This window comes from Homo sapiens, chromosome 3 (assembly GCF_000001405.40).
Source record: "Homo sapiens chromosome 3, GRCh38.p14 Primary Assembly".
Lineage (NCBI taxonomy): Eukaryota > Metazoa > Chordata > Mammalia > Primates > Hominidae > Homo > Homo sapiens.
This window is the reverse complement of record NC_000003.12, coordinates 148160955-148233043: the sequence shown is the minus strand read 5'-3', so window position 1 is coordinate 148233043 and position 72089 is coordinate 148160955. Positions and strand designations below refer to the sequence as shown.

At 35.1% G+C, this 72089-nt stretch overlaps 1 long non-coding RNA gene and 1 pseudogene across 2 annotated transcripts; both read left to right on the top strand.

The window, feature by feature from the left end:
- The first annotated feature begins 12448 nt into the window (after positions 1 to 12448).
- LINC02045 (long intergenic non-protein coding RNA 2045) lies at positions 12449 to 39924 on the top strand. 2 transcript variants are annotated; one of them, XR_924565.1, is made up of 6 exons: positions 12449 to 12534; positions 22956 to 23019; positions 25110 to 25198; positions 33271 to 33397; positions 37210 to 37315; positions 39838 to 39924. It is a non-coding gene; the product is annotated as a long intergenic non-protein coding RNA 2045 (long non-coding RNA). The 2 variants fall into 2 exon arrangements; XR_924564.1 differs by lacking the exon at positions 12449 to 12534 and adding an exon at positions 20534 to 20567.
- HNRNPA1P20 (heterogeneous nuclear ribonucleoprotein A1 pseudogene 20) lies at positions 65669 to 66959 on the top strand (annotated as a pseudogene).

Here is a 72089-nt window from a genome sequence, read left to right as displayed (position 1 = left end):
CCTCAGTTTGAAGTGCCTTTCTCCAGTCCCATTCCCACCTTCTTTGCCCGCTCAACCCTTAGTTATCCTTTAAGACATAACTATGATGTCATCTCCTCTAAGAATACTTCCCTTAAGTCCTGAATTGTGTCAATGACCATTTTTTCTTAGGCTTTCATTTAAACTGTGCACATTTCTTTCATAGATACCATTCACTGTAATATATTTTCTGTATAAAAAAGCCTCCCAAACTAGATTGTGAATTCTTCAAGTTCAGGGTCTGTATCTGATTCATCTTTGTATCTCCAGTATCCATCATGCGGTCTTTTTGATAGTACATCTCAAGAAACATTTGTTAAGTGGAAAAATGCAACTGATCATGTAAAGAAGACATTAAATATGAAAGATTCTTGGGGTCAGGTTACTACTCACAGGATGTCATAACTTTGGGAGATGCATGAGCTTCCAGATACTGTTTCTCGTGTTTGTAATACCAAAGTGTTGCCTGGCAGATGTAATAGATATGGTTGGTTGTCAAGCATCAGGTTTCCTTTCGTGAACTCCAGATATCTGAGACAAGTCCAGTTAATTTAGAAAGTTTATTTTGCCAAGGTTGAGAATGCATTCCTGTGACACAGTCTTAGGAGGTCCTGAAGACATGTGCCCAAGGTGGTGAGGACTAAACTCTGATTTTTTTTTTTTTAATCTTGTCCAAATTCCTATCTAAGGAGTTGGAGGAGTCATGCCCTACAAATCATAAATTCTCATCAGATGGGTTTTATTTAACACTAATATATTGTGATTTACTTTCCAGCCTGACTCTGGCATAACATTACGAGACAAAAAAGAAAAATCAAAATATTTTACCCCAAAACATGTATCTTTGCCATATTTTGAAATGCCCCTGCAAAGCTGTTCTTTGTGGAGGAAAATTTGTATCTGTAAAGAATCTCTATTAATATAGCTAGATCCAGACCCCTCCAATCCTAAAGAGGTTAACTAAGATCTGAATAGGAAACATTTGTGATCTCTAAGGGCAGCCGCTATAAGACTTCAAAAGAACTTTGGTCTCCATGATCTGTATCGTAACCTGAACATTCCCTTTCTATCTATCCCAGGTCTTTAGAAGAACTCAACCAATTGTCATCCAGAAAATGTTTAAATTCACCTATAACCTGGAAGCCCCCCATGCCACCCCACCCACCCCCGCCCCACTTTGAGTTGCTCTGCCTTTCTGAACCAAACCAATGTAGTTCTTAAATGTATTTGATTGATGTCTCATGCCTCTCTAAAATGTATAAAACCAAGCTGCACCCTGACCACCTTGGGCACATGTTCTCAGGCCCTCCTGAGCACTGTGTCATGGGCCATGGTCACTCACATTTGGCTCAGAATAAATCTCTTCAAATATTTTACAGAACTGGACTCTTTTTGTCAACAGTGGTTGGGGCACAGCTTGGTTTTATACATTTAGGGAGACATGAGACATTGGTTCTGTCCAGAAAGGCAGGGCAACTCAAAGCAGGTAGGGGGCTTCCAGGTCACAGGTAGATGAGAGCCAAAGGTTGCATCCTTTTGAGTTTCTGATTAGCCTTTGCAAAGGAGGCAATCAAATATACATTTATCTCAGTGAGCAGAGGGATAACATTGAATAGAGTGGGAGACAGGTTTGCCCTAAGCAGTTCCCAGCTTCACTTTTCCCTTTAGCTTCGTGATTTTGGGGTCCCAAGATTTATTTTGCTTTAACACCTTTCTTCCTTTCTAATTAGGTCTTTACTCCTTATCTATGCTTCCTGATGCCTGGCACTGCTGGCTACAGGTGTTGACTAAAATTAAGGCTGTTGAGACAGAAATAATTTGATAAAGGTTTATTGAAAGCCAAATGTGAGGATTGACCATGGGAAAACACGTTGATAAAGTTAGGAGTGTTCCAGAGTCTGTTACAAGGTGGATGGCCTTTACAGGAAAGTTTAGATGGGAGTAAGACTGCTCTCATGGAATTCGTCTTTTTTTAATTTTAATTTTTTTTTTTTTTGTTAAAGATAGGGGTCTCACACTGGACTTTGCCCAGGGTGGTCTTGAACTCCTGACCCCAAGCGATCTTCCTGACTCAGCCTTCCAAACTGCGGGGATTATAGGCCTGAGCCAACGTGCCTAGCCATTATGGGAGTTATCTTTTTTCACCGGTAGGTACAATGCAGAGGTTACAATTACTGGACATGGATTGCAGAATACAGACAATCAGTTTATATATAAGACAATGTATAAGACAATCAGTCAAACTTTATGATTCAGAAATAGATTAGCTTCCTTTTCAGTGTCAGTAGGTTATGCATTAATCAGTACTTCAACAATCTGAAAGCTCGTAAGATTCTTTACTCAGGGACAGGATGTCACCATGAATCACAAGATGGGTTAACCCAAGGTGGGTTAACTTGGAAGTCTGTTTACTTTTAAAGTAAACTACCAAATGTGACCCGGATGGGCATAGTTATGGCATCACATCTCTCTTGCCAATGATTGATTCAGAAATGGCCATGAGGCTCATTTGGGACCATTGAGATTGGAGGAGATAATTTTTCTGCATTATTCAGTGTGGCTTTCAAGAATTGCTTCACTCTCTCCTACGTATTGTTATAGTTGGATGTAAGGCCCATCTTTCTGTTAAAGCCATCATAATCTGTTATATCAGCCTAGGGATAAAGCTGATATACAAAGGAAAAATTAGCACTGAAGGTCTTGAGGAAATTAAATAGAAATGAATTCTAACTCTGTACTTCTAGATATACAAGCTAATTAGTTGTCTTATTGCTGAAATTCGAGATGAATTTTATGGTACTTGTAGTTGAAAATATGATTGGTTAAGTAAGCATAAAGTCACCAAAGGAGAAGGCTCATCCACACCACTCTTATGTCTCTGGCCTTCTTGCCAGTCCTCAAACACACCATTACGGGTTGAATTGTGTCCCCCTACAATTCAGATGTTGAAGTCTTAATTCCCAACACTTTAGAATGTCATCTTATTTGGACATAGGGTAATTGCAGGAGTAGTTAGTTAAGATAAAGTTATTAGGATGGGCCCCTAATCCAGTATGACTGGTGTCCTTATTAAAAAGAGGAAGGCTCCAGCCTCTGCGACAGAGCGAGACTCCGTCTCAAAAAAAAAAAAAAAAAAAAAAAAAAGAGGAAGGCTGAGTGCGGTGGCTCATGTCTGTAATCCCAGCACTTTGGCAGACCAAGGCGGGTGGATCATCTGAGGTCAGGAGTTCGAGACCAGCCTGGCCAACATGGTGAAACACTGTCTCTACTAAAAATACAAAAATTAGCTGGGCATGGTGGCGTGCACCTATAGTCCCAGCTACTTGGGAGGCTGAGGCAGAAGAATTGCTTGAACCCGGGAGGCAGAGGTTGCAGTGAGCTGAGATCGCACCGTTGCACTCCATCCTGGGCAATAAGAGAGAAACTCCATCTCAAAAAAAAAAAAAGGTAATTTGGACACAGGCAGTCAGGAAGAATATCATATAATGATGAAAGTGAAGATTGAAGTGATATTTTTTCAGCAAAGAAATTTTAAAGTTTGCCACCAAACTCCCAGAAGCAGGAAGAGAGACAGGAAGAGATTCTCCAGTTTGTGGTACTTTGTTACAGCAGCTCCAGCAGACTCATCATTTCTGAGTTAGGGCTTTTGCACTAGCTGCTCCTGTGTTTAGAATGCTCTTTCACTTGCTCTTCCTGTTGCTGGTCCCTTCCTGTTTTCAAATCTTAGATTGAGAGTTCCCTCCTCAGAGAGGCCTTCTAGCACCACCTAATCCAGAGCAGCCCCACTAGTTACTTTTCATCATCATCCTGCTTTCATTTTCTGCTCAACATTCACCACTCTCTGATATTTTCCTTGCATGTTTAACTCTATGTTTATTTTTCTGTCCCCTACCCACAAACCCCACTAGAATGTGAGCTCCACTGGAGAACAGAGAGCTTTTGTATCTTGTGTTCACTGCTGAATTTTCAAGACCAAGAACCTTGCTGAGTATACATCAGATGCTCATTAAGTATATGATAAATAAAGAAATGTGGAGTAAACGAGTGTGAAGGGAAAAGCAAGAATAATTTATGTCATTAAGTTTTTGAATGTTTTGAATTTAACTGAATAAGGTGAACAGTAATATTCTGCTTCTACCTTTTAATATGTGAATTTAATTAACTTTCTCTGCTTCTATTACCTTATCTATAAAATAGAGAAATCCACAGTACCTACCTATAGAGATGTTTTGAGAATTAATGAGAGGATATATGAAAAACACTTAGAATTGTGCTAGGTAAATAGCAAATATGCAAAACATGTTAGTTCTTTTTGACACAGTGGCTCTTAAATTAAAAGAAAAAACGAAATGAGTTTTTTTCTGGGTGATAAGTAAATACCTAGTTTCAAGTTTCCATATCTTAACCAAAATTATAAGTGTTCTATAATTGTTTAGCATTTTTATTGCCACTTTAGAATAATCTATCATCTTATTCCAGTTATGATTCTAATGATCAACAGTCACCAAGAACTCTTCACTTTATCTTATACCGTACATTATCAGAGACAGCCAACTCTCCTAAAAGTTCCTTGAATTATACAAAATGGTCCATTTTTACACACCTCATTTTTGCTTAGACCCTCATTTCTTAAATCAAGTTCTTATTATTTACAAACATGAGGCTCCCATGAGACCAAAAATAAATTGTCTGAGGTTAAAGAAAATTCTTTGCTCATTAAATCAATAGACACAAGTAGAAAAGTGAATATGAGGTAATCATTGTGGATAATTATTGGCACAGCACCTAAGGGACTTCTTTAAAACTATTAGTATATTAGTAAATAATCATGGAGAGGCTAAGTTGATTCTTTTAAAGAGAAAGCATGGCAAAATAGGAACAGCTGCCAGACTTAAGCTTAAAACCTTATTAACTATGAAACAAGGCAACTTTCCTTATTGCTAAAATGAAGGTAAACATAACCGTATTTTAGTTGAAACTTTAGCAATAGTATGCAAATTTTCTAGAAAAAGTGCCAAATACATGCTAGGCACTCAGTTAGTATTATAAACAGTGATTTTTGGAGCTGTACGTATTAGTTTCAGCTGCATAATCAACTACCCAACTACTAAGTTGCAAAAACAATAAAAATGTATTATTTCTTATGTTGTGTGTTGGCTGGGAATTTCTTTGGGTCTGAGCTGGCTTGATTGAGACTAGATGATCTAAGGCCTCAACTGGAATGTCCAGCATGCTGGAGTTTTTCTCTGCAGATGGTTTTTCTTCTTCTGATAGGCTAGCCTGGGCTTGTTAACTCCATATGGGAAAGATTCCTAGCAGCAGGAAAGAGCAACCTAACAAGCAAAAAGAGCAATCTAACAGGAAAACAAGATAACAAGCAGACACTATTCACATGCCTCCTAACATTCCATTGACCAGAGCAAATTACATGGTCAAGTTCAAATTTCATGGAAATAAACTAACTCGCTCATTCTAGGCATAATCAGTATAAAACTGTGAAGGATAAAACACCCCCTCACATACATATATTTTACTTATATAGAATATAAATTTCACATGATTTGCATAAAAGTATATAAATCTCTATCGTACAGTTCATTCAGAAAAAAATGACTACTTTAGAGAATAATCTAATTCATACGCATGAACATGGCTAATTTTAAAGTTAATAGGGCCCTTGTGTGCTCATCTAAGAGCTGAATTTGGCCCACTGTGTATGCCACTCACTGCCTTTATTTACATTATAAATAACCACACTTTATTTTGTCTACTCCCGTACCATTTCGATTATAGTCTATTATTTTAATATAATTTGTTAAAATGGAATTAGCAATTAAATTACTGCATCATTATTCGTACAAGCTAAAGTGTTTGACCTCAGTCTCTAGAAGCAGGGGAATTTGTAATTGACTAAATCTCTATCCATGTATTGTGATGTATGGACTGATTTAATTGTACATGATATTTTCTTGGTGTTGATGTGGTCAGAAATTCTGCTTTAATTCTACTCATTTCTCATGAGGGAGACTAAGATATATTTGGGACATTATTTGAGTGCTTATTTAGATTTACAGATTTTAAGATGTATGCCCCATGGTGTCCCTATAATGCATTTAACTTCAAGTATTTCCAAAGTGTTTTTGTAATTTGTTAAGAAATTTAAGAAAAATTAAGAAATCAAGAAATTATATAACTATTTGTAATTTCTACCACATAGTCACCAAAAAGTAATGTGTTCTTCATTATTCTCAAGTTAATTTATAGACCTATCTACTGAAAGCTCCTTTGAACAAGGTCCATACTTTTCATTTCATTGCATTTTTTTGTAGTGTCAATCAAACAAGAGACTAGAATAGTGCCTGGTGTAGTAGGTGTAGTCGTTTCCCAAGGTTACTGTAATAAAGTATCACAAATGGATGGTTTAAAACAACTGCATTTTATTGTCTAACATTTCCGGAAGTTACATGTCCAAAATCAAGGTGTGGGCAGGTCCACGCTCCCTCTGAGACTTGGGGAATTCTAACCTTGCATCCTCCTAGCTTCTGGCAGTTTGCCAGCAATTTTTGGTGTTCCTTGGCTTGCAGCTGCATAACTTCCAGTCTTTGCCTTTGTTGTCACATGATGTTCTCCCTGTGCATGTCTCTGTCTTCTGTAAAGGACAACAGTCATATTTATTAGAGGCCCACCTACCCCAGTATGATTTCATCTTGACTAATTATATTGCGAATGACCTACTTCCAAATAAGATCACTTTCTGAGTGTTACTGAGTGGAACTCTGGCTTTTAGGACTTCAACACATCTTTTGCGGGGGACACATAATTCAACCTATAACAGTAGGCGATTAATAAATACTTGTGGAACAGCCAACAGGATGGAATTTTGCTAGTGTTCTCTATGCATTTCAACTAAGTTCACAAAAGAATATTGGCTCAGGTAAATAAATGGGAAGAAGATATTTTAGAAAAATCACAAAGTAATTTATGAAGTTCAAGTCATTAAAAAATAGAGGCAACTGTTCAGCCTCACAAGTAGAAAAAGTCATGTAAATCATCACAAGGGCCAGAAATTTTGCTCCACAACATGGAATATATAAAATATCACACTCCCATATTTCCTTTGCCATTTGAAGCCTATTCAAATGGCAGTTCAGTTTCCACTTTCTTAGGGAAGTTTGTTCTGTCATCTCCCCATAGGACCATATTTTCCTACTGTAGTGGTTTATGGACCATCATCAGTGGACTGTAGGCTCCAGGAGGACTTCATTCTTTATATTTGTAAAGCCTAGCATAGCACTTGACAGGTGCTCAATAATTATTTGTTGATTGACCAACTGATTGAATGAATAATGAATTGGTGAAATGGGCTGAAGTTTCCCTTTTCAATAGCTGTAGAAAATGTTTATTATATTTGTTAACAAGTTTTATATATTTGTGTATGTTATGATATTATAAAAATATAATTTATTATATATCGTTAAAATGTTTGTTAACTTATATTGTTAAATAAAACAGGCGAGATTACAAGGACATTGTTTACTTATGTGACAAACTGTTTTCAAGTACTTTACAAGCACTTAGTTGCATACAAATATTTAGTATGCTAATTACAATTAGTAATTATGTACTTATTATATGAACTCTTTCTCTTGGAAGCATTTTAAGTAATTCTAATTTAAGTTACTATATGCACTTGAATATTATAATGCTAAATTCTGCATACATATTTTATATTAGTTTTTAATTTACATTAGCTTATATTTTCCAAATTCAGTCCGAGCTGGTGTTTCTTATATATCCTGAAATTAAAATAGGATATATTTTATACACACTGCACACACATACACACACACATATACACACACGTAACAGGGACAGAGTAACACTAATTATTCCTCTTCAATTCCAAGTAAATCATATTCTCCTTAGGATTTATAGAATCACCTTCCTAAATCCATGATGTTAAAAATGAATTAACTCATCCTAATATTTTAGAGAATATCTAATTATTTAATTATCTCTGTTATATGAATAAAGCTTTGGTGGATTCTCTTCTTAGTATTACCACATTCTTCCTTAGGGATAAGCCTCATTTGAATGTACATCAAGTTCACACACACACACACAAACACACACACATCATAGTGATACAATGTTACAATACAATTTTAATTAAAACTATTGAGAATATATTGTTGTTGTATTTTCAAATCATCTTCCTCTGAGAATGATATAAAATGTTGATGTGTGCACTCCAGTGGGAGACTTAGTAAATGTTAGCTTTCAGTCATTTTCCTGAGACCATGCAAGAGTTCATCTCCAGTGCCTAGTTGGGCTCTTGAGGGAATAGAAATACCACATTCTTGGCTTGACATTAGTGCCATTTCCAAATGTTACCATGGTGATCACCTATGCAGCATCACTAACCCTTCTCACAGCAGCTCAATTTGAGATTCATATTTCATGTTTCTATGATATGGGAGGGTAATTATTTCATTACTCAGGGGAAGAAGATTTAGGAAGTAAATAGCTCTTCATTAAATCTTAAATGATTCTAGGCATTTTAGGCCACAGAAATGACAAATATTAAAGTAATGAAATTCAAAAGGGTAAAACATGTCTGGAAATTGGAAAAAAAAATTTTATGTAGTATAACTATAAATACTGTTTCTCTAATAAAAACATCTTGCATAAAGTGCAAGTATATTGTTCAATAATTCATGATTTAAAATAATTTCATTGTAGAATAAATGCACAGAAATGTGTATATATTTGAACAGAAGTGCCAATAAGAGAGGGGTTTTAGTAGAGACGGGGTTTCATTATGTTGGTCAGGCTGATCTTGAACTCCTGACCTCGTGATCCGCCTGCCTCAGCCTCCCAAAGTGCTAGGATTACAGGCGTGAGCCCTCTACTAAAAATGCAAAAATTAGCTGGGCTTGGTGGCACAAGCCTGTAATCCCAGCTACTCAGGAGGCTGAGGCAGGAGAATAGCTTGAACCTGGGAGGCAGAGGTTGCCATGAGCAGAGATCGTGCCACTGCACTCCAGCCTGGGTGACAGCGTGAGACTCCATCTCAAAAAAAAAAAAAAAAAAAAAAAAAAAGAGAGAGAGAGAGAGAGAGAGAAAAGAAAAAAGAAGAAAAGAGAAAAGACAAAAGAAGAGAAGGGTTTTATGAACTGACCTGGCTTGGGAGAAGGTAGTATCATATTTCATAAGGCATGCTACTTTTCTTTCATCTAAATAAGAATTTCACTGTTAAAAAAGGGATTCTCATGTACAGATGATTGTTTTATGAAGAATTATTGTTTCTTTTATTTACTGTTGGTATTTGAAGATTATGCAGCTGAAAATAAATATTAATGTGCAATATTTTCAAAATATGCTTGATTTTATGAAATGTCATTGAATAGTTGTGAATTAAAGTTAGTTGGAGCATATTTTGAATATAAAAATAACCAACTGTTTATGCTGCACTGCCCAACTGCTGGGTTTTACCCACAGTACAAGAAGGGTGCTGTGATGTAGCTCAACAGTCCAAACCACAACTCTTCTGGAAAGGATCTTGAAATGCCATAAAATTCTTAGGCCAAAAACATTCGGCTGACCTATTCTGTGTTACTGAGGTTATGCCTATTACAAGACAAACATTTCTAACTACACTGTGTTCTTTCTAAATATTTTTCTTCGTTTTTTCCTCTTTCCTTTTTTTTTCCTGTTTTGCCTGAAACAAAAAGCCCATTAAATATTTAAAAAGAGAATCAAAGATACATGAAGTAAAGGTACTCCTATCTGTGACAGAAGGTGTGCCGTTCAATATTAAAGGTTCAATTTGGCGTATTTGAGATCTTATACATGTACAGACTAAGAGAGGGCAAGGAGGAATTCCATCGTTATCATTTTCCCAGAGGAAAGAAGCCCATTTCCCCTTCCTTGGTCTTTAATACTTCCTCACGCAGCCCTTTCCTATAATGGTGATGGGATTTTTTTAAATTTTAGCTTAGTGGAAGAAAAATTAGTCAGAATTGTTTGTTCGGAGGCTCACTGATTGAGTATTTAATTAATTAAAATTATTCATTCATAAACCTCTGAAGAAGTGGAATGGGAAGGTTAAGAGGTTCAGAGTAGCTGTAGTCTTCAGTGCCTCTTTGCTTGTTATTTATATTTAATCCATTAAAGACTCATGTAATATATTCAAGCTTGCACAGCTCTTGGAAAAAAAAAAGACTGGAGGATAGGCAGGCACAAAAAATAGCTTTTCACTACTAACAAAATCATGTAAATCATGGAAACGGTCAATGGATATTAGATGTTTTAAAGCTAGATCCAATATTTTAATACACATAGACTGCTCCTGAAGTTTGAGGACCACTGAGAAGGATCTTTGTCCAGCATAGAATTAGCAACAACTGAAAACAGAACATCTCCTAATGAACTGATGGTTCCAAGTTTCCTCATCCTTTGTCTTCATGTGGAATTTCTTGTGGGCCTGCAGTCTTCTCATCAAGCTTATTTCTATGTCACTGTCACTAAAGACCCTTTCCCCAACCCCAGCCCTGTTCCTCCACTTCCAGGGTCTTATTGAAGGCACCTTCAAAATTCCAAAATTACATTTTAAGCAAAGTAATTTAGTCTATCCAAATTCTGCATGTTTATGTGTATGTGTGTGAGAGAGAGTTTGGGGGTGGGAACTTGCGTTTGATAATGAAAAAGCCTATAGACTAGTTTATTTACAAATAAAAGCTGATTTTTAAAATATTTTTCCGCTACTCAAATCAAACTGCAGCCAGCATTTAAAATAGTGTGTTTTTCTCTACTCTACATTCGCTATCCATAAATTTTGTTTAAAAACATTTGTTTTCACTTATCTAAATTACAATAAGTCTTTCAGCGTACATGCACAATACTGTAAGTTTTGGAAATATAAATGGATAAGTGGTTCTTGAGTCGGCCCCCGTCTCACGGCTTGTTACTTCAAGTTCTACTAAGGTGGATTAGTAGGGTAGGCTAAATTTTGCTCTAACTTCAAATAATTCCAGTGGTTTAACACAGTGAAATTTATTTCTCTAAGGCAAAGTCCTTGGTGGGCATAGGTGACACTTTGGGACAGCTATCTTACTTGTAGTAGCTCAGTGGACTTCTGTCTTCTTTATCCTCTTTTGGGAGTGCTGTGGCAGGAGAGGAGAGAGACCGAGTGGAAAACAGGGCAGAAGGTTTATTTTGGATCAGCCTGAAAGTGCCATGTGTCACATCCACTCACATCTCATCGTACAGAACCGTTAGTCACAGACCCCACTTGACAGCAAGAGCTGGGGTCCAGGAAGGAATTGAAAACTGGTATTGGGAAGTCCTGGATAAGTATCTGGAAAAGGGGAGGAGAATGCACTAGGAAATGAAAGGACCCTAAGCCACAGAAAGGCAGTTCTTTATTTTTCTTAGTTATTGTTGGAGATTTTGCTATGATATGCTTGTGTAAGTTGGAGCATACGAGGCTGAAAGAAAGTGCTCCTGAGAAAGAGGAAGCAGCAAAAGCACACTACCAATGCTCTACAGCTTGAAGTTAAAAGGGAGTTGAAATATGGCAGTAGTTTAAAGGAAGGACACCAAAACTTCACACTCTGAAACTTAAAAATAATTCTGCAAATAATGTAGTGTCTACCAAATAAAGCATCATGAGAGGAGTAATAATAGCACTATTCATTCAGTTAGTGTGGCTTAATGGTACTGTCATGTCTCATGAGAACAAAGATTTTTACTAAAGTAACCTCTTAGTTTCCCTTTGTGCTAACAACTCTACCAACTACCCTAATTAATTGCCCCAAATCTGTTAATAACCATGTCATCATAGACCATCATGTAAATGAGCTTTAAGAAGTAAAATCTGAAGAGCAATCTTGCCATTCATTTATCTGAACTAATTATAATGTAGGAATAATTCTCACAGCAGGTGAAAACAGAGAAAAAGCATGCTTTTGTGGAAAAGCAAAACATTTTAGATTTTGGCATCAAAATTTTAGAAGAAACAGAGCTTTCTTACTTGCAAAGTAGAGTTTTTCAGGCTTGTTATTTTTGTTATAATCATATTTTTAATGAAATATTTGTAAAAAAAAGTTACGGTTGATTATTCTACTTTTCAAAGTGGTGATTAAATATACCCTATTCTCATATTATTTCAAGAAAAAATATTTCCAGAATTGATAAGACAGAGAAGTTAGTACACTTTATAATCAGTGGATAATCATAAATTGATTGGTTGCTTTATGTTAGTATCACCATAACTTATAACGATAACATGTAGAATATATTATTTCTTAGCAAGGCAGTTTGGTGTAGTGAATAGGGACCAATAGATTTTTTTCACATCCTAGCTTATCCTTTTAGCTGTGTAAACTTGAGTTTTCTACTTTTTCCCACAGAGTGCAGAGTTGATGTGAGAAGAAGCTAATATGGTATGAAATGCACCCATCTCGGTTTTTGACCTATAGTATTAAATGCACCCATCTCAGTTTTTGACATATGGTAAATATCATAGCCATTACTTTTCATTTTCTGTGGCATATTTTCTCTTATTTTTTTCATCTTTGTAACTTTGGTTATCCACATTTTCTTGAGTTTTATTACCTTTGCTTTTGTGGAAAACTGATTTGTCCTATCATGTTACCAGTGTTCAAGAAAACCCCAAAGGGGCAAATATTTGGAAGCTTTTAGGAATAGCCTGAGTAAGAAAAAACAAAACTCTTTCTAAAAGCAAGTGGTTGTTTCTAAAGTCTGCATCTAGTAAAATCAATAACTTAAAAATTTAATTTGCATGTGTGAGAAAAGTCGCATAGTCATCATAAATGGAAGAAAAGCTACATACTCTGATAATTTATTTATTCATGGGATTATTTCTAAAAGAAATTCATTAAAGTTAGATAGAAAGAAAAGAATCACATGAACTTTATTCACACTTCCCATTCTGACTTGAAATATTCAGAGAAGTAGGAGAGAATAAGAAATTCTAAGCCGCAGAAAGGGATTTTTTTATTTTTAATAAGATATCAAAGAAGATCTTGCTATATGTTTTTGATTTCAATAAATTAAAAAATTGTGTGTAAGCATAGGTTTAATAATAACCTTATTCAACACAACGTCATGTTGCATGGAGTGTTAATATTTTTTGTTTAAAAAAAAGTATCCAAAACTTTAAAATAGAGGATGACTAACTGGCTTTTCAATGTCATTATTTTACAGACTCACTCAATAATTATTTAATTTTATAGGAGAATGCACCTGTATTTACTTAACTATTTGCTACTTAATCATTTTTATTATTTTCCATTTACATGGTAACTTATGTATTTCTGGATGATAGAAAAGATAACTCCAAGTATCACCATTTTATGTCTCCGTTAAGCAGTTTTGGACTGCAGTCTATGGACACCAGCAAATCCATTTCATTACTCTTTTGGCTGATTATAAAAGTCTCTGTTTCTCAAAATCTCCTTTGAACCAGACTTACCATCTTACTGATTCTCTTATTAATTAATTAATACAATCTTTTATAGTGTTTATTCTATATTTATATAAGGATCATGTTTTGAATTTTTTGAAAATTATATTTTAGCCCCTCAATCATAAGCTTATTTTTACATGAGGTTACATGGGGGATTTAAAATGTAACTTTCAAAGTGGGGGAAGAGACACTGTCCTTCCACAGTAGACTGATTTAACTCTATGCTGTTAATCACTTTTTTAACTGATTACAGTATTATTGCACGTGTGTAGTAAGACTGTCAGCATCTTTAACAGGAATATGCTCAATTAAGATGTAACATGTAACATATCAAAAGGTTCTAAGAGCATTTCCACATTTTAATATTTTAAGAGATAAGAATTATTATAAAGGAGCTTAAGTAAAACCATTTCATATGCTTTGCAAATTAAAGATGTGGTATAATTTACATGCCACTATTTTTTAGGTTAAGTGCTATGTCTTTTCAAACATCATTTTAATAAGGAGTATGGCACAGAGTGTAGACGATAAAGTTTTTACGCTTAGACTTTGCATTGCCAGTGAATAGAATTTTGGAAAATGAGATAGGAATACAGCTGAGATAGAGATGAGTAGACATTATTTTGTTCTTCCAGTGCTTTATATTGTAATTCTTCTTTTTATGTATTGGTCTGGGTTCGAACAAGAAAGAAAGTGGTCGTTTGAGGAGAATTCAATTATGAAGGCTGCGAGTATGGTTAAGACAAACCACAAGTGATAGTGCAGCCAGTAGTAGCAGGTGTCTGTTTCCTAGTGAGAAGGTTTCCAATGGGTGCTGTGGCCTTGGGTTGAGGGAGTTAATTCTGCAGAGAGGGAACTATGGGAATAAATATTGTGACTTTATTATCTTTCTTTTCCCACCCCCTGTGGATACTCCCAATTGGCTAAATCCACTCAGAAACCAGAAAATAAGGGGAAAAATTTTTACAGTCCATATTGGTTAGCCTCTAGGGAACAGAGTAAGATGAAGATGAGTAGAGAATGGACCTAAAAGAGAATGTGGGAGGTGCCGTGCACATCTGGCACATATTCAGCAGGCGTGCTAGTTGCTAGAATACAGTTTAGGAGAGGCTAGAATTGGAACTCTTTACTGGCTGGCATCAGAACGTTGTGAAATCCACACATTCAGGCCAAGGGAACATTTAGTATTGAGTAAGAACACTGCCCACCCAGATAAAGAATCAGGTCTGGAGTTTAGAAGTCAGTAAAGTCAGGGAAAGTGCAGATAGAATCTGTAAGTGTAGAATTTTAACTGAATCAACATTCTGGAAACAACTAACTTGGTGAAGGTGGGACAGTACCTTTTACTTTTCTAGTTATATATTTTTTCATGTGTAAAATTAGAGAGTTGGAATAGAAAGAATGTTTTATTGCCATATAATTTTAAGTGGGGAAAATAAAAAGAGGAACAAACAAACTTTTTATTGTTTTTATATTGCCTTACTTCTAAGAATTGGTTTTTAGTAGAGCAACTAAAATAGCATCTTTTGTTTCCTTATATTATTATTTATCAATGAATTCTCCCTGAAGGAGGCAATCAACAGCAGATTGTTAGGGTCACTTTAATCAGAGCTGTAATGGTTTATTCTACTCTATGAAGTTGATATTTACTCAATATATAATGAGGAAGCAAGAAGTGGTAAAATGGTCAGCTGCAAAAATTAAGCATTTATATCCAAATGTGGAGAAAATCTTTATTTTAATTAGATACTCCTCTCAAGTATAAAGGAAAAGGTAAGTTAGTGTCTTCACTACAAGAGAAGCAACTCAAGGTTAAGTAATTTGAATGTGTACTAGTTGACCCAAGGAGAGAATGAGGGGATTGGTATTTAACCTAAGGTTGTGTGCATTTCTAGCTTTGGGGCCTAGAAACTCAAAAGGCCGTTTCTGAATTTCACTGCTAAGGTTAGTATGTGCAGCCTGATTGTTTCTATCAAGCATGTGCTTGGCTTACTCTCCAGCTTGCATGCGTCTGCTGATAACTGGCAGCTTGAAATTGTCCTGAAAGAGAATAAGGGCTCTTGATTAATCCCATGCACGGTATCAACATATTATTGATTCATTATCAGCACATTGTTTCATTTCCTGGGAACAGGGATAGGTTGAAGACAAATATAACTTCAAAGTGGGTACAACCCAATGAACATACAAGTTGGATAACTCATGTTCTTTTTCTGGTTTTAAATAGAGAAAAACACTGGTTACGTTTACATTTCAGCTGAATTACTTTGAGCAAAGAAAAGCAAAACAAAACAAAGCAAAGACAATTTGTGAATCAGGCAGTTTTCCAAACCAGAAGAGGTTCAGAGAACTCCAATCAATAACATGATCTGACAGTATATATAGGAAATGGAAGTGTGGTGTAGAGACATCTTGATTGGTTATAGCTTAATTGGTTAATTTGTGATAGAGCTTCCTGAAATTAACTGAAGCTCAGCTACTATAGTTAAACTACATTTTAGTTTATCTTGTTAGGCTTAGTGCAGTAGCCTAGTCCAAATCAATAGCCTTCCATGAATTTTATTTGACTATTTCCCCCTTCTGTCTATGTGTGTGTATGACCAAAACTTAGGGTATTAGCACTACTCTTAGTCACCATCATACTGGGTTACTGCACTCAACATGTTGTTCATAGGTTATGATGTCCTCATGATCCTATATTTCTTTGAGTTCTTGTCATCTCAGCCAAAGAGAGACCATTTAGTGTCCAGCATATTTCTGCACATAGACATTTAAGACTCCACGAAAGAATACAGTGCACCAGCGGCTCTACTATTATGATGAGTGAAACCAATATAATAGTCCTATAGACAGTTTTTTTGGATAAACATAAAAATCGACGCTTCTAGTCTTAAAGCTTGAAGCTTACCTTTGTTTTATCTGAGTTCTTTCCTCAGAAAAAGACCCTCAGACCTCTCAAAAAGCGTCAAAGAACTGAAACTCACCAGATCACCACATCCAGACAATGAGATGTTGGATCCCTCATTCATCATGATTGTTTCCTTATCCCTCCCTAGCTCCTGTTTTCCCACACATTATTACATTTATTCCCTGCTATATAATCCCGTAATTTTAGTTGGTCAGGGAGATGGATTTGAGACTAATCTCCATTTCCTTGGCTGCAACACCCAATTAAAGCCTTCTTCTTTGGCTATAATAATTGCCTCAGTGATTGACTTTCTGTAAGGTGAGCAGCAAGACCTGGACTGAATGCCTGGTGTTATGGTAACAAAAGAATAATACCAAGGATTTGGAGTATATTCCTTAGCCAAGTTCCTCATGAACCAAACCAACTAAAATCAAATCTATTAAAGAATGAAGCTGGAGAAGGAGTCTTTTCATTTTGACCAAATAGCTTGTATGTTAATTTTTTGTAACTAAGTCTCTGCAATATCCAAAGTATTCATTTATGTGCAACAGAAATATTATACTGCACAAACTCCTCCCTATTCAGCTAGTAAGTAATCTAGCACTTATAGCTGGGTTAAATTAAAATAGGGAGTGAGAACAAGTGGGTCCAGAAATCTAGTTACAAAATTATCTTGTCAAACAAAAGAAGTAGGTATAGGCAAGGAAACGGTAACAGGTGTAAGAGCCTCATTATGATAAGGAATCTTATTCCAATGTCTTGGGGAAAAGCTGTCCACATCCAACAAGTCATCTACTTTTAGGGAAAAACCTTGCCTGGTCAGCTTTACCTGAAAGTCTCCAATAGGTGGACAGTTCTAAGGCTCTGGAGAGGCCCTTTTAAATTATAAAATTTAAACCCAAAGTTTAATGCCCTGAAGTTTTAATGAAGTATAGGTGGTAAAAGAACCTGGAATGGCCCTTTCCAATAGGGTTCAAGGACAGTCCTTTCAGATGCCACTTCCATCTGAAGACCCAGTCTCTGGGTTCTAGATATGAAAGGTCTGGATATCATCAGTTGGTGAATCATGAAAACCTCCTTTATCTGGTGAAAATACAACCTGGTATAATATATAAAAGTCATATAACATTTGGCCATATCACAATTTAGAAAAGCAGGAGACACATGTATTAAGGGTACAGGCCTTCCAGTAACTATTTCATAATGATTATAACTTGGCCAAGGCAATCCAATTGACCTTGCCAATTAAAATTTCAAAATTCTATTTATTCTTTCTAGTCACAGAAGACTGAGAATGATAGGAACAGTGGCAAAGCTATTGTTAGTAACACCCTGTTAAACTGTTTTATAATTTTTCCAATAAAATTAGTACCACTATTACTGATGATTTTTCCAGGAATGCCCCATAAAGAAAACACACTTTCAAATAACTTTTCAGCCACTGTTATAACATTGGCCTTCCTGCATGGAAAGCCTCTATATAACCAGAGAACATAGTCTATTACAAGATCATATTTATACCCATTGAAAGTGGCAATTGAGTGAAATCCGTTTGTAAATGTTCAAATTGTTCATTAGATAGCATAAATGTAGCACCTGAAGCTTTTATTGTCCTCCTGGGATGATGTATTTGAAAAACCAAACAGGAGCCATAAAGTATTTTAGCAATTTTATTAGTCATTCCATCAATATTTGTTAGTAATTTGAATCATCTTGCCTATTTTGTGATGAGTCGTGAAGTGCAAGAATCTTAATAATGGAAGCCTCCAGGACTCAGAAAGAAATAGGCAGCTGTCTGGGCCCTCTGTGAGTCCATTCTTGATAAAAATTTGTATCCTTTCAGATACAAACCTTGCTTTTCTAAATCAGGTGCATTGCACTGTTTAATAAATTATCATAGAAGAATTTTATTGGATCGATCTTAGGAAGTTTATTTAATTTGAACATCTTAACAATTTCAGCATTGGCTGACCTTGCATGAAAAGCTGCCGAAACATTTTCTTGATATTCAATGAATTTTTATTCTTTTTGATGTTGAGTTAGTTTTATGAAACAATCAACACAAGTTCCTGAAATCTGTATCCAATCTAGTGGTATGATCTTAAAGTTATCAAAAACCTGTACTAAAGTCCTTTCCATGAACTTTCTTGAAGAAAAAAACACTTTTTACACTATAGCTGGTTGCAAATACTTTTAGAGAAAAATCAAAACTATAACTGTGAATTACAAAGGCTTAGAATAGCCATGACAAAAATCTGATGAGAGTTTGTTATAACCAGCAATTGACAAGATAATTTGGTTACCTCTATTGGACATAACATATTAAAATAATGAGTAGAATTATTACCAAAATTGTTATGCAAAGACTATTAAATTTCTATGAATTTCATACAATTTCTGAAACACCTTTATAACATGTCTATATCAATACAACTTAAAGAAGGTTTAGCATTATTTATTTTGACAATGTAATTTAATTGTTAAATAAGCCTAATTAGTTTAATATATAATTTATTATATAAAATAATATATAATGTAATATATGAAATATGCCTAATTAGTTTAATATATCTCTTTCAGACACTCTGGGGTTCTTCTGGAATGTTCCAAAATTAGATTGAAGTCAAAAACCCTAAACTAGAACTTGACTTTAGGAAGCTTGTCAAAAATATCAAAGGTTTAAAACTCTTGGTCAAAATAAGATTACAGATCACTGTGGAAGTAATATCATTCATTTAACCAAAATGAAAATCAAAAGACTTTAAGGGCTAATAGCAGAAGCCACATAGCTATAAAAAAGAAACTCCAGCTCATTGGTAGAGAAAACACAATTTTCCTAAGTAATCAAAAGATCTTTTAAAGCTCTATTTTCTATTAAGAGCAGATCATTTCTCCAAGAAAACCTTGTTTTAACATAAGAAACCAAACTCTAATTTTGCATCAGTGTACTTTTGATATTAATGCTCAATTCTTGGAAAAACTTATAAAAGGTTCCCTTCTAATTTTAGCCGGCTTGATCACACGCAAGATTCCTTTGACATGATTTATCTTCCACAAACCTACAACCTTTTTGTACATTACCTATCATCCCTTCCTTCATTTACTCACTCTGAAACAAGTTTTAAATACCCTCCAAACTAGACAAAATTACTTCTCCTCAACAAAAGACATATCTTTCATACCTTATAGCTTCACTTACCAAAAACATGTCTCACTTTCCTCATTTAATTCTTTGTTATTATTTCTAGTTTTCTAGTCTTAGTTAGAATTTTAATTTTCTAGTTTTAATTAGAATTTTTTATTCTTGGTGACCTTAATTTCTAGTGACAACCTAAAAAATATACAATTCTGAACGGTTGTATATTAACATTTTTTACAAACCTTTTAATGTTTATTAACAGACCCAAATATACCTAGCATTTTTAATCATGTGAAAAAAAAGTCTCACTTAAAGAATTTATTCATTATAGATTATTAAATTATGAACCAGCACTCTGTCTGGTACTAGATAAATGGCATCAAAAATAGTTGGCATGAGGAGTTCAATTCCACTGTTCATTTGCAGATACTAGTGAGTGGGTAATTACCAACAGGTAGGTAGGCAAGGCAAGTCCTTCTGAATTCCCCTTATCATCCTAAAGACAGAGCCGTCAAACAGACTCAACTATCATCACTCCTCTGAAGATTAACTCTTATCGCAGGAGAGATTTTACCACACCCAGACAAACCTTGCTACAAACCATCATCTATTCTTCTAAGGTCCATTCAACTTTCTCAAAAACAATTCATTCTGAGTATATTTTCTTCACCTCTTGATCACTTTACTCATTTCAGCAAGCAGGTTGAGTCAAGGGACCCCTGGCCTTTCCTTGATTGACCTGACTAATTATTGCCCTAAGTGATTACTAATTAGGTTGATCACTGTAATCAGATTTTGGACTAAATATACTAAATATCATAACCAGCTGAGACAAAGAAAGACATAAATGGAAAACCTCATTGACACAAAATGGCCAAACATGAGTCTTGCTGTATATATAGGCCCAAGTCTTTTTTGCCTTTTACATCATAAAAGCCTCTAGTGATTTAGTCCTTCCCTCTTCCCAGTGCAGAGAGGGAGACAGCCCTGTGAATGGAGACTCTCCACAGGTATAAATTTCCTTCACTAAAGACAGGTCTCAAAATAACTAAAAATAGGTTGCTTTCCAATTCAGCCCGTGATCTTTCAATTAAATTACTGAGTTCAGGGTGGAGCTCATTAACGAATGGGATTCAAAAAGCCTCTTCTATGTTGGATTAGGATACAGTTTACTATTGTTATTGTTCTGAACTCAAGGTGTAACTTACAGAAGCAGACTCCATTGATCTAAGGAGTCAATCTCTATAAAAAGCCTATTTTTTCTTTTTTTTTTTCTCCTGTTTTTAGTGTTTTAAATGCTCTATGGCAAATTTGCAAATATTATTGTTTCTGGGTTTAAAAAGTCATTTTCTAAATGTATCCCACAAATAAACAATTTTACCCAAACTAAAGCTTCCTAGTTTGGGTCACTGTAATTCCAAATTACCTTTGGTAAGGTTCACTCATTTCTCTAATGAGTGCACATTCTAGAAATTTTTTTACATAAAATTTGAGTTTCAAAGGGAAGTGTTCCAGACTTTGGACCCAATCCAGTTTCTGTCTGACTCAAACAGCTACCACACACCCATAAAATGGTCATAGGCTCTTCCACAGTACAGACTGACCCTTGACCACCCCAAGGTCATGTGCTCTCTCATGGTACAAACTAGCCCTGGATAAAGTTCCAGAAGGTGGAGTTCTAGACTCCCTGAATCCAGGTGAACCCATGATTCCCTGTCTTCCAGTAACCTTACCTACCTACTGAACCCTGTTCAGTTTTTTTATTTGTTTCTTTGTTTGTTTTTTTAAATATTTTTAAAGCATTTATTGAACACAGTTAAGAATTCCGGTCTTTGTTTTCTGGCCATAAGCTCAAAGAGAAAAAAATAACAATTGGAAACATTTCATAATTGTTAGATAAATCAGAATATGACTGCAAAGAGACAGAGAACAACTCTCTTGTCCAGATTCTAAAAATAATGGTGAAATTTATCATCTTAGCACAGTCCCAAGCTATGTATCATCAGAGGAAATTTATCAAACTTGAGAATCAATAAGTAAATGAACAGAATATTTCTATAAACAAAGGAAATATGGTATTTTCATTCATGTAGTCAATAAAAATAACTTCAATGCACAACATTTGGGAACAAGAACCTGGACTATCCCACATACATGTATTCTTTCATAATTTGGGATGTTTCTGTACCAAAATTTAGTTGCTATGCATCATAAATTGTCAAATGATGAAGGCAGATGTGTATAAAAGGTTACTAGAGGAAAATATGTAATTTAGAAATTAAAGAATCATTGAATTGATTATTCTAATCGCTGTTGATATATCTAAAAGTGAAAACACTTTCCATTTGTGGAGCAAAGAGTATGGCTGTCCTTTCATCAATAAAATTATAAACTGTTAACATTTTCAAAAAGCTATTTGAGTATTGCATTTTTATGGTGCAAGAACAAGAAGCATTAGATGTAATAAAAAGCTAGAATGTATTAGAAAAGTGTTTAAAATCTGTAATTTTTAGAAAATGTATATATTCCAGGTTCATGAATGACAGCCAGTAAGCAGCTAGTCACATTCAGAGGATCACTCTAGGTACAATATCTTCAAAACTAACAAAATATAAAATAAAAATTTGAGTTAGCTATGATGACATTCTTATTAAATGTATTAATAAAGTCATTTTCAGTATACCTTTTTTCTTGTGTAATTTTTAAATTTTTATTTATTTATTATTAATACACAATAGTTGTACCTATTTTGGGTACAACTATTATCACCTATGTGATATTGTGATACCTGTATAGAATGTGTTATAATTAAATAAGGGTAATTACCTCAAATATTTTTGTATTTTATTTTTTATATTTTTATTTTATTTTTGTTTTCAGGACTTTACAATTTTTTTCTCCTAGCTATTTTGAAATATGTAATAAGTTATTGTTACCTATAATTTTCCTATTGTATTATCAAATGCTGGTATTCCTGCTATCTAAGTGTATTTTTGTACCCATTAACAATCTTCTCTTCATCTCCCAGTTTTTCGTGTGTCTGATTCAGTCAGACAATGGAGGCCTCTTTGTAGGACCCAGTCCTGTTTCTACTGAACCCAGTTCATTTTCTGTCTGACCCAGTTAACAACTGAGACTTCCCTACCAGTCCTGTTTCTATCACAACTTCTGAACCTAGTTGGACAAAAAACTTGCTCAAACTCAGATAGCAGTAAATAAGCAAGTCTCATAAGTTGGAGCATGTTAGACATCAAGTATTTTATTATACAACTTTCATTTATATCACTGCTAAATACATAACTTTAAAGACACACATAAACACTTATTAATTTATCCATTAACTAGTCAAGTATGTATTCAATGGTCCACTTACTGAGACCTACTCTATTTTATCCTAGGCACCAGGATTACAAAGCTTAACAAGTCATGATTTAGATTCAGAAGTTACAAAGAGTGGAAAAGGTAGGCATATCAACAAAATATGTGCTTAGTAATAAACATATGTAAAAGATAATAAAGGGATACTTAATTTTTATTATATGATTTCAGAGAAAGTCGTAACTGTGCCACGGTTTGGAAAATGACTAGGGGTTCTGCAGGAAGAAGATAGTAACAAGAGAATTTAGGCCAAAGAAAACAGTTTGTGAAGGGAACCCACAAGGTTCTTTTTTTTTTTTTTTTTTTTTTTTTTTTTGAGACAGAGTCTCGCTCTGTCATCCAGGCTGGAGTGCAGTGGCGTGATCTCGGTTCTTTTAGGGTACTGTAAACAGCCTAAAAGAGTATTTTGAAGTATACATTTCAAAAGGGAAGTGGATGAGATATTAAGCTAGAAACGTAGGTAAGGGACAGATTTTTGAGAGTGTATCTTTATGTAAAGCAGATTGGATCTTAGTTTGGTAGACAATAGGGTTCTGAGCAATGGGATCACATTCAAAGATCATTCTGATACACTTGAATGTTATATATTTGGAATTAAGGATATGAATCACAGGTTGCTATAATAGCACAGTTGAGAAAAATGCCTTGGCAATGGCAATGAGAATGAAGAGGTAAGATTCAGCATATACCTAAGAGAAATAATCAGAGAGACTTGGTTTAAATTGGATGTTTGGAATAAACAGTTGTGAGGATGTCTCACAGGATTTTGTCTTGTGTTTATTCCCTGCTGACCCTACTGAATAAAGTAGGAAAAAGCAATTGAAAGAAAATTGGGTTAGGAGGAGCTGACTAATAGTTAGTGAAGTGAAGGCAAAAGATGGTGTAACAGAGTAATAATATTTGGCAAAGTTTTAACCTTGTTGACTTTAAGGGGTGGGTGCCTATTAAGCTGTTAGTTCTATAAGCCTGACACTCAAGAACAGGAAATGAGGTAGGTACTGAAAAAGCCCAAATCACAGGCAGGAATGATGATTGTGTATATTATTATGTTATTGTAGTAATGACTCTAACTCAAAGACCAGTCCAAAATATGTAGGTAAAGACAAGATAATTATTTGTAATACCATAAAGTTAACTATGTCTTCAGAAGTCATCCCTTTTTATTATTTTATATTGATCACACCTTCTTTTAAAAAATAAGACTGCAAATATCTAATCACTGAAGACGAGGCTCTTATTAACATATTTAGTTTCCTACTTTTTAAAACAACTTTTTATTTTGAAATAATTTTAAGCTTTCATAAAATTTACAAAAAGTGTACAGAAAAATTTTGTGTGCCCTTTACCCAGTTTCCCCCAGCGATATCATCTTAGATAACCATAGTAGAATTATCAAAAACAGGAAACTAGCATTGCTACATTACTAATTAAACTACAGCCCTTATTCAAATCTCACCAATTTTCACATGCACTCATTGGTTTATTGTTGTTTTAGTTTATACATCTATGAAATTTTAATGCATGTGTAGATTCATTTAATCACTGTCATAGTCAAGATAAAAAATAGATTCATTGTCCCCCATACTCTCTCCATCAACTGATAGTCACCCCTTTGCCTACCTCCTCTAACAACCAGTAATCTTTTCTCTATCTCTATAGTTTTGTCTTTTTGAGAATGTTGTAGAAATGGAATTATGCTATTATAGTAGGTAGCTAGTCTCGCATGAGCAGAGAAGGAAAGGGCTCCCCTGACATACACACACATCAGGAATGTCAGGCGACCAGGTGACGGTAACGTGGTTCTTAAATGTCTCTCTAAAATAATAATTTGTCACAGCCAGCGCCAGCAAAAGGCAGTCACCTAATAGATACAAAACATCTGAAACTGCTGATCAGCAGCTTCCTGATAAGATCTCAGAAGTTGGGCAAGTGGGCTCAAGCACGTGCATGTGGACAGCCCAACCCAAGCAAAGAATCAGGGGAGAAGTAACGCAAGACCCCAGAAGTATGCCAATGTATAAAACCCCACATCAAAAGGTCAAACTGTGCTCTTGATCTCTCAAGTCACTCACTTGGCCTTCTTCCAAGTGTACTTTAATTCTAAAGCTTTTAAATAATCTTTCACTCCCACTCTAAAACTTGCCTTGGTCTCTCCTTCTGCTTTATGCCCTTAGGTCATATTCTTTCTTATGAGGAGACAAGAACTCAGGTTGCTGCAGATCCATATGGAGGATATGCCTCTGGTTACATATTTTGGTGCCATGTGAGTCGGATACGTTCTGTTGCTAACAATACAGTACGTAACCTTTTGAGAATGGCTTCCTTCACTCAACGTGATGCTTTTGAGATTCATCCAAGTTGTTATGGGCATCAGTTGCCAGCTCTTTTTAATGGAAAGTAAATCTACTTGCAAAGCCTATCTGTGGCCTGCAATTACTTTGAGGTTTTGGTCACTGTAGTTAGCCATGAATGGTAATGATCACTTAGCTCTCTAAGGTTGAAGTTTGAGCATAATATATTCACATGCAAAAGAGCCGTGGGGATCACTTCATGGAAGTTACTCTCATTTTTCTTCTTTTTATGGGGCTAGCTAATAATTCTTATTCTGCTAACAAAGTTTCGGGGAGAACAAATTTGACAATGAAATTCAAAAGAGAGAGAGTGTGTGTATGTGGATGTGTGTGTGTGTTATTTGATGTGTACAGAAAGATTTTCTTTACATTTTATTTCAAGTCAATCATTTGTACTTTATTTTCCTACTATGGTGCTGTTCATGGTTGGTTAGGATCAAATACTGTTTTTTGTTTGTTTGTTTGTTTTGAGATAGAGTCTTGCTCTGACACCCAGGCTGGAGTGCAGTGGTGTGATCTTGGCTCACTGCAACCTCCGCCTCCTGGGTTCAAATGATTCTCGTGCCTCAGCATCCTGAGTAGCTGAGACTACAGGCACGCACCACCACACCTGGCTAATTTTTGTATCTTTTTAGTAGAGATGGGGTTTCGCCATGTTGGCCAGGCTGGTCTTGAACTCCTGACCTCAGGAGATCCACTCGCCTTGGCCTCCCAAAGTGCTAGGATTGCAGGCATAAGCCACCGCGCGTGGCCCAAATATTGTGTTTTAACCATTTTTCCTACAGACTCATAGCATAACATGTCTGTGATTTCTAATTAGGTCATGCTGTAGCTCATAAACTGAGAATATCTATATAAATCGATTTTAAATACATGAAAATTCTCACAATTATTTAAAGTTTTTGGCTGCTTCTGATAAATTGGTCCTAGATTATAATAACAGGTCAACTTTTTAAGTTAGGAGGGAGGTGGTTGGTTTTTTCAAAGAAAATTTCCACAGGCTTCTAGGAGATGACTTCATGGGTCCAGAATTTGTGTTCTTTTGGTATGTTTGATGAAAATAAAAATTTGAACAATTGAAATGCACTAAATGTAGCTAAGTTGTGAAAGAATTACATGGGACGTGGGAGAAAACCACATGGGCATTGTTTTAGAGCATTTGTTTTGCATCTGGCCAGCTAAAGTGACAGAAAATAAGCAAAGAGACAGAGGCATACACATCTAGGACACTTAAACACCAAGGCCCAGTTTAGGACCATGTGCCTGCTGTTCAGAGAAGGGAGCTATCAAGGCTATGAGAATTTATCAGAGAAAGGTTTATTTTCCAGAATTTCTGCAATGTGATGATATACTTTCACAACAAGGGAAATTATTTTAAAGAACAAAATAATGAAAGTGGTTTGGGATCAGGTTGACTATGAGCACAAGTAGTCTGGACTTCATTCCATGTGCAGTGCAGTGTTACTGATGATACTGGGCTGTGGAGGTACGTGATGAAAACAGTATTTTATTGAGATTATCCTGGCAGCAAAATCTTCAGCTAATGGAAACTGGAGCCAGTGGATCTGTCACAAGTGATCAATCCATGTTGCCAGTATAACACTAAGATAAGATCTTGATCTAGATTAAGAGCAGCCAAAAGTAGGAATGAATACATAGTTTATAAGAAAGCATCTGTTGCTAGTTCTGGGAGAGTAGCGGAATGCTTTGAACTTGTGAGAAAGTAGGTTACATGTTTTCCTATTTATGATGTTTCAAAGTGTGTTGAAGCTATTTTTAAACTCTTAAAAACTGTGTGTGTGTGTGTGTGTATGTGTGTTTGTGTGTGTGTGTGCTTCTACCAAGAATGAATTTTAGGTTTTATTTCTATTTTCATGGACTCTTCAAGCCTTATGTGAGTCCTTGATTATACCAATGTCTCAAGCTTGTGTGCTGAAGTTTTTTAAAACTGTGAGGATGTGCAAATTCTGCCTACGAATAGATTGGATTTGCCCTCCAGGATTAGATGCCAATTTGTGCTTAAACTTAGCCACCTATAGCGACTAAAGCATGTTAGTTACTCTGTCTGAACATGTATTTCAAAATTAACCATACAGAAATCATGTCTCAACTTAGGAATGTTAGAAAAACTGCACTAGTAGACCCAGCTCAAACCCCCTAACCTTTGTTGAGTCTTTTAATTTTATGATACAACATAATCAAGGAAAATTAGATAGTGATAGAAGCAAAAGAACATTACTTTTGTTGGTGGTGACAATATTATGAATTCAAATGTGTATTATAATTTGTCCTAATTGAGACTCAATTTGTCTTAATTGAGACTCTTATTCCTAAGAAATACAATGTAGTTATCTGTAGTATGATATATGCATGACCAGAGATCATAGACATGATTGTTTTTAAAAGGAATAGTTTGCTTGTAATGACCCACCATGGGAAGGATAAATCTTCCTTGTACTTGGGTCTTCAGACCACAGTTGCATTCAAAACATGTCATTTAGGACTGTGAAAGAATGATTCTTTCTGATGGTTTTAACATTAAAGAGAAAAAAAAAGCAGAAGAAGGAATTTTGAAACTTAGGGTATGGATATTGAATTAGTTCCAATGGGCTCAACAAATGTAAATAATTTGACCAATGATGCTGAGACAAAATGTATGGGTATTGGGGTAGATATAAGCAAATGTACAAAAAATTATAGTTAAAGGCAAGCTATTTAACCAGGGATTCTGAAGTGTGAGAAGTTGTAAGGTAATGAAAATTTGTCTTTAATTTTGATGAGATCTATATTACATGGGCTTACATGTGGAATTACAATTCATGGGGTGATCAGCTCATCCTTGCTTACTTGGGACTTTCTTGGTTTTAGCACTGAAGGCCTCATATCTTGAGAAAATCTTCATTGGTCACCCTAAATCTTAGTATTATTTTTAAAATGACATTAGCATGGATCTGTTTCCTCCTTCACTTCATCTTCCTTTACTTTCTTACCCTCATGGGAGTCACCTATCATCATAATTATCAATACCACTTATTTTAAATGGCTGTTGATGGTTGAAAGCTTTTCAACTAAAAGAAACAAGAAGCAATTTTTTTCGTGTAGACATTCACATATACAGCATCTCCCAAGTTTCATGGGCCTCAGGTTGATATAAAAATTTATTTGCGCTCTTCTGAACCATTGAACTAAAATTCTCATTCTGTTATGTTTAATCTCATGTTTAACACCAATTGTATTTGTAAATTTGAGAGGTGGGGGTGGGGGAGTTTATTTGCCTAAAATTTATTTTATTTTAATTACAGCAGCATTGATATAAAATTTCACATTTTAAAATCTATGTTGTTGGAAACATCTTCAGATGTGCCAGAAGTGCTGAAATAGATACAATCTAGTAGCTTGTCAGTAAAGCAAACAAAAACTGCTGGGTCAGGAGCACAGCTGTTTGCAGAAGGCATTAAATATTTTTTTTACAGTCTTTCCCACAGGCCAATATTCTTTTATGTATTGATTTATATTTTAATAATGACAGGCTCCACTGGCATGAGCATTTCTTTTCCTCAGAAATTAGATAAAATCGTAATTTAGACACAGGATAAAAGGTGGAGAGAATTAGCATTTTGCAGCATTAATTAGCTTACTTGCTCTCACTTATTTCTGATCAAATAGAGGATGCTTAGAGCAGCAGCAAACAAAGCTATGAGTATCCTTCAGTTGTACAAGACGACATTGATGTTTCTAATGCATGTAAATTCAATAGCTTTGCCTTTATTTTAAAAGTATGGTTTTAAAAATACTGGTTTTAGATCACTACAGTAAGGAGTGAACAAAGGAAGTAATTGGATGTAAAATATAACATTAAAAGGACTATAATTGAAGGAAATGCTCGAGCTGTGAAAACACTCCTAGAGAATGTATGATTATGCAAGCTTTCTCCCAGTTTGGTACTCTCATTCCTTCTCCAGCATTTTCCTGTTTTGCATCTTCATTATGAATTGAGGTTGCCAGAAAAAAAAAAAAAATGATGTAACTTTAGCAGGCCAGCATTTCATTTTTAAATAATTGTTTGTGTTGTTTTCCAAAGCATACAACTTCAATCTTACTCGACCAGCTCCTCTCTAGCCCTATTGCTGCCCCTTGTAGCTACTGCTTTATTCGATTCGACCTGTGCACTTTCTCCACTGTCGGCTCCCAGCACTGTGTTTCTCACTTTCTCTTTCCACATGGCTGCTTGGTTTGCAGAAGATGCCTTCCTACAGATGTGTTCCCTCTCCTGACAAACAATTACTCCTGTTCCCCCCAGCAGGAGTCCATTAGGATATCATCACGGGTTCTGCTAAGTCATCTCACAATCACAGTTTTGTGCAATCACCTCTCATCTGAGACTCTCTAGGCATATGCCATGCAGGGAAACTAGCAGTCACAAATGGCAGCAACTCCAGGCATATTATTTGTTATTTTGGTCCAGAAGTGTAACAGATAATGGCTAATACGCTAATGTCTGACAGTCTCATTGGACTCTTTGACTGGCATCATTTACAGCAAACTTGTGAAAGACTGAATGGGTTATCATGTGCTAGTTGAGAGAGAAAGAAAGAGACATTTTCATATTTCCATAGCAATTATACACAATGGTCTAAAAGAGACCTGACAATAGTGATTTTTACAAAGTTGTTTTTGTGCAGACTTTCAACATTGTGAGCTTGGAAGAATAAATTGCCAGATACTAATTATCTTCCTGGAAAATAGCCATTTATATGTTTATTTTTATTTTAATCTCACAAACCCAGCTTATGTGAATCCATACAGCGAAGACCTATCTAAAATATACTCCTTTAAAAATCGATGAAATACACATGCAATGGAACACGCATGGCTTTTTTTCTTAAGGTATCACTGACAGCACTACCTATTAAATCTTCTTGTTTTATAGGTAGCATCTCACAGGAATTTCAGTAAGTCTAAGCTCAATATTTAATATATTATAAAATAGGTGAATTTTGGCATGATGTTATATTAACACTTAAATTGTTTTTTATTGATTCTTGGGTCTGGTTTACTACTGCACTGGGGTTCAATGTGTAAAATCAGACAATGTACTAACAAGCTAAGACTTCTACAGAGTCCCAGAGGGCAAATGAGGAAGGGGGCGCTGTTCTCCTAGTCTGAAATTTCAGTCATTCATTGGTTTCCCTTACTGCTGTACACAAGTTCCTTAATTTCACTTCCTCAAAACTTCAAAATGAAATTTTATCAATTTTGATTAATTGAAGTGAAAACCAGTCAGGATTGGTGTGAACATATGAATTACAGATTTTTTGGAAGAAATACAGTTTTATTTTTGGCCAGGACACATAGGTAATTGAACTAAGCACTGAACACAGTGTCCCAGTCTGATATAACGTGGACACTCAATACATACTTATGTAATTGAGCTGAATTGGAACCAAGAGCTGTATAGAATCTCCACTTTAATGAACAAGTGAAAGTTATTGGTAATTGGAAAAGCAGAGTATCAGCCACAACAACCTCAGGCTCTCCTTAAATTGTAACCAACCACTTGCATTTGGAAAGATGCTCCCAAAGTACTTGAATTCAGTGTGTTCTCTCTCAAGTAGCCAGATAAACATCCCTGTTCAATGTGGCTTATGTTGTTCACTTGTTCAGTTAAAACTAGTCATGCATGCCTTATTTTTTCCCTTCTACTGAGAAGAAGAAAACAACAACAAATCTGTAAACCTAGTTTTTCTCTCCACCTGGATTTTCACAAATTCTAGGTTAGTCTAAGGGAATTTGGATTATTTACCCTCTATTGTATCCCCATTCTCTGCTCAATAGATTTACAAAAGATAAGAAAAAAAACAGTTCCAACTGAGTTGGCTAAATGCTATCGGTGACATAAAAATGCAGAAGCTCTAGTCCTGTCTTGGTGCATCTCATTTCAACTGTCAAATATATCCAACTTCTAAATCCAGTGACTTAGAAAGACAGAGGAGAGAGAGACAGAGAGAGAGAGAGAGAATGCACATTGGTTCTCTTTATGTACCTCAAAAGAATAAAGTCTGAAAACTCACATAAGTGTAAAAACTGACCTTATAACATTCAAATAACTTATTGTCAATTATTCCATTCAAAAAATAGGTGTTGAATTCCTACTATGTTCAAAACACTGTATTAGCTGTTACAGGTGGATACAAAACTTAGGAAGATAGGTTATCTTCCTTTACAAGGGCCGAAGTATAATAAAAATGGTAAGATAACTATAGCATACAAATAATTGCACAAACAGAACATTCTGTAAATTACTATACAGAAATGAAAAGTGAAATGGTCCTGAGTTTGATTTCAACTCAGTATGACCCTGACCATGCCACTTAACTTCCTCAAACCTCAATTTTCATATCTAAAAATGTAGGCCTAATAATGACAAACTTGTCTTTGTAAAGATTGGGTGCAATGCACAAAAAGTACATAGTGTGGTGTCTGGCACACAGACAAATGCTCAAAAAAATAGGATTTATCAGATGGTCTTAATTAAGGATTTCCCCATAAATATGGTAAATGAGATAGGCCTTGAAATATGAGTAGAGTATCACTAGGTTTACCTAGCTAAGGTGGGTAAGAGAACATTCATGTTTGAGGTTACGTGCAGAGTTATCATCATTTATCCCTAGCAGATTGTTGGCATGACCACCTACCTGGGTCACCCATCAAAAGCAAAGGGAAGACAGAGTCAAAGGAGAGAGAACTTGAAGCTAAGAGAAAGCAGAGTCAGTCCAGACTTCCCTGCTGCGTATTTGTACAGCAAGCCAAGGGAAAAGATTTACTCTAGGTCTGAGTAATACCCCTAGTGATCCAAAGAGATTCACATCAAAAGAAGTCAGAAGAGAGTATGGATGCGGGCATCTAAAGAAGAGATCATAGGAGAATACAGGGTTAAACTGGGTGTTTCAAGTGTTGAATCAGAAAAGGACAGGGGAAATCAGAGTGGGATTTGGGATCCTTCTCTCCAGTTCAATTACCTGTTTATTGAATGTCCATGTTGTGCCAGAATAGCAGACTAGGATACTGTGTTCAGTGCTTAGTTTGATTACTTATGTAATTGGACAAAAATAAATTTCCTGGGAATTTGGTGCTGATATGAACAGAGAAAGACACACACCTGTTGATCTGCCTGGCCTGTGCCTTGGACATCAGTTTTGAATATGAGGTGCTACAGAGACATAGGAAAGAAGTCAGTTCCATAGATGCGTGAGATTCTGCAAGAGGCTGGATTTGAAATCTTCATCCTCTACTAGGCTTTGGTTTTAGGAGAAGCACAATATATTCTGCACAGTGTAGAAGTGCAGTGTATTTTGCAGGTATATGAGGCCAACACTAAAAGGAATGAAAAGCATATGATTGAAAACTCATGGGAAAAGTGCATACACTAGTTTGGGAGATGGATCCACAAAGATATATAGAGGTAATAATGCCAGCTGAGGAGTTATGTTTAATTCAAAAGTTAAAAAGAAGCTCTTGGATATTATCAAGAGGTACAGAGAAATAATTAGAACCATGCTTTTTGGAAATTGGACCAGAAGGAAGAGAAACTAGAAAACTAAAGGCAGAGAAGTCGATGAGGTAGCCACTAAAAACAAAGTCTGAATCTAAGTCAGTGGGAATAGAAATGAAGAGACGTGCATGGAGATAGAACGAACAGGAGTTTATAGTTGATTAGAGTGTAGAAAGAAGGAAAAGAGCCATGTTTTAAGTGATTATAGCGTTATAAGCAAAGTCTCTGAAGTCAGATTGACTTACTTGCAATTTTTCTGTGCCTCATTATTTTATCATCTGTAAAATATGTGGGTTAATAGTACCTATCCAATAGGGTTGTTGAAAAGTTTCATGGGCAAATGCAAGTAAAATGCATTGAAAAAGTATTTGTTTTATAGTAAGTACCAATTGACTCAGAGATATACTGATGATTCTGGGCTTCTCTCCTTAGAAACACAAAGAGGTGTTGGTGCCATGAACTGAGAAAAGGAACATGGGAGGAAGTACGTCTTTGGAAGTAGAGGCGAGAATGAGTTCCAGAAATCAAATTGTCCAAACTATCTCCCTGGACACACCAGGTGTAGTATAGGTAACCCTATCAGTTATACAGTCAGTGAGCAAAAGAGTATGGAGGAGAGCTAGATAGAGTAAGAACCTGGCAAAAACAAGAAATGGGGAAAGGAATCCCTATTTAATAAATGGTGCTGGAAAACAGGCTAGTCATATGTAGAAAGCTGAAACTGGATCCCTTCCTTGTGCCTTATATAAAAATTAATTCAAGATGGATTACAGACTTAAATGTTAGACCTAAAACCATAAAAACCCTAGAAGAAAACCTAGGCAATACCATTCAGGACATAGGCATGGGCAAGGACTTCATGACTAAAACACCAAAAGCAATGGCAACAAAAGCCAAAATAGACAAATGGGATCTAATTAAACTAAGGAGCTTCTGCACAGCAAAAGAAACTACAATCAGAGTGAACAGGCAACCCACAGAATGGGAGAAAATTTTTACAATCTACCCATCTGACAAAGGGCTAATATCAAGAATCTACGAAGAACTTAAACAAATTCAGAAGAAAAAATCAAACAACCCCATCAAAAAGTGGGTGAAGGATATGAACAGACACTTCTCAAAAGAAGACATTTATGCAGCCAACAGACACAAGAAAACATGCTCATCATCACTGGCCAGCAGAGAAATGCAAATCAAAACAACAATGAGATACTATCTCACACCAGTTAGAATGGTGATCATTAAAAAGTCAGGAAACAACAGGTGCTGGAGAGGATGTGGAGAAATAGGAACACTTTTACACTGTTGGTGGGACTGTAAACTAGTTCAACCATTGTGGAAGACAGTGTGGCAATTCCTTAAGGATCTAGAACTAGAAATACCATTTGACCCAGCCATCCCATTACTGGGTATATACCCAAAGGATTATAAATCATGCTGCTATAAAGACACATGCACACGTATGTTTCTTGCAGCACTATTCACAATAGCAAAGACTTGGAACCAACCCAAATGTCCATCAATGATAGACTAGATTAAGAAAATGTGGCGCATATATACCATGGAATACTATGCAGCCATAAAAAAGGATAAGTTCATGTCCTTTGTAAGGACATGGATGAAGCTGGAAACCATCATTCTGAGCAAACTATCACAAGGACAGGAAACCAAACACCACATGTTCTCACTCATAGGTGGGAATTGAACAATGAGAACACTTGGACACAGGGTGGGGAATGTCACACACCGGGGCCTGGCCTGTCGTGGGGTGGGGAGAGGGGGAAGGGATAGCATTAGGAGATATACCTAATGTAAATGACGAGTTAATGGGTGCAGCACACCAACATGGCACATATATACATATGTAACAAACCTGCATGTTGTGCACATGTTCCCTAGAACCTAAAGTATAATATTAATAAAAAAGAAAGAAATATCTTAGGTCATGGTGGCAGGGTTGGACTCTGAAGAAAAATCACCTCACTCTCATAAAGAATGTAGCTATAGAGATGTTTTAAGGCCAAGAACAGGGAAGTAGAAGTTATTACTTTGAATGATTGCCTTTAGAAGTGTGATTGATCTGGGGCAGTGGCTGGGAACCTGAAGAGAGTGAGATATTTTGAAATAATAGCTACAGGAATTGAAATAGTCACCTAGTGATGAATAAGAGAAATATAAAGTCACCTGCCTGTGGAATCTTTTAGCAAAATATCTTTCCAGACTTCATTTTCCACATGGGTGATAAGTTTTAAAATTTAGGTATTTTATGTCAACCATGAAACCCTGAGTTTTTCCCAGATGAATTGAGAATGATGTTTTTGAAAAGTATGTGATGTGCACAAAAAAGGTGTGTGTGTGAGTGTGTGTGTGTGTTTGTGGGTGTGTGTGTATTGTGTTGTGGGTAGTCATGTGATAGTATAAAATAACATCAGTATCAGAGTTTAATCAACTTAGAGCTTTTTGGGGTTTCACCAGATAATGTCCAGAGGTTTCTTAAAGATTCTGCTAAATAAATTATCAATCAAATTATGAGTTAATTATTGTACTTTGACAATAATCTATTGATGGTACTACCTTGAGAAAACTAGTCTCACAATATTATTCTGATTTATCCTTGCCTTATAATGTAGGAAATAGAATAGGAGAGCATGAAACAATCTGGCTTTCCTTATGCATATTGATTAAGGCCCCAAAGGGGAATGAGGAATCAATTCCATGTCACTATGGTTATTTGCACATAGAGTAACTGTTTGGAATTTAGCCTGATTCATATTCTGGAATGGCTTTCAACATCCTGCAGAGTCAGCACTGTTCATTTTGAGGTGTTTTCCATCTACTTTACATGCTTAATTGCTCAGTGACTGGTGGGTTTGTTTCATTCACTATGAGCAGTCTTGAGGCAAAGAGGCAACCAACAGTCACTAGATTATTTTCTTCAATTTCAGCCTGTGGTGTCAGGAGAGGTCCTTGACTTGTGACTGGCATTGAGCCCAGCAACCCGCCAGATCTATTGGAGCCCTCAGTGGGTTTTGAATGGTTCATTGGAGGGAGTTGATACTATCCTACGGGAAAGTTGAGTGCCAGCTGGTTTTAAAAATGTTCCTCTTTGACTTTCTGTGGCCTCTCCAATAAACCCATTTTACGAATGGGGAAAGGGAAGTTTATAACAAGTAACTTGGGTCATTAAAATCCCCTAATGGCTGGGTGCTAATGGGTAGGGGTATAAGAACTCAGTGGACTCATAACAATGACACAATGGAATAATAATAGGTAGTAATTTCATGAATACTACCTGTGTGCCTGAGTATCTACTAACTCTCACAATAATTCTTCATGTTACCTACAATTATTCCCATTTTACAGTTGAGAAAACTGAATCTCAAAGATAAAGCCTCAATAATCACACCTCTAGTAAGTGATAAATTCAACATGGAAACCTACTGCTATCTCATTCTAACATGTTAGTTTGCTTCTTCATAAGAAATCACGGAAAAAGATTATGTGGCTCCAGTTTTGCATACTGGACCCCATACATAGTTTATAGAAAATTGTCGATTCCTCTTCATTATGCTCAGTGTCTATTAGACCACTTATGAGGATGCCTAAGAGTGCCAGAACTATAGTAGCATAAACATGTACAAAAATGTAATCCTTAGTAAATATTTTTTCTGATCATATCATTGTGATGTTCCTGAGAGATTAGAAGCACAGGAATTTTAGTTCAAAAGAAGCTATTATAATTTTCCACTGAGGTAAAATATTTTTAAACATTTTGTCTACTCAGTTGCTTTTATTCAAATTCAGGAGTCATGCTTTCTGCTCTTATTGAATTCACCACCACGCCTAGCAAGCAAAAGGGTTCTTGGTAAATTTTAAGAATATCTGGTTTCCTAACTCAGTTTCTTCCAATATTCACACTTATACGTTATTTGCTCCAGATTTGCCCCATCCCAGGCTAAGAGATCAATTATGTTTCTTTCTAGATGGATTCTGCATGGTTTACGTTAATAATTAAATGGTTCAATAGCTAGTTGAATCTTTTTCTCTAGCTTTCTAGCTGATATCTTTCTCTGACCATGTACTTGGTTCTAGAGATAGAACTGTTGTCTCGTTGATTATGTACATACCCCTTTCTTAATTTTGACCCAGCCTCTCTACCTTGTTGGTCCTGTTTCTCGCTGACCAGCTTGCTTCTGCCAGTTCTCCTGGAGGCTGAAGTCTGGTTTTCAGCACCAAGTCTCATCGTTTTTTAGATACCTGTGGCAGAGTTTTGTAATGTTAACACTCTGCCTACCTACACCTCTATACATTTCCTGTCACATGCATTCCTGATTACAAGCACTGCCTAAAGACCTACTATTTGTTCTACAGGTGAGCATGTCCTACTCCGGTGGATTTTTTTTTTTCATCTCTGAGCTTGACCTGAGATTGACCATCTGACCTGAGCTATAATTTTGACATAAATTTTGACTAAAAGGTAACCTCTTATTTTAGAAGTTTTTTTCATTGTTGAATTACATTCTTCTTTGAAAGAATTGAAGACAGCTAATTATCCATGTACTGCCAAATGGTTGGAAAAGATGTGGTTACTATTTACATTATCTTAGAGAAAGTGAACTAGGGAAGAGATGACCATGTCTACTTAGGATCTCTCATGCATGCGTATATACATAATGAAAATGATCAATATAGGAATTTCCATTAGTATGCTCTTAGATTATCTCTATGTGCTTGCAGTAGGTTAGCCCAATAAGGTCATCAAAATTATATGAATTCATAATAGAAAGGTATTCCTCAATAATTGATCCAATATTAAGGCAGAAGCACTTCAACAAAAAAAAATCATTTCTTAAGAACTTTCTGTAAAACATACACTATACTATGTGTGGACCATATAGAGACCTGTTCTTTACTGTCAAGGGACACACCAACTTGATCTGGTAGTGCATTGGTTGCACATAACATTCTATCTTATATTGCCGTTGTAATAGACATAGTGAGGAATATAGTGAGGAACTTTCATTGATATTAGAAATATGTAACTCAATAGACATGGTACCTTTTGAAAACTGGCCATCAAGGAAAGGGTCACCTTGATTGCTACACCTAGACTTTAGGCCTGACATCTAGTGCCCACTATAAGAATTGCAGCACAGGCCTATACACCATGGAGTACTATGCAGCCATAAAAAAAGGATGAGTTCATGTCCTTTTCAGGGACGTGGATGAAGCTGGAAACCATCATTCTCAGCAAACTAACACAGGAACAGAATACGAAACACCACATGTTCTCACTCATAAGTGAGTTGAACAATGAGAACACATAGACACAGGGAGGGGAACATCACACCCAGGGGCTTGTTGGCGGGTGGAGTGTTAGGGGAGGGATAGCATTAGAAAAAATACCTAATGTAGATGATGGGTTGATGGGTACAGCAAACCACCATGGCAAGTGTATACCTATGTAACAAACCTGCACATGTGTCCCAGAACTTAAAGTATAATAATAACTGTAAAAAAGTATTGCAGTGCAGGGTACCAGACAATGGTTGCCCGATAAAGGTCACATGAAGGATCTGAGGTAGTTGAAATGAAACATGAATTCCAACCAGCTTCCTCTCTCACAGTCCTGAACCTACAATATATATCCATCCTTCAAGTGCATTTTCAAAATATGATCCTAAATAATCATGTAATTTTAGAGGTAGAGGGCTCACATACCATTTTCACTTAACTATATTCTAATTACTGGATATGAAAAAAATATAAAGAAAAACAAATCTTTAAATGTTCTGGCTTTAATGAGCACTTTTTGTAGAATTAACTTATTGAAAAGAGGAATTACCACATGTTTACACTGACTACATTTTGTCATGTTTTCTTCTTTTTTTAAAAAATGGAGGCTAATAATACTAATCTATTCGTAGGGGGATGTCTTTACCTTTATAACAGTGAAGGTAATTATAACATAGCTTTTAAGCTTTTGGGGAGAATTTAAACCGTTAATTCATGTAAATAATTTTGAACGGTGCCTGAAATATAGTAAATCCAAATGGTATTTGCTATTTTTTATTTGGGGTTTTATGATGATAATAAGCATTATATAGTTTTTAATGTATGCACATTTGTGGCCTTATTATCTTGGAAAAGTATTGTTTCCTCATATTAAAGTCTACCTATTTGGAGAATTCAAATGTTATATGTGATATGAAATAGTCATCGAGATTCAAAGTTGAAGGAACAATCTCTAGTCCAGCTCTCTCCTTTATGTATGAGGAAATATTACTAGAGATGATTACACAACTTTGCAAAGGTTATACAGATTGTTAAGAATGTGCCTAAAATCTGTTTTTTTTAAACTAAGTTTAATCTTGATTAAATCTTGGTTTAATCTACCAGCACCATGTGTCTCATTTTTATCTTCAAACTAATGCTGACAAATGAATTTTTTTCTCACAAAGAGGTGTCTGTTTTCATACATGGCTATGGATTTATAATATACAAGTATAATAAAAAAGTTTGATGTATTTCTACATTTTGAAAAAATATTAATAATTTTAACAAGTTTTTTCACTGTTGGAAAATAGTAATGTAAGTAAACAGAAAGATTAAACATAGCCATAATCCCATTGTTCAGATATACATACACACACATATAATATATACATACATATTTATTATTTCCACATATGTCCTTCTGTACTGTTCTATAAACAGGTACATATATGTTTCAACTAAAAGGTAGATTTAAACTGTATAGGTTTTGTAATTTGTGTTGTTCATTTAGGTTATAACATAAAATTTATCTATGACATAGTTTTTGTTGGCTGCATTTTATTTTATGGTTTTACCAAAAATGGTTTAATTAATTCCACTTTGACATTATATTAATGATGAAAAAGGGAAGTTAGGCAGTTTCTTAATAGCAGGGGCCAATTGAGAGTAAGAGAAAAAAATTGGTAGTGCTATTGAAAGCCCTGTTTCTTCCCTCATTCTCAGGTCATTATGTGCCAGCAAAGGACATTAGATAATTGAAGGAAGACATCCCTATATGACAGTGTATTTACTTGGGTACTGATGGGAAAAAGTGGAGTGTTCAGTTGAAGAAACATCAAATAATCAACTTGGAAACATGGATTCTGTAAATGGCAGCAAGTGGAGTACATTACAGAGTTCAAACTCCTGAGGATAAAATACCAAAGAAAGAGACTTTGGTAAAAGAGAGTAAGCCTCCAAGTCTCTCTAGGTACACAGAGTAGACCCATATACATCACTGAGTTTGGACACGGTTCTTAGTTTATATTTGCCTTTATAAATGTAATAGTGGGTTATAAGTGTGTGCATTTGAAATAAGCATGCATATCCCTTTCCATAATTGTTTTCTGAGACTCCAGCAGAGGGCTGACTGGCAGAGCCATATATTCCCAAGTGTAGGGGCAGGGGACAATACTACTAGAACATAAGCTGCTCTAAGAGAGTGACTGATCCAAGGTCTCATGACAGAACATTCTGCATCAGGTTAGGACTCTAATTATAAACAGTCCACAAAATTTCCAGGCTGTAAGAGAAGAACAGATAACAATATAAAATTATATGGGAATATGACAAGAGTCAGGGCAGAGCTACATTATTATTTTTTGCCTTTCTTTGAACCTAGTTTTTTCATTTCCATCCATCACAGTTTCATAGTTGAACAAAAACATCTGTATGAAGGATATTTGGAAGTTTCCCAGCTCATACTGTGGCTTCCTTTCTTACATGCTCTTCTAGAGCTCCATGTGACTTCTTTTGAATCCAAGATCCAAAATATATATTGTATATATTTTCTTTATAAAATGTGTTATCACTTAGTAGTGTACTCCCTACTTTTTTTTGCAATACTAATAGCAAATTATTGAGAACACTAGTAATGCTCCTTGGATCCTGCTGTGTGTATCCACAGGGTCTGCCTTTGATCCACATATCTGTCTTGTGTGCAGCTTGTCACAGTGCGAGTGAACAGGGGAAGCCAAGTGCCAAAGGCCCTGTTTGGGGACAGGTTCATTGTGAATGTCCTGCCAACCATGCCGGCCTTTAGGAATTAGAGCACGGGTGGACTGTCAGGTCCGTGCCTAGCACACTGACAGGTGGAAAGCACTGGAGAAGAATTGGCAGTTTGCATCTTTCAGGAGGCAAAGGCATGAAGTGCCTTATTCGCATTCTTTGGCAGGGGCACTTTCTATTTCTAAAAGACAAAGGTAGAAATAATAATAGTCCTAACAGAAAACTATAGTTTTACCCCCCTGATATTTTTTCTTTGAGTTCCAAATTCAAATTTGTCTTTTTTTTTTGATCTGAGAATAAAATCCCATGGCCATTTTGTAGAAAAATGTGATAAAATCACAGCTACACATTAGCTATACCAACTAATAGGAATATTTACTTTTTTGAGAAAACTCACTTGCCCTCCATCATTTCTCAGATCAGTTAGAGAAAGACAGCTCTGCAGGAACAGCACTATTGAAATAGTATTCACACCGTTCCACTAGACGGTTCACACACTTTCATTCCTGTTTAAAAAAAAAAAACAACTTAGTTAAATTGCGTGATTTATTAGCTCATGTTAGAGGATGAGAAAAGCGATTTGGAAAACCTATGCATTCTGTGTAAGACCAAGCCAGCTGTCTCTAAGTAAAGACTTTTGGTCTTGTGCAAATTTTGCAAACTACTGAATTGCTAATGGGCTCTTTGTTGGATGTTCTTATACACTTAATAGACTCTACATCACTTGTAGAAAAAAAAGGTGGTGTTCTAAAGGCAGAAAAGGTAATGTCTATTTCATTAAACAAATTAGCAGAGTCAATAATGATATTTTCTTTGACGCTAACAGATTCTGCTACATGTCTATAACTATTAATCTGTAAAGGTATTTTATAACACAGTCTACTTCTAATTTTACTTTCTCTGAAACTAATTATCAAATATATTTATCTCCATGCATTCAGACCTTTTACAAATACACGTCTTTCTGTGATCACCTTTAAGAGCACAACCTTAATTCAGGCTTTCTACACTCTGTCTGGTTTATGGTGATATTAAACTCAGGCAATTTCATTTATTGAAATCAATCTGGGGAAAAACCCATTGGTCTATAATTTCAGATTATTTGACTGCTCACTGGCAAATGACTAGGTAGCATAATCATTTACTGAGCCTCAATCTGCATTTTTTGAAATTCTTTTACATATGCTATGATAGAGGAGAGTAGATAAATGAGAGAAAAATAGCAGCAAGTACCAGACAACTGAGTCATTTTGCAACTCTTTAGTTACATGTATAAGTTAAAATGCCTTCAGAGAGATTAGGAGAAGACTGACTACCAGAATCGTCCAAAATAGTTCATATTTGTGTATAGACACACACAGACACACACTCACACACATACACACATTTCTTGTAATGAACTCATCAGGGAGCTCCTCCCTAATTTAAGCTCAAGCTTGCAAAGAAGTCAATTTTTTTTTCTTTTTCCTGACATTATTACATCAAAACAGTATCCAGGCATTAGACAGTATTTATTAGCTTGTAAGACCAGAGATAATGATCCCATTCAATCAGAACACATGAATAATTCAATAGTTCCAACTTCACATAATTTCTGGCTCTACTCTTAAAACCAGAAAAAGAACCATTTGTATCATTTATTTATTTTTGGATACAATGGGTAAAAGATAAAGAAGGATTTGTTTTGTGTGTGTGTGTGTGTGTGTGTGTGTGTTTCCAAGAAAGAGAGCCTCTTGGCTCTTTCATTTCAAATTGGTCAAAGACAATGCCAAAAGAACATGTATATGTATGTAAATATGAAAAAGCATTATATTACAAGGGGCACATATAGCAATTACCTCTATGAATTATTTCTACATAAATTTGTTAAGGGTATTTTAATCACTGTGAACGGTTTCATATTATTTTACACACTACTGCTAGGTAACAATTATAGTTTCTGCAAGACCATTGAAGCTACAATTTCAGGGGTCATTTCTGCAGTGTGCAATTTGAAAAGTACATTTGAAAGAGGATGAACTGTTTTAAACACCAAGAAGTTGAAATAATTTAATCTTATGACAGAAAATGTTACTGTTCCTTATTTTCTGACATGAACAATGAGAAACGATGGACAAGAACACCAGTTTTGCCTCTAAAGCAGCTCTGTCCTAAGAACATTCTGCAATGTGTGATATCAAGGTAGTCCAGTATGGAAGTCATTAGCCACATGTGGCTATTGAGCACTTGAAATGTGGCTAATGCAGCTGAAGAACTGAATTCTTATTTACCTTTAATTAATTTAAATTTAAACAGCCACATGTGACTAGCGACTCCCTGTCAGACAGCATAGCCCTTAAGTCCTCAAGGAGAATGGCTATTACATTATAAATACTAACAGGTAGATATTTATTATTAAGATATTTTAATCCTTCTTTTTAGTTTACCATTTCTGTTGAAATTCTCACTTTCTTATTACAGCCTATCCAGATATTTGTGATTAATCCATCATGTGCTTTATTTTGAGAGTTCATTTGACATTTTGTGAAGTCCTGTTCCAATTGCTGCTTTCGCTAAGATATACTATAATGAATGATGTATGATATAGCCACGAGAATGTATAAAGACAAGCAACAGATAAATTGGATGAGAGAACACTTTTATTTCTATCTCAATGGCTTAACAATGTGATTGTATTAATAATTTAAAAGACTTTGGGAAGAAACTTTATTTGGGAAATATTTTGTAAAAAATACTGGTCTTCAAGAAGGTAATTAGCTTTTCTAGAAATATAAAATAGTTATACTTTAGGAATTGTAAAAGTGTTGATTGACGTTATTTTTTTTCATACCCTTGCGGTGGGTCTTTCCTCTCCTACATCCTGAATATTATAAAGAAGAAGAGTAATCAGTAATGTTAAAAGTTAAAGGACAAGAGTAAGTAAGGTTAATCGATATACCTCTCAGGTTTATTTAAAATTTGCAAACAGCTACCATATGCCTTGTTGCAATCAGTTGTCCATAGAGGGAAGATCATTATCAAATTCCAAGATACAGATGCTTTGTTAACTTCCAAATACAGTCCAAGTGTGTGCTTGTACATTCATTCTGGCCATTAATTAAAGGCCACTTGGAGAGACTTTAAGCTCTTAAACTGGATTAGTGAAAGTGATCAAAAGGACCAACTGAGTTTTGGAAATTGAGTTTTACAAGACAGGGGGTGGACTTTGAAAAGAACTTCCTAAATCAGACATTATTGATTGCCTCATCACAGCCCTAAAATGAAGGTCGTCATTAAGAGGACTGGAGTAGAATCATCGACTGAATGTTGATACTATCTGCACAGTAGATGAAACGTGATGTAACAACAATCAGTGGCAAAATTCCAAAAGTAAAATCCAATGATACTTCATGAGCTGGAAGTTCATTTTGACACTGAAAGTTGCTTTCCCTGTAATAGTGACTTATTTAGAACAAAATTTCATAGCTATTCTCAAGGGACACTAAAAATATTTTTTACAGGCCTACATTGATGAATTTCTGAATTGAATAATTGGAATGTTGTTAGACACAAACATGATGCTTATATAGATTTTCTACTATTGTTGTTTTGTTAAGAAGCCACTTTTTGGGTTTCAATTTTGTATATGTTATTTCTAATCCTCACAAAACCATGCAGACTGTATATTCCTGTTTTATAAGTGAGCAAAAGGGTTCAAAGAGGTTAAATTTCTTTATGGTTTTATGGGCAACAGGTGCTCAAACTAAATCTTCAACCATTCAGATTAAAAGTCCTTGTGTGTCTTCAACACCATGTTATTTCTCTAATCTTCAGTATAAGCACACAATATTTTAGTCTGTCTACAAAATATTAATTTACAAAAATGAATACATATGCTCTAGGTCACTTTTCTGGGAAGAAATGTTGTCTAAAGTTAGGATTCTATGTTATCCATGGAATCTGGCAATTGACTATTGCTACTCATTTCCAAGAAGCATAGAATTCTCCAAGGTTAGGCTCAAGAAAAGTCTTTCTTTTTGTCAACACTTGTCTTCTAGCCATTCTATGTTGTTCATTTTCTGATTCAATAGCAATGGTTATGATTTAGCTCAGAGCCCCTTCAAGAATTGAGTGTGTATGGGTTCCTCTCATGGGAGAAAAGATAAAGATAAATATAAATATATATTTATACATATATAAGTAACAATATATATTTTATATACAAAATAATACATGTATAATATCTATTTATTTACATATGTATAAATATATAAATATACATATATGTATAAATGTATAAATATAAACATATATGAATATATATTTATGTATATATGTATACACACACATATATATTCATATATATAATTTTCCAGAGTTCAATGACCACTTAAACACAGGTTTGTCTAAAGTATACTAGGGAAGATAATACTATATATGTGTTCTTTATGAGAAGCAAGAGTGGTCAGTGTATCAGCATCCTAGAGTTGCCATAATAAAAGGTAAAAAACTTGGTGACTTAAAACAACAGAAGTTAATCCTTATTCTGTCACTGTTCTGGAGGCCAGAAGTCTGAAATTAAAGTGTCAGTATGGTTGTGCTCCCTCCAAAGGCTCTGAGGAAGAATCCTTCCTGGCTCCTCAGCTTCTGGTGGCTCCAGGCATTCCTTATGTCTGGATCACTCCAATCTCTGCCTCTGCTTCACATGGCTCATTTCAAGATTCTTAATTCAATTATATCTGCAAAGACCTTTTCCAAATAAGGTCATATTAACAGTTTCCAGGGGTTAACAATATGGACATATTTTTCAGAGGCCATCATTCAACACACTGCAGTCAATAAGGCCTATTTTCTTTTTTAATCTCATTGCCCAATGTAAGTGGTCCAGTCCTGAAAGTATTCCTCATTAAAATGTAATTAATTCATAACAATTTGCAAAAACAAAAAAGCAGAAAGGCAAACTATAGATCTAAGTAGGAGGTAGTATGTTTAGTGGTAAATGATGCAGATCTGAATGTTGGACTGGCTGCTTGGATTGCAATCTCACTCACAGGATCTGTGTCTGAGGACAGTTCGTGAACTTCTGTCTTCACTTTTTTCATGTGCACAACAAAATGACTATCCTCCTCACAGGGTTATCGTAAAGATTAAATGAAAAAACCCAGGCCAAGAATTTAGCATAGTGCTGGCCATGAAGTAAGTGCTAAGCAATGCTAAACATCAGTACATGCTTCCCTGAAGCATTCCCTGAAGTTTCTTAGGCATAGTGTATTTATCCATCCATCCATCTTTCATTGACCTATTTATTTGCTTGTTAGGTTTACCAAAAATTATTATAAATAAGAACAAACCACAATCCCAGAAATAAGAAGGCTTTCTTTCTTAGAAGTCATCTTCATGGACATTAACAAGTAAAATGACCTTTTTTTTTGGCCTATAGATATTCTAAATATCTATCCACTCACCATTTATTGAACATTATTATTTCTGGCCTCAAGATAGAAACAAAATACCAAAAGATGATTTGGAAAATTTCAACTGTCAAATAATTTACATTTTATTCAGTGAGAGAAATGAATTATATACTTATAATAGAGTGCAATTGGTGATTTAAATGTAATATCAGACAGTGATGGGAACAGAAGGAAATTCAGGGAACATGCAGTTTAGAAGTGTGAGTGGAAAGGAAGATCAGAAGACCTTTTCTCAAATGACAGCCCATTATAGAGGAAAGAGCGTAGATAGAGAAGTCTGGGAAAAGTCAGGAATGAATCCTATCTTTGCCACTAATGAGCTATTTTCTTTTCTTAAACTCTCAGCATCCTCATCTATAAAATTATGTAATATCTATATCACTGAATTGTTGGGATTAACGAAATAATGCATATAAAACAATGTCTGGTACCCAGCTCAAGATAAGCACATATCAGCTATTTAGTTGTTGTTATAATCACTATTAGTCAATTTCCTAGTGCATGGCAGAAGTTTAAATAGTTTCTTTCCTTTTCCTGGATGGCAGTTCCCATTTCAGAACCATTTCACCAAGGAAGCCCTTAGTACCTGCACCACTTTTTTCTGCCTCATTTTTCTATAATCTGTGATAGTAACATATATCTGTTGAAATAATCTGTTCTTCTCTATACTATAATAATCTCCCTGAAAATTGGAAAGATATTCTATTCATATGTGTTGTCCTAGCATATGATAAAATGTTCAGCAGTTAGTGAATATTTCTTGAACTAATACAATTTCAGGCACACCTTCCTGCTGCCCACTCCCCAAAATCTGCTAAGAGAAAGGGAAATTCCATATAGATAGCTTTAGATCAGAGCTTTAGTACAAGTCCCCTTTAGTCTAATTGTATTAGTTTTCTATTGCTATATACCAAATTATCATAAACTGAGTGACTTGAAACAACACATATTTCTCAACTGATGTTTGATGTATGGCTTAGCTGGGTTCTTTTTTGTCCTGAAGTACCTGTTAGTTGATCTATTATAGTAGAGCCATCTTAGAAAAATAATTCCTCATACTAGAAGAGTTATATTGTGTGTTATAAATTACTATAATGATATACTACACTTGATAGTTATTAATTTAGTGCCATCTGATTTACCATAATATTTAACCATTCTGTATTTGAAGAGAGACAAATAGAAGTTCATTTTCTTGGTTTCTGAGAAATGGCAAACACAATGTGCTCTAGAATAATAATGAGAAGTTGGGAGTTACTGTATTTTCTGTATCAGAGTCTGTGATTACCTAGATATGGTAGTTAAATTTCTTAACTTTATTTTTATTAAAGTCAGTTGATGCTTTACTACATAATGATGGTTATAAAGCTAATCTGGGTTGTGATATCTGCCTGTGTTATCACATAGACTGTCTACTTGATTTGGTCAATCTGGCTGCCTGATTAAGTGGCCTCTTCCCTCATCACTGTCCCTTGCAGCTTTCTTTAACACCTGCAGGCTAATGAAAAAATACACTGTCCCAGCTTGAAGAGGACATTGCTAGTAGTTGGCCTTTCTTTATGGAACCTCTAAATCAGGGTGCCATTCAAATGACTTCAGGAGCCAGAAAGATGGAGTTACAGAGTAAAAATTTATGATGTCCAATAATTGAGCTAAACACACACCTCATCCACCAGGAAAAATATTATGCATGCTCAGTGAATTATTCCTACTCAGCAATATTGGCCTAGTGATGTCCATGAATCATGACTAGGGAAGCATCTATGACTTTTGTAGCTAAATTACCCAGGAAGAGATTAATTTTTAAAATGCTTAAGCTCCATTGGCCAGGCATGGTGGCTCATGCCGGTAATCCCAGCACTTTGGGAGGCTGAGTCAGGTGGATCACCTGAGGTCAGGAGTTTGAGACCAGCCTGGCCAACATGGTGAAACCCCATCTCTACTAAAAATACAAAAATTAACCAGGTATGGTGGCACACGCCTGTAATCCCAGCTACTCAGGAGGGTGAGGCAGGAGAATTGCTTGAACCCAGGAGGTGGAGGTTGCAGTAAGTCAAGATCCTGCCACTGCACTCCAGCCTGGGTAACAGAACGAGACTCTGTCTCAAAAATAAATAAATAAAATGCTTCAGCTCCATTGTTTTTCTTACACATTTTATATTTCATTTAGCAAATAAAATAATTTATCACTATATGCTAAGTTCATCAGTCATTCAATGATTATTTTCCAATAAATGTTTTTAAATGCATAATGTAATTATATATAATTGTACATAATATATTGCCTATAAATACTTGAAAAAGGATGCCTGTAGCTAACTATTACCCCCATTCTGGAAATTTGGGCTTTCGGTGGAGGAAAGTTTTAAGTAGAATGAGTTTTGGAAGCTGCTGTGTCATTTTGACTATTTCGAGTGGTGAAAAAAATGTCTGGGGTATCCTCCATTGTTCACTCAGTCATCACTGCACACCTATTGTGTATAGAGCAGTGTTCTGGACATTGGAGACACAATAAAGTCCCTGACTTCATCAAGTCCATTAGTGAAATGGGGAATGATGGGCAGACAATAAACAATGTCAGACAGTGACAAATGCTATGTCAAAAAATAAAAATAAAGACAAAATATGAGGTTAAGAGGGTGATAATGGAGTAAGTTTAGGGTTACAGCAGTGGTTCTCAACTGGAGCGATTTTGCCCTCCAGGTGATATTTGACAATATCTGCAGACATTTTTGGTTGCCACAGCTGGACAGACACTACTGATATCTAGTGGGTAGAGACCAGCAGTGCTGCCGAAGATTCTACAAGGCACAGTATAGCTCTGCCCCCACAACAGAGAATTATTTGGGCCAAAATGTGCAGAAGCTGAGAAACATTGACTTAGAAGTAGAGAGAGGGTACAATAGACAGAATCTCCAAAGGCTTGAGAGAGTGGGACATTCACATTCTTGGAGAACAGACAGGGGAGCAAGAATGAAAGCTCCAAACCAGGGTGTGACTGGTATGATTAAAGAAAAGATTCTCTTTTTAAGATATTTTAAATGACATCTTTCTAGTCCCTATGAATACTTGCAAGCCTAAGGCATAAAAACAGGTGAAAACTTACCACCATACATTGCAAAACATAAAACTTGTAAATTAAGCTAACAAATTGTTAGATAAAATATGTTCTGTTCCTCTACCTCAAAATTTACATTGGTAAAATTAAAAATATATAAAGCTGTGGTTTTCATAAGATTGAAATTTAGCAAAATACCGAATTATTACTGTGCATATTGGGATGGCCTATGGGGAGACTGAAACAAAGAAGTGATTCATAAATTGTTACATATTTTTAAATAATAATTTTTAACCTGTGATTCAGCAAAGCCATTAATCATATTATAATAATTTTTTACATAATTTGCATTCTATGGACACAATTGCTTATTACAAAATCCTTTTTGAATAAATGTGGATTTTAAATAGTCTTCAATATGGGGAAATTTCATTCTGCTGAAGAAATAGAATCTGAAATAGTCAATAAAATTATTAAAGCCACATTTATATTTGAAAATAAATGTTGACCTTTACATGTCATATTAAAAATTATAGTTAAGTTACATATGATGAATTATCATTGTCACAGAAATATTTCAAAAGAATTTTGCTGTGATCTGAATGTTTGTGTTCCTCCAAAATTCATACGCTGTAATCCAACTCCCAAGGTAACAAATACTATTAAGAGATGGGGCCTTTGGGAAGTGATTAAGTTATAAAGATGGAACCTTGAATAATGTGATTAGTGTACTTTTAAAAGAGACCCCAGAGAACTCGTTTACCCTTTTACCATGGGAAGACTCTGCAAGAAAGTGGCATTTATGAACCAGAAAGTGGGCCCTAGACACCACATCTGTTGATGCCTTAATCTTATACATCTCAGCCTTGATACCTGAGAGAAATAAATTTCTGTTGCTTATATGCTGCCCAGTTTATGGTATTATTTTACGGTAGCCCAAATGGACTAAGACAGGTTTCATTTTAACATATGATATTACCATTTATATAATGATTTCCAAACATCTCTTAAAACAATATCTAGATCCCTATAGTTATAAGTTCTTCTTAAGAACTTCTTAAATCCTTTCTTAAGTTCTTCTACTTTTAGATATTTTATTGTTGAAATACAATAAAGAAAACTAAAAACAGCCATATGTTGCTCAATTTGTTCAATTTATTTTCAATTGAGATTTTTCTTGATCTAAAATGGTTTCTATAGAAATTAGTTTTGATTTTATTTTACAAGAATCTCCTTCATAGTCATATGAAATTTTTAACTAATGTTCTTGCAACGGAATGTCACTTTTGTTGCATATTTTACAAGTAGGTTTTTTGTTTGTTTGTTTGTCTTAAAGAAACTCTTTTCCTAAAGTTAAGAAGTATTTTCTGTTTGGGATTTTTTGTAAGATTTTGCTAACATCGCTAAGTTCAAGCAAAAACTTATACTAAATAATCATGAATAAAATTCATTCAAAATTAATTTTATTGTTTGCCAAAGACAAAAAGTCCTTTTTTTTTTGTTTAAAGATAGTTATATTTGCTTAGCTCATCTAATGTATCACAGGCCTAGTCTATTTTTAAATTCTTTCCTTTAATATCAGTTAATTGAGATTCCCAAATTGTGTCCAAATGGTTAGGAGATCAAATGTGATGTGTGTTTCATCAAGATGTTCTATCTTGGACAGATCTAGAAAATATTCGGTATAATCTTTGAATTGTTCCAAAGAATGCTTTTGCTATTAAGACATTTGTTTGATAAATTTGTCTCTTATTATGTCTTGTTGACAAGTTCAAATTTTTTTTGGTATATAGCACAAAGAATACTTCCGGCTTTTTCCCAAAATTTAGCTGGTACACCTTTTTCTTTACAATGGCATTAGCCTCAGTATTATAGACTTGTCCTCAACTATATTTAAATCAATCCCTGAAGTTTAAAGGTATTTTTCTAGTGCTTCACATCACCTTATTTTAAAAAGTTGTGAAACAGATGAAATACTCTAATTTTTAAGTTTTCATTTTCTATTTCTGGTAGTTGAAATATATACAAACACACTGTCTCTGTAGATTGCTGAGTGACAATGTAAATGAATTGACAGCTTGCAAGGTCTCTTATCTGCAAGTTAGGTAGATAGAATACTGATCCCCCAATGATGTTCACATTCTAATCCCTGGAAGCTGTGAATATGTTAGGCTAAAGGGCAAAGGAGAATTAAGGGTGGGATTAAGATGGCTAATCAGCAGACCTTAAAATACAGAGGTTACACAAGATGGTCTGAATAGGCCCATGAAATCACGGGGTTGTTTTTTTTTTTTTTTTTTTTTTTTTGATGAAGTCTTGCTCTGTCGCCAGGCTGGAGTGCAGTGGCGTGATCTCGGCTCACTGCAACCTCTGCCTTACAGGTTCAAGCGATTCTCCTGCCTCAGCCTCCTGAGTAGCTGTGACTACAGGCGTGTGCCACCATGCCCAGCTAATTTTTTGTATTTGTAGTAGAGATGGGATTTCACCATGTTGACCAGGATGGCCTTGATCTCTTAACCTTCACGAGGGTTTTTAAAAGTGGAAGAGGGGCCAGTCGCGGTGGCTCATGCCTGTAATCCCAGCACTTTGGGAGGCCAAGGCGGGCGGATCACGAGGTCAGGAGATCGAGACCATCCTGGCTAACATGGTGAAACCCTGTCTCTACTAAAAATACAAAAAAATTAGCTGGGCATGGTGGCACACGCCTGTAGTCACAGCTACTCAGGAGGCTGAGGCAGGAGAATGGCGTGAACCAGGGAGGTGGAGCTGGCAGTGAGCTGAGATCACGCCACTGCACTCCAGCCTGGGTGACAGAGCGAGACTCAGTCTCAAAAAAAAAAAAAAAAAGTGGAAAAGGAAGCTAGAAAAGAGCATCAGAGGGAAATATGACTATGGAGGAATGGTTAGAGAGATGGAACGTTGCTGGCTTTGAAGGATGTGGGCCATAAGCCCAGGAACGTGGTTGGATGCTAAGAGTTGGAAAGGTTAAAAAGAAAAAAAAGGATTCTCCCCTAGAACCTCCAGAAAGGAACAAGATTTGTTGATATTGTGATTTTAGTCCTGTGTCAGACTTCATACCCACATAACTAAAGCAACATTGGAAAACCTCAGAAATGTTAGGCCAAGCAAGAGAAGCCATACACAAAATAATCGTATTATTCTACTGTATTGCTATATCAACAATAACACACTTTATATAAAATAATACAATGGAATAATATGAGTACAACATGGGATATTTTGTGCTTTATACATCAGCAAATATAGCGGAATAGTATTTCATTATATGAACATACCACAATTTCTCCTTTAGATGGAAATGTGGACTGTTTTCAGGTTTTAGTTAGTATTCATAAACCATGCTCTTAAACATATTTTTTTCTTTGTGTTTTTGATACTCAGGACTCCCTTGCATGAAGCCTGGGGCTGTGGCCCCTCTAAACTAGAATTCTTCCTAATTACGTACCACCTCCCTAAAAAATACCTTTATTTTTTAACATTGTGATACTAAATTCAAACTTTTCTTTCTTTATTGCAGCGACTTAGAACACTGCTATTAAAACTATTGCCTATTAATAATAATGATAGCAGCAGTAAATCACCATTATACAGTTACATATAATCTCTTTTGATTCTTGTAAAAATACTCTGAAGAAGTCCAGAGATGTAAAATGTCTTTCCTAAGATACTATGGCAAGTGAAACTAGAACCTGAATCCAAGTGAGACTTTTGACTCAAATCCCTACACCCTTTCCATTGCATTCATTTGCCTCATACCTTCATTAATCTCTTCTTTCATTTATTCATATAGCTACTGAATGCTTATGACATGCGAGATGCTGTGCTACCACCTCTTATAATAGCATATTGTATATTTATGTAATCATGCATGGTAATATCATATGGCATATTCTGTTTTTCTATTTGCTGAATAGAAAAAGAGAAATAATAGAGAAAGACCAACATTTTGTGAGGTCCCAAATGGGAACTCACTCAATTTTCAGAAATGTGCCTACCTTAAACAATAAAAAGAACAGAATAGAAATTCATCATACCCTTGCCCATATACAGACAGTTAATTAGCTCTTTAACTTTTATCACATGACTTACTTGTGTTGTTTCACATATAATAGAAATGTATGCTTTCTCTTCTAATAAAAATAGCAATATATGACTAGCTTATTTCTTTGACATGATGTAAATAATGGAACCCAGATGCCGAGTCTAAATTTGATTCATTTTAATTATCTACCAGTAAATTATTATTATTCAGGTTATTCATAATAGTATTTCCTAAACTTATTTGATGTTAAACTTAAAATAATCATGTATTTCCCAAAGAGCAAAGACTCATGAACTCTAATGCCTGCTAAGCAAAAAGGTGTTTCACAAAAAAAAGTTTCATATGTTGACACTAGCTTTAATTTAAATGTTCAATATGCAGTAAGCACCAGATATATCACAAATACACAATATGGATCAATAGTCATTTAAAAGATGATATACAATGAGATGGTTATTGGACTATACTGCCTATGTGTAACTGGGCAGTTTGAATGCCATGCTTCATATATTGCTCATGCAATTTTCTAGGTTTCTCTACGGTGGCACATCTCAGGGATTTTTTGCATAAATAACCACCTAAATACATGTAATTTTTTGAGCCCATCTATATAACACTCATTTTGGTGTTGGTTTTTTTTTTTTTTTTTTTAAGAAAAATAATGTTACTAGTATCAGGTTCCCTTGCCATTTTGTTGGTTTGTTTTTCCAGAACACATATTGATCCCATAGAAAGTTGTTTGGGAGAAGCTAGTCTCGCTTTTTTTCTCTTTGCTAGTTCTAGTCACAACGCTGAGGCAGCGAGGTTTTGTCAATGTAGAGTTTCTGTGTGGCTGTGTTTATCTCTGGCTGCATTCCAAAAGGAAACACAAATAATGTCTGCATAATCACTTCCTTTGTTCCTTTTCACTAGCCTGTATCATTGACAGTATTCTGTGGATGGAGTTACAAATGACAGTATCATAACATCATGCCAACTTTTAAGCACTTATACACCAGATTTCTTTTTTTTTTTTTTAATGTGTCACAGTTGGGCACACAAATACAAAGACTGAATTCCCACATACAAAGTGAATAGAAGAAATTCTTTGATTAGTGTGGAGGCTTTAAACAGAAAAGGAGAAAATGTGTACTTGGATAATTGAGCTCATCTTTATCAATGAAATTTGCCTCAACATTTAACTTCCTCTCTACTGTCTAACATCTGCTTGCTTGCTTCTCTTCTTAGACTTCCTCTCTTGATGACCAGGATCAGATTATCTATGTCTCCACTGTGCTCCCTAATACAGTCCAAGTTTCAAATCATATCACTTTCTCTCACTGTAAAGTGATTTTGTGTTTGTTTTTCTGTATTTTCGCAGACTGTAAAATCCCTTTGGACAGAGACTATTTCTCTGGTTCACTGTTGTATCATCAGTGCCTAGCATGGTATTTTGTATGAGAATATCTGTATCTATCTCTGTCTATCTCTATATATTAAGAGGGACACAGACCAAATATTAACAATGATGAGGACATAATCGTTTTATTTCAATTCTGGTGTTGATTGTATTGAAGAACACAATGTCAATGATATTCTGATGCCTTTATTACATACTATATATTGGATTGACACTTGCGAATATTAGATTGGCTGAATGTTTCAGCAATCAATTTTCCTAAAATGAGTACTGAAAAATATTGGCTCAGTTAGATCTCGACTGTATAGTTGCTTTGTTGAAGTATTATTTTTTTTCCTTTTCTCCCTTCCCTCCTTCCCTCCTTCCTTTCTTTTTGTGGTTGAGATCCTGTTCAGGAAAACATTTTGTCTATCACACAGTTAAGTTCTGGAAATCACTGGTAAGTTCGAATTCTATGTAGCGGTTGTTCTTGTTGTTGATCTTAAATAGGCTTGTACCTTGTGGCTGCTATTATGAAGTACAATTGTAATTTTTTTTAATTTTAAGTTTTTTCAGGTAAACTTTTGAGTATCTTAGACTCTTAGACACTTCTCTTTGAGTAGAACTCACAATTCTATATTGTAGGTGACAGGTCCCTGAAGTGAGTTTAAAATGAAGTAGTCTACCAGAGGAAAAGTGAAAAAGACTTGATAACCCATGGTTCAAGACTCTTTAGGGTCCTCCAGAGAAAAGAACCAATAGAATGGATAGATAGACCACGAGTGAGACACACACACATACACACACACACACACACACACACACACACACTCACAGAGATTTTAAGGAATTGGCTTCCCTAATTGTGAAAGCAGGTAAGTCCAAAATACACGGGTAGGCTGGCAGACTGGAGAGTCAGGAAAGTGTTGATTCTGCAGTTTGAGTCTGAAGGCAGTCAGCTGGTAGAATTCCTGTTTCTTTGTGAGAAATCTGTCTTTATTAAGACCTTCCACCCACATTATGGAGGATAATTTGTTTTACTTAAACTCTACTGATTTAAATGTTAAACTCATCTAAAATGTACCTTCATAGAAATATCTAGAAAAATGTTTAATCAAGTATGTGGACACTGTGGCCTAGCCAAACTGACTGACACATAAAATTAACCATCACAGTCCATATAATACATCTCTTTTCTTTCCCCATGTCTAACAGACATCAACTGTTTAGAAGAGCACAGCTATTGTGATAATCCTGGTTGAGATCTCTTCTACCAGAGCAAGGAGTATTTAGTAATCAAGAGCCAGCAAACAGGATCAATCATTTTTGCCATTAAATTTAGAATAGGCTATGCCATTGACTTGTGTGGCTTTAGATATTCATTTAAATGGTTCTAAAATAGTATGCATCAGTTTCGTCATTGTCAAGAATAACTATACAATCACACAAATGTGGAATGTAGCATACACATTGTAGAATACAATCATTTCTATTGCCTTGTTATTTCTGTGATAAATGCAGAGAATCTGATATTGAATATTGGAAATGGAACCCCAGAGGCTAGAAGCTGGCTCTAAATTTAGAGTATAAGATCTAATTGGGTTCTAAATTTGACAAAATGATTGTTCCTAGTTCCCAGTCAATGATAAGTACTAGAAGAACCATAAGCTACATACATACCACATTTTCTTTTACATTTGTAAGTACACCAATTGCTTTTTATCCATGTTTGAATTTTTCCACAAGGCACAATCAAGAATGCTTGTAAAAACATTTGTCTACATGGGAAAGGAAAGTTCCATATTTTGGCCATGTGCAAAGACAGGTAGCCATCTGGAAGGGGTCTGTTTCTGTGTGTCCAAGATGTGAATGGCCTTTTCTGATAATAAACAAAGTGCCCAAAGAACTTGTCAAGGGGTTTGTCATAAGGTAGACCAAGTGCTCACAATCCCACACAAGAAGGATACTATGCAGCAGGGTCTGTTCTCTATTTGATGCATGCAAGTTCCATTATAGGTAATGGGAATTACATGTGCATTTTCAGGAGGCACTATGCTGTGTGAACTTCAGAGGAAAAGAAAACATAGGCATGAGATTTTAAAAGAAAGAAAGAAGGAAAAATAACAGAAAATAAAAGAAACCAAAATCAGTTTGCTCCTGTAGTCCTGTAATGATAATAAAAACTGTGGAGGCTGAAAATGGAAGTGTGCACTTTTTAAACAAACTATAGTTATGTGCCCTCCCAACTATGTGTAAGCCCAGATTCACAAGAGTATATTTGACAACTGGTACTTTAGCTATTCATTTGCTTCCATAGAACAGTAGGTAGATTGCATGGGGGTGTTGACTTCATTTTTCTCTTTTTAGTTATCTATTTTAAATGATTTTAAAATATTATAATTATAAATTCTGGAATTAATGTAACTGTATAAATATAAACTTCCTTTTACATAGACCAGAAAATGCAGGCTATGGAAAGCATTTATATGTCAAAATATACTTCAAATATTAACAGTTGTGTAGATAGTATCAGAATATATTTAAAATTTCATTTTTAGGCAATAGTTGACATAAATATAAATTATTTTTTGTTTAAACAGGTAACATCAAAAACATAAATAAGAATGGTGCTTCTTTGAAGTACATAAAATGTTTGGAAAGTGTAACTATTTTGAATTCTTGCCACATAGCTAAGTATGAATGCCTAGCATGGATCAAAATCTTCCAAAGAAATCTTGGCAGAAAAACACAAACCACACACACACAGAAAATATCTAGTCAGTCCCATGAAAGGAAATAAACAGACTACAAATAGAAATTGCTTTATTTCCAAGTCAATTCATTTTGGCAAACTATATGGTAATATAATGTCTTTTCTATGGTGATGAAAGAATAGTTTTAAGTGTGAGTCATGAATAGACCTGTTACAAATGATTAACATTTACCACATGATAGTTAATATTCATAATAGAAATAGATACAGTTTTATGCAATATAATTTAATCAAATGCCATAAGAATTTTCTAGGTTTTTTTTTTTTTAACTGACCAACATTCAATTATCCCTGTGTGTGGTTTCTGTGCACAAAGGAGAGAGTTTCTCTTTTACATTGCTGCCATGATCCCTAGGGCTGTAAGAATTATTAAGATCACAGCCGCTACTTAGATTTGCATGAGCAATTAAAAATTCTGGAAGTTATCTAGTCCTACTGGATGGATTTTCTAACATTTTATTAATAAAGTTGATAAAGATAATTATGATGATGGCATTTATTAAGGGTCTACTCTATGCTTCACATAGATAGCTGTTCCTTCACACAATAATCATGATATATACTGACAGCAAAATGCCTATTACAGATGAGGAAACTGGGCTCAGAAAAGCTAAATAACTTTTCCAAGATTTCACAGCTAACAAGTGTCTGAATGACTAAGATCAAATGTCTATGACCTAAAGCTTGTATTTTTCTCCATTTACTATGCTATCTTTATGTGGCTAAATGTTTATCTTACACTCACGAATTAACTGACTATATCTATTAGAGGGGAATCAAACAAAAATTTAATATGCCATAACAAATAATTTTTATATAAAAAAGAAAAAAGATATTTCTCATTTAACTTTGTTCACAACATAACTTTTTAATTTTAATATAATCCAAGTAGAGTAAAACCACTATCACATTTTTGTTTTATTTTAAAATGTAATATAATGACTACAGTTTTGTTGCAGGTAAAATGCACATTGTATCAAATATATATGTGTCATGCAAGTGTGTCTTGATAAAAAATGCTTCAGCATATTTATTTAAATTCTGAAATTGGAGGATGTCTGTTAAATTTGGACATTAAAGAGCATCAAAGTACTAAGATATTTTTGTTTATCTAAGTCATTGTCTAAATCCGTAACTAGAAATGAACAATGTGTCAGTATTAAGGTTCTGAGGCATCGGTTTCCTAACCAAGCATTCCATATTTTAGAGTTCCATCCAAGTGCATAAATATTAGTAGCTTTTGCTAGCAGAATAGATGCTAGATGCTTGAAGCTTTTTATATCCCCCCACGAAGTTTTTGAAATAGAAAAGAAAACTTCCTTCTGTTCGACTCAAATTGGGTTTCCAGATGTCCAGGGTCAAAGGTTGGAAACGAAAGTTTTGAGGTTTGGCCTACTCTAACCAGATAGCATGCATGAATGTGCGAGAGCTTCCCCAGAGGGCATCTTTTTGTAGTTTTTATGTTTTCTCTGGTCTCTCCTGCTAAGAAGTCCATACCCCTCTGCTGACTTATGCTGTTCTGATTCCACTTTGTAAGTGGTCTAAGCCTCTTGGATTTACTCTTTAGCAATTGGCTATTTTGAACCATTAAAGTGCTGTTATAAATGCATAAATTCAGAAAGCTTATAATTATCTTCTTCCTGAGTATGATGTGTCAGGTTCTATTTGGTAACATTTGATGTTCTCTCTTTTTGTCAACTACCAGTATGAGATGAGAGATAAGGGGTAAATTAACAAAATATAGAGACATCAAGAACTTGATTTTATTTTGCTCTGCTGAATGGTTGATCTTTAACCATTGCTTTATATTTTAAGAATTATTTTTTGCAGGCCAGTTTTATTCAGAGAATATTCTAGAAATTGAAAATTTTACTAGAAAATATTTAAAATGAATCATCTCAAAGGTATGAATTATGATGCCAACTTGAAATACCGTGTTATCAAAAATAAACCTAGAGCAACATCTCAAACTTTTATTTTTCTTGTTTATGAAATTTATGAAATGTACTAAATGTTTGTTATATTACAGGAAGTAAGAACAAATACACCTTGAGCACCTATTAAGGCAGTGTCTAGCACAGAGCATGAACAATAACAACAAAAATGGTCTCTTCTCTTCTGTTATGATTAAGTTGAATTATAACACATGCTCTCCTTTTTCCGTAGCTTATTCTAAGTTCTGAGCTTTTTATGTGGATTTTAAAACTATGGGAATCTCATGAAACAGTCTGTAAAGCTGTCTGTCTAACTAATACTTCACAGCCCTATAGTGAGGAGGCCACAAAGGAGAGTCAAAGAAGACAAGAGAGACAGGATCTGAGGAAGCAGGAATAACAGTAATAAAATATTAGTATATATACTTGAAATAACCTATTATCTATAATCAATGTGGGAGAATATAACGTAAGAAATAATGTAAGTGTAAGCACAGTTATGCACCTGGGTTCTGTTCGCAAATCTCAGACATTCCATTCCCACTAATATAAATACGCTCATATTCAAAAGGAGAGTCATAGGACAGACTTCTAACAAGATCTGCTCATATCTTTCAAAATCTGTGTTTAATCAAGGGCAACTCTTCCTTGCTCTAAGAGTTTGTTGCACCCATTAAGTTTTGTATTTGAGAAACATGAGATTGTAAAATTGCATTTCCCAAATACAGTGAATAAATAATAAAGTGTGCTATTTTATTATCAATTATTAAGTTCTATACATAACCTTATAATATAGAATTCTACTTTTTAAAAAGTTATGACCTACACTTGGTTGCTTTGAATAATGTATCAAACCATTTACATAAAAAGAAATACACTGCTTGTAAACTGTTCAACTTTAAGTAGTATTCAGTGGAGTGATTGAGGGGTAAACCTTAAAATTCAGATTGCATGGCCATTTAAATCCTGGCTGTCTCCATCTGGCTAGGTACTTTATTCATTTATGTTAGTGTTGCTTTATCTGTAACTATCTCATAGGTTTATTATGAGGAATAAAAGATGTGGTATATATAAAGCATTTAGAATAGAGCCTAAACTCATAGCTGTCAGTATTAATCAGAAAGTGAACTCCATGGGAACAGGGATTTTTGTGTCTTATTTGTTCACTGATGTATTTCAAATACCCAAGAGAGTGATTTCCAAATAAATAATCTACCAATTTAAAGAATAATTTTTAATTATACTTTGATGATAAAATGACAATTTATATCACTTAATATCAGCAGAGAGAAGAAATAAAATTCTATTCAAATATAAAGAAAATATGCAGAGAAAATTGGAATTGGATTCACTTATTAAAAACTACTATTTTTTTTGGTTTTTATTTTATATCATTGTAGCCAATTAATGTAGCTTACAGAGTAGTTATTTTTGGGAATGTTCTGAGATTTCTATGTAATCTAAAAGGTGTTCCATTTTTTAATAATGTTCAATGTGTGTTTGACAAGAACACATTTTCTATTTGCAGGATAGAATATTGTAAGATATATAGTATATCAAACTCACCTATGTTGTTAAACTCTTCTAATTTGTGTCTGCTTGATTTACTATGTTTTCAAAAGACACAGCTAAGAAAAAAAAATGACACATAGTAATACAAGAAAATATGGTGAGAGAAAATGTATAACAAGTAACCCTAATTAAAATAAAAATTATATAGCAACACTATTTATTAGATAAAACAGAATATAAGGGGAAAAACATCGATAGGGACAAAGAGTAGCATCCTGTACTGATGAGGGAAGCAATTTGTAAGATATTATATTAATTATAAACTATGTACTAATACTTTAGGTTTAAATATATAAAGTAAAATATGACTAATTTGAAATGAGATTTTATCAATCCAGCCTCAGTAGTGTATTTTAACATACACTACTGTATAGAAATTGACAAAATCCAGCAGACACAATCAGAAAAGTTTAACATAGTTGAGTTTGATATCATACATATCTTACAGTTTTCCATCCCACATATTGAAAATGCATTCTTGTCAAAAAGACATGGAACATTACAAAAACAGAACACCTTTTAGACCATGTAGAAATCTCAGAAAAGTTCCAAAAATAACTACTCTGTAGGCTACATTAATTTACTATAATGATGTAAAATAAATAAGAAATAAAAAATGAAACCACAGCAAACCTTCCCTTCCCTTAATCTTGGAAACATAAGACTCTCCTAAACTACTTGAAAATAAATGTATTTACATATAGAAGACAGAAGAAAAAGACAAACAAACAAATAACTCTAGAGAAATCCAAAGTAAATAAAAGAGGGAAAGAGAAAGAAAAACAGCAGAAATTAATAACAAGCACAACAATAAGAAATGCTCAAAATAAAAGTAGGTTCCTTAAAAAGAATAAAACAATATTAAAATTCAGGCAAGATCACTCAAGAGAATAACAACAAAGGCACATATAAATGATATTAGGAACAAAAATGAAGGTATAATTGCAAACAGAATCTAGATTTTTAAAAAGCTATAAAATCATGGTCAATAACTTAATGACTATAAATTGGAAACTTAGATCAATGGATTATTTTATAGGTAACCATAAATTTCTAAAATTGAATCAAGAAGAAATAGAAAAACCAGAGTATATCAATAACCAACAGATAATTGAATTAGTAATTATAATCTCCTCCCAAGGAAGATACCATGGTCAGACACATTTTATGGACAACTTATGGGATGTATCTGAAGAAAAGAGATCACCTCTCTCCAGTCAAATCCTAAAGAAAGTATAAATGAAGGTGAACAAAACACAGGAAGGTCACTTGCTCAATGCCCTATCATTTTCTTCTTTATCTTTCTAAAATTCAGTGTGGTAAAGTCTTAGGGGAAATAATATTGAGACCGAGAATATGCTAATAAAGTGACTCCCCATTTCCACCATGGATTCTTAAAATAAGCCACAAACATGAATGTAGCCATGCAGTGTAGATTGAATAACTCAATTCTTCAATAACTCACTCTCTTTTGGAAATCTTCATTCTGAAAGAATGGAGAGACCTGGCATTTCCACAGGATTTCCTCTAAAAAGAAAGATACCCGACTCTACAGACCAAAAGTCATCTCTGTGTCTCTGCCACAAATTCCCAGTGTTGACCATACACCCTCCTCTTATACTTGATAGGGAAAAGAGATCCACCAGAATTATCTGTGACTCCCACCCTTCAATTTCCAGTAGTACACGCGCACACACACACACACACACACACACACACACACACACATATATATATATATAGAGAGAGAGAGAGAGAGAGAGAAACACATATTCTCTATCCCTCATTTCCTCAAAGAAAGACCCAAGTCCAGGTTCATTGCATTATGCGCCCATTATGGATTTTCAACATCTTTAATGTCTTTCTTTTATTCTGAGCTTTTTCCTCACCCTCCACCATAGGGTAAAAATAAAACAGACATAAAACATCTCTATTAGCTTTATATTGCTGCATAAAAATTACTACGAACTCAGCAGCTTAAACCAAACGCAAATTCCTATCTGACCATTGATGTGGATCCAGAGTCTCACATGGTGTGGTGAGGTTCTCTGCTTAGGGTCTCTCATGACAGAAATCAAGTTGTCAGCCAAGGTTGCCATCTCATGTGAGCCTCAGGATTCTCTTCCAAGCTTATTCAGGTTGTTGGGAACATTTAGTTCTTTGAGGTTGTAGTATTGATGTCCCTGCTTTCTTGTTGGCTGATGACTAGAGGCTGTTCCTAGAGGCTGCCTCCAGGTCCTTGCCGTGTGACCTCTCCACAGGTCATTCACAGCATGGATGTTTGATTTTTTTTCCAGGCAAATTGAAAGTCATCTCTCTGACTTTCTCTTTGGAGGCCACCTGGAGAAACCGTGCATCTAAAAGGCTTCCCTGATTAGGTCAGACCCACCCAAGATAATCTTGTTACCATATAAAGTACCATGTATCATAATCACGAGAGCACCATATCATTGTATTGACTGTCTCTATTCACACTTGAATAGCAGGGGATTATGCAAGTGTGAGGCTTATTGGGGATCATCTTAGAATTCTGCCTTCCACAACACCCAAATCAAATAGAAACAAAACAAACAAAACAGCCTTTATTTGTAACTCTCTTCCTTATTTCTCTTCACTGCTACACTTGAGATAATACTACATTTACTGATTTCTATACTTTCTCAACTCTTATTCCAAAATATAATTTCCTTTAAAACTATTCTATACCTATCCAATTGCTCATTAGCCATCTCCATTCAGAACATGTTTAAAAACATTATGTCCGAATAGAAATTTCTCATTTATCCCCTCCCTTTCATTTCTTTTATTTTTTTTCAGTATAATAGCCCAATCAAATATCTTTTCTTCCAAAATCAAATTCTGAAATTATACTTGATTCTGTCTACTCCCTTATTTCCCACAGAAGGTAGTAATTAAGTCTTGCAAATCTTACTTAGAAATGTGAACACTGGTCCCTTTCCAAGAGGTCCAGCCATTATTTTCACTCAGTTTCTCTTTAGGATATGGGCAGCCTCCTCCCTGCTTATCCTGCCATCTGCAGTCACTATCTCTGTCTCTCAACAACACTGTTCTTCTCCACTGTCTCCCTAAAGATAGAAATGTCCAACAAACGAATTGAGGAACCTTTCAAAATTCTAGCACGTTTTTGAAGACTTAATCCTCAGTAACTTTGTGACTTTTGGAGATGAGCATTGGTATTTTAAAATCATAAAATGGTTAGTGTTTGGGAATTTTTAAGTTATTAAAAAGTAAATCCAACTTCGTTTGTCAACAGCTACAGTTTTCTCTTGGATATGCCATTTACACTGCAGAAATGTTTTCTAACTAAGGAAACTCTGGCACGGTGAAGTACTAAACATTATTGAATAATGTTCTGTAAACCCTCAGGCCATCTGCAGGCTTAAAATGGGTTTGTATCTCATATCTTTGCTTTCAAAGTCCTCCAGTGACTTTACATATATTTTTCTGGTAATTTAGATATCATTGAACTGGAGATTCCACAGTGAAAACCTTTAATACTCTTGAAGAAAAATTAAAAAAATAACAGTTTGATACACTAGAAAAGGCTTTTTTCTCTTGCTTTTCCTGCACACTAAATCTAAAAATCTAATCTTTGCTAAAAGAATTGAGATTTGTGCCCATTATGGTTTTTCAACATCTAAATAGAAGTTTTTATGTTTGCTTCTGGAATAAAAATGCAAAATGACCTGAAATACTTTTAAAATATTCAAATTTTCCAACTGTGCCTAACATGACACATTTTAAACTTCAAAGAAATAGTGATTTATTCAATAAAACAAGTTGTGTGCTTTTGAGCAATGGCTCAAAGCTCCTTTTGCCTGTCTGTGCTTCCCATGCCTGTCCGTGCTTCCCATGCCTGTCCATGCTTCCCATGCCTGTCCATATTTTAAGTCACTGAGTGTCTTATCTTCATTTGGAGGCTTGGATATATTTTCTTCCAATTTGTAGTCTTTAATCATTTCAGTTTTTTTGTGTGATTTTGTTTTGTTTTGTTTTTTAGAGACAGGGTCTCTTTCTTTTGGCCACACTGGGATCCAGTGACATGATCATGGCTCATGTAACTTCAAACTCCTGGGTTCAAGTGATCTTCCCTCCTGAGTAGCTAGGCCTACAGAGCACCCTACCACATCTGGCTAGTTTTTCTTATTTTTTATAGAGACAGGGTCTCACTATGTTGTCCAGGCTGGTCTCAAACTCCTGGCCTAAAGCAAACCTCCTGACTTGGCCTCCCAAAGTACTGGCATTACAGGCATGATCCTCTGTGCCTGGCCAGTCACCTCAGTTTTAATACTGTTTTTCTTAAGAGATAGCTAAAAGATTTCCTTTAAAAATCATCAACATATAGACTCTGAGAATGTGATGTGTGAAAAAATTGCCTGTTGAAGTAGAGATAATAGCCATCGTTTTACTGAAAATCAGCACTAGTTTGAAAGAAACATTTGGAAAAAAAAGTTCTAAATGAAATTTTTAATAGGAGAGAAAAAGTAATCTGTGAAAACACATAACTTTTTCAAATATTAAGAAATATTGCTGAAATACGTTTGTCAGCTGCTCCTTTCTGCTCGTGGACGCCGCCAAGGAGGCATCATTAAAGTCTCTCTTCTCCCTGCCATCATGTCTAAGTCAGGGTCCCCTAAAGAGCCCGAACAGCTGAGGAAACTCTTCATTGGAGGGATGAGCTTTGAAACAACCGATGAGAGCCTGAGGAGCCATTCTGAGCAATGGGGAACACTCACAGACTGTGTGGTAATGAGTGAGTCAAACACCAAGTGCTCCAGGGGCTTTGGGTTTGTCACCTATGCCACTATGGAGGAGGTGGATGCAGCCATGAATGCAAGACCACACAAGGTGAATGGAAGAGTTGTGGAACCAAAGAGAGCTGTCTCAAGAGGAGATTCTCAAAGACCAGGTGCCCATTTAACTGTGGAAAAGATATTTGCTGGTGGCATTAAAGAAGATGCTGAAGAACATCACCTAAGAGATTATTTTGAACAGCATAGAAAAATTGAAGTGATTGAAATCGTGACTGACCAAGGCAATGGCAGGAAAAGGGGCTTTGACTTTGTAAACACTGATGACCATGATTCAGTGGATAAGACTGTCATTCAGAAATACCATACTGTGAATGGCCACAATGGTGAAGTTAGGAAAGCCCTGTCAAAGCAGGAGATGGCTTAGTGCTTCTTCTAGCCAGAGGTCAGAGTGGTTCTGGAAACTTTGGTTGTGTCATGGAGGTGGTTTCGGTGGGAATGACAACTTTGGTCATGGAGGAAACTTCAGTGGTGGTGGTGGCTTTGGTGGCAGCCATGGTGGTGGTGGATATGGTGGCAGTGGGGATGGCTATAATGGATTTGGTAATAATGGAAGCAATTTTGGAGGTGGTGGAAGCTACAATGATTTTGGCAATTACAACAATCAGTCTTCAAATTTTGGACCCATGATGGGAGGAAATTTTGGAGGTAGAAGCTCTGGCCCCTGTGATGGTGGAGGCCAATACTTTGCCAAACCACTAAACCAAGGTGGCTATGACAGTTCCAGTAGCAGCAGTAGCCATAGCTGTGGTAGAGATTTTAATTAGTAAACAAAGCTTAGCAGGAGAGGAAAGCCAGAGAAGTGACAGGGAAGCTACAGGTTATAACAGATTTGTGAACTCAGCCAAGCACAGTGGTGGCAGGGCCTAGCTGCTACAGAGAAGACATGTTTTAAATAAATCCTCATGTGTATGGGCAAAAACCTCGAGGACTATATTTGTGACTAATTGTATAACAGGTTATTTTAGTTTTAGTTTCTGTTCTGTGGAAAGTGTAAAGCATTCCCACAAAGGGTATATACACATATATATACATATATATATACACACACACACACTCTATATACATATATATACACACACATATATATACATATATATACACACATACATATATATACATATATATACACACACACACATATACATATATATATATTTGCACCATAAATGTACGGTAGTATGATCATGACACAGAATGAGTGTCTTTTTTTTTTTTAATGTGCTGTGCAAAGTTAGTCTACTCTGAAGCCATCTTGGTAAATTTCCCCAACAGTGTGAAGTTAGAATTCCTTCAGGGTGATGCCAGGTTCTATTTGGAATTTATATGCAACCTGCTTGGGTGGAGAAGCCATTGTCTTTAGAAACCTTGGTGTAGTTGAACTGATAGTTACTGTTGTGACCTGAAGTTTACCATTAAAAGAGATTACCCAAACAAAATCATGGAACTAATGGTTATAAAAATGATTGTTGGCACATCCTATGCAATATATCTAAATTGAATAATTGTACCAGATAAAATTATAGATGGGAATAAAGTTTGTGTGTCATCCATTACCATGTGTAATCAATAAATTATTTCATTTACTTGAAAAAAAAAGAAATATTGCTTTACTATGTATGATACTATGGCTTAAATTGATTTCCTAGATTACTGAACCTAAATGATGATAACTTTCTTCTCTATCATCATTAAAATATTTACCAAGCCTTTGCTTATATAAGGCACTTAGATTAGGCAAAGTTAGTTAGAAAGATAATCCCTGAACACATAGAATTAATTATTAAACAAAAATTTTCCCGGCTGATATAAATAATAGCTAAAATGTATTGAGCACATACCATGTGGCAGCACTGTTCTTTGCATTTAATCTTTTACAGTTAATGCTATTATACATAAAATCTTGTTTTTCAGATGAGGGAAGATGAGGCATGAAGAGGTTAATCTAATGCCTACATAATTAGTAAGTGAAACATTTAGGATTCAAACTCAGAGCCCATAATCTTAACCATTATGGTATCCAGCCTTTGAAGAATCGACTTGATTAGATGCGGTTGATGTTTTAAATATTAGGTTTAAAAAATATTTTGTGTGTGCATGTGTGAAATATTCTACAAGAGTATTAGCTTTAAAGAGACCACACAATATTGCTGTATGTGGAGAAATAGAAACTGGAAACAGAAAATCAGAAAATATGCTTTTTGCTAGTTGAGGATGTAAGAGAGTTTGGGGAAAAGTCTATATTAGTATTTTAGAATAAAGGGCCTTTAAAATCATATTAATAAATGCACTTATTTTACTTCAACAGTGAAGTTTTACCATATTGCCACCTATTTTAAATATAACCTTTGTATTTAATTTATACTAAATGTATTATATATATTTCCCCCCGCCCCCAGCAGGAAGGCTCCTGATCTTTCTAAAATAAGCCATTATTTCATTTCTTTAAGAACAATTTTTTAAATTTACATTTTCTTTTCTGTTATTCTGTGAACAATAACAACATCAAATGCTTGCAGAACCTTTATGGAATAAAAGTAAAATTGAGCTCCTATCCAGACAAAGGCTTTTATAAATTAACCACTATCATGCTAAAAAGATCAGAAAGCAATTTTTCCAACCAAAAAACTGCCCTGTTTCCTATCATGTGATTCACACTCTGAGCTATAAATAAAAGAGACCCAGAGAGACAGGACAAGAGAGATAATAGTAAGTGAAAACACTGTTAGCTATGAATTCTGAACTAAATGAATAAGCAATTGACTAGTGGCTCATAGGATTTTTTTTTAAACTCTTAAAAAAATCTCCATAGGTTTTGGTTAAATTCATTACTTAATTTGCCATAAACCACTATAGTATATTTCTGTGGATGTGTGTGTACATGCATGAAGTCAACTATTTTGTGGATATATATCCTTATGTATAATTTTAGTTGACTGCAATCACACTTTTGGAGGTAGTGAGAACAAAAATGAGTAAGCAGATTTATAGGTATGTAAGGTATAGGAATATTCTGAGCTACCAAGAATTATTCTTCTTGGTTAGTAACAGTTAACTCAGAGATACAATATTTTATAAGTTCTCTCTGTGATGAAATTATACGTGCTGTCTCTCATAATCTCCGTCTATCCCAACCCCATACCTGTGTATGACAGAAAAATTAGATTTATCAAGTACATTTTTACATATTCTCTCTCTCTCTCTTTTTTTAATTTTTTTTTTTTCAGACTCATTCTGTTGCCCAGGCTTGAGTGCAGTGGCAGTCTCGGCTCACTACAACCCCCACCTCGCGGGTTCAGGTGATTCTCTTGCCTCAGCCTCCCGAGTAGTTGGGATTACAGGACCATACCACTACATCTGGCTAATTTTTGTATTTTTAGTAGAGACAAGGTTTCACCACGTTGGCCAGGCTGGTCTCAAACTCCTGACCTCAAGTGATCCACATGCCTTGGCCTCCCAAAGTGCTGAGATTACAGGTGTGAGCCACAGTGTCTGGCCCATTTTTACATATCCTTAAATAAATAATTCAAGACCCATAAAAACAGCATACATGTTTATACTTATAATTCTTTAATTTAAAAAAATGCATTGACAAATATAAGCAATAATGAAATATACATTTTTTCAATAAAATATGATTTAGCTATAAAAAAGAATGAAATCCTATCATTCAAAGCAACATGGGTAGAACTGGAGTATGTTAAGTGAAATAAGCCAGGAATAGAAAGTTAAGCACCACATGTCCTCATTTATATGTGGAAGCTACAAAAAGTTGATCTCACAGACATAAAATGTAGAACACAGGAAAAAACTGATACTACAGGACAGGAAAGGTAAGGTAAAAGGAGGGATAGGCAGAAATGTGTTAAAGGATACAAAATTACAGCTAGGTAGGAGGGATAAGTTGCAGTGTTCTATAACACTGCAGGATGACTATAGTTAACAATAATACATGTTTTAAATAGCTATAAGGGGGATATTGACCATTTCTAACACAAAGAAATAAATGTTTGAGATGATGAATATGTTAATTACCCTCACTGATCATTATACATTCTATATGTCGAATATCACTATGTACCCCATCAATATGTACAATTATTATTTGTCAGTTAATAAAGTAAGTTTAAAAAGAAATATATGTTTTTAACATGAACAATAATAACATAAACAGTTCATTAGCTCTAATAATAGGAAAAACTAGAACATGGTTAATTGTAACCAAAGTGTCTGTAAACCTCATATTTCTAGTCTTCTGGCTCACTTATTGCCTACTCTTACTAACTGTGGTGAATTGATTTGTCATAAAGTGTCTGTTTTTTAAAATGAGAAATACGAAAAAATAATAAAATATCCAGAAGTTTTCATGCATATGTATTTGCCACAAGCCTTTTTACTTTTCTTTGTTTATAATTCTGCACTTTATTCTACAGATTCCAAAATGAGTCAGGATTAGTTTTGCCAACAGATGGGGAATTGAAATAAATTTTAAATGTAGCTAGTCCTAATTTTACTAGAAATGGCCTTCAGCATTCATCCTTCTCTTCCCTGAACCTTCCCTAGCCCCCTCCTACAAAGCTACAGCACCAACAACTTTGATGTGATTTTTGTCTTTGAGTCTAAAGCAAGTGCTTTCAAAATATACTTTAAAATAGTGTTATTGTGATCTTTTATTCTAGAATGGCTTTATTTATGCACAAATTCAACTAATGGCTCCTACCTCATGGAGCCTTGATTGCAAAGACCTATTTTCACCAGATGGGGATGTTGCATTAGGAAAGAGCAGCCCTGTAGAGTAAAACAACGATTCTCCTACAACCAGGGAGGTGCAGAAGGCAAAAAGCTATCTGCGTTTTTAAGATTTGGTCATAAAATAAGTGACAAACATATTTTGAAAATATTTAATGGTAATATTAATCCAGATGATTTACAATGGTTAGATGATTTACATTTGCACATTAGACTTCATTTTTTTTTCTTTGTTTCTTGCTCACAAAAAGAACTTTGTTGACAGCTGCCCTTTGCCCTTTTTTCTATTCAGGTAAAGCATTTATGAACATCTAAATAAATGGTATTTTAAGAAGGAGAGTAGAATGTCAAGGATTTTTCTGTTTTTTTGAAAGTCTCAAGATAGTAATGTGGGTCAGTATTATTTTACCATTTTACAGTTGTTTTTAATCCATTTTGTATTTCCTTGTTCTTAGGATGCTGTAATTTAAAGCTTCTAAGTGGGTAGTTATTTATAAATATTATTAGTAACCATTGACATATTTTTGTCTATACAGTTGACCCTTGAACAACATGAGGGTTAGGGGTGCCAACCCCCTTGCAGTTGAAAATCCATATATAACTTTTGACTCCCCCAAATCTTAACTACTAAATAGCCTACTGTTGATCAGAATCCTTACCTATAACATAAACAGTTAACACATATTTTGTATGTTATATGCATAGTATGCTATATTCTTACAATAAAGTAAGCTAGAGAAAAGAAAATGTTATTAAGGAAATCATAATGAAGAGAAAATATATTTACTAATCAATAAGTGGAAGTAGATCATCATAAAGATCTTCATCCTTGTCATGTTCACATTGACTAGGCTGAGAAGGAGGAGGACCAACCCTTCGGGTGGTCTTGCTGTCTCTGTGTGGCAGAGGCAGAAGATGAAGAGGAGATGAAAGGGGAACAAAAGAGGCAGACACACTCGGGGTTAACTTTTATTGAAGAGAACTCTAATAAAAGTGGACCCACGTAGTATTGTTCAAGGGTTAACTGTATTATATTTTCACTACTTTTATCACATTTCTGAAGAACAGTGGTTGAAGTTGGCAAAATAAGATTTATAAGTATACCTAAGAGATATTGCAGGTTTGGTTACAGGCACCACCATAAAGCGAATAGCACAATAAACTGAGTCACATGAATTTTTGGTTCTCCAATGTATATAGAATTTATGTTTACACTGTAGTATAGTCTATTAAGTGTGCAATAGTATTACATGTAAAAAAATTATATAGCTTACCTTAATTAAAAAATACTTTATTGCTAAAACGTGCTAATGATCATCTGGGCCTTGAGCAAGTGGTAATCTTTTTCCTGCTGGAGGTTGGAGGGTCCTGCCTTGATGTTGATGTCTGCTAGCTG